Source organism: Strix aluco, chromosome 34 (assembly GCF_031877795.1).
Source record: "Strix aluco isolate bStrAlu1 chromosome 34, bStrAlu1.hap1, whole genome shotgun sequence".
NCBI lineage: Eukaryota > Metazoa > Chordata > Aves > Strigiformes > Strigidae > Strix > Strix aluco.
In genome coordinates this window covers 1,947,360-2,017,305 of record NC_133964.1, presented here as the reverse complement: position 1 = coordinate 2,017,305, position 69,946 = coordinate 1,947,360, and positions in this window count along the sequence as shown.

Genomic DNA, 69,946 nt, shown 5'->3' with positions numbered 1-69,946 from the left:
CTGGGGAAAGGCAGGCAGAGAATTCCTTGCTAGCACCTTCTCTGTGCCTGTTCACATTGCTTCGCAGAATCGCTTTTGTGCAGAAAACATTAACACTTGTTCAGAAGGAAAGAATGCACAGAGCCCCAGATTCTATGTTGTCCTGGAGAGCTTGCAGAGCACTGGGGAAAGGCAGGCAGAGAATTCCCTGCTAGCACCTTCTCTGTGCCTGGGAAGCAGAAGTGTTCACATTGCTTCGCAGAATCGCTTTTGTGCAGAAAACAGTAACACTTGTTCAGAAGGAAAGAAAGCACAGAGCCCCAGATTTTATGTTGTCCTGGAGAGCTTGCAGAGCACTGGGGAAAAGCAGGCAGAGAATTCCCTGATAGCACCTTCTCTGTGCCTGTTCACATTGCTTCGCAGAATCGCTTTTGTGCAGAAAACAGTAACACTTGTTCAGAAGGAAAGAAAGCACAGAGCCCCAGATTTTATGTTGTCCTGGAGAGCTTGCAGAGCACTGGGGAAAGGCAGGCAGAGAATTCCCTGATAGCACCTTCTCTGTGCCTGTTCACATTGCTTCGCAGAATCGCTTTTGTGCAGAAAACAGTAACACTTGTTCAGAACGAAAGAAAGCACAGAGCCCCAGATTTTATGTTGTCCTGGAGAGCTTGCAGAGCACTGGGGAAAGGCAGGCAGAGAATTCCCTGCTAGCACCTTCTCTGTGCCTGGGAAGCAGAAGTGTTCACATTGCTTCGCAGAATCGCTTTTGTGCAGAAAACAGTAACACTTGTTCAGAAGCAAAGAAAGCACAGAGCCCCAGATTTTATGTTGTCCTGGAGAGCTTGCAGAGCACTGGGGAAAGGCAGGCAGAGAATTCCCTGATAGCACCTTCTCTGTGCCTGGGAAGCAGAAGTGTTCACATTGTTTCGCAGAATCGCTTTTGTGCAGAAAACACTAACACTTGTTCAGAACGAAAGAAAGCACAGAGCCCCAGATTCTATGTTGTCCTCGAGAGCTTGCAGAGCACTGGGGAAAGACAGGCAGAGAATTCCCTGATAGCACCTTCTCTGTGCCTGTTCACATTGCTTCGCAGAATCGCTTTTGTGCAGAAAACAGTAACACTTGTTCAGAACGAAAGAAAGCACAGAGCCCCAGATTTTATGTTGTCCTCGAGAACTTGCAGAGCACTGGGGAAAGGCAGGCAGAGAATTCCTTCCTAGCACCTTCTCTGTGCCTGGGAAGCAGAAGTGTTCACATTGCTTCGCAGAATCGCTTTTGTGCAGAAAACAGTAACACTTGTTCAGAACGAAAGAAAGCACAGAGCCCCAGATTCTATGTTGTCCTGGAGAGCTTGCAGAGCACTGGGGAAAGGCAGGCAGAGAATTCCCTGCTAGCACCTTCTCTGTGCCTGGGAAGCAGAAGTGTTCACATTGCTTCGCAGAATCGCTTTTGTGCAGAAAACAGTAACACTTGTTCAGAAGGAAAGAAAGCACAGAGCCCCAGATTTTATGTTGTCCTGGAGAGCTTGCAGAGCACTGGGGAAAAGCAGGCAGAGAATTCCCTGATAGCACCTTCTCTGTGCCTGTTCACATTGCTTCGCAGAATCGCTTTTGTGCAGAAAACAGTAACACTTGTTCAGAACGAAAGAAAGCACAGAGCCCCAGATTTTATGTTGTCCTGGAGAGCTTGCAGAGCACTGGGGAAAGGCAGGCAGAGAATTCCCTGATAGCACCTTCTCTGTGCCTGGGAAGCAGAAGTGTTCACATTGCTTCGCAGAATCGCTTTTGTGCAGAAAACACTAACACTTGTTCAGAACGAAAGAAAGCACAGAGCCCCAGATTTTATGTTGTCCTGGAGAGCTTGCAGAGCACTGGGGAAAGGCAGGCAGAGAATTCCCTGATAGCACCTTCTCTGTGCCTGGGAAGCAGAAGTGTTCACATTGTTTCGCAGAATCGCTTTTGTGCAGAAAACACTAACACTTGTTCAGAACGAAAGAAAGCACAGAGCCCCAGATTCTATGTTGTCCTCGAGAGCTTGCAGAGCACTGGGGAAAGACAGGCAGAGAATTCCTTCCTAGCACCTTCTCTGTGCCTGGGAAGCAGAAGTGTTCACATTGCTTCGCAGAATCGCTTTTGTGCAGAAAACAGTAACACTTGTTCAGAAGGAAAGAAAGCACAGAGCCCCAGATTCTCTGTTGTCCTGGAGAGCTTGCAGAGCACTGGGGAAAGGCAGGCAGAGAATTCCCTGCTAGCACCTTCTCTGTGCCTGGGAAGCAGAAGTGTTCACATTGCTTCGCAGAATCGCTTTTGTGCAGAAAACAGTAACACTTGTTCAGAAGGAAAGAAAGCACAGAGCCCCAGATTTTATGTTGTCCTGGAGAGCTTGCAGAGCACTGGGGAAAGGCAGGCAGAGAATTCCTTGCTAGCACCTTCTCTGTGCCTGGGAAGCAGTAGTGTTCACATTGCTTCGCAAGAATCGCTTTTGTGCAGAAAACACTAACACTTGTTCAGAACGAAAGAAAGCACAGAGCCCCAGATTTTATGTTGTCCTGGAGAGCTTGCAGAGCACTGGGGAAAGGCAGGCAGAGAATTCCCTGCTAGCACCTTCTCTGTGCCTGTTCACATTGCTTCGCAGAATCGCTTTTGTGCAGAAAACATTAACACTTGTTCAGAACGAAAGAAAGCACAGAGCCCCAGATTTGCTGTTGTCCTGGAGAGCTTGCAGAGCACTGGGGAAAGGCAGGCAGAGAATTCCCTGCTAGCACCTTCTCTGTGCCTGGGAAGCAGAAGTGTTCACATTGCTTCGCAGAATCGCTTTTGTGCAGAAAACAGTAACACTTGTTCAGAAGGAAAGAAAGCACAGAGCCCCAGATTTTATGTTGTCCTGGAGAGCTTGCAGAGCACTGGGGAAAAGCAGGCAGAGAATTCCCTGATAGCACCTTCTCTGTGCCAGTTCACATTGCTTCGCAGAATCGCTTTTGTGCAGAAAACAGTAACACTTGTTCAGAAGGAAAGAAAGCACAGAGCCCCAGATTTTATGTTGTCCTGGAGAGCTTGCAGAGCACTGGAGAAAGGCAGGCAGAGAATTCCCTGATAGCACCTTCTCTGTGCCTGTTCACATTGCTTCGCAGAATCGCTTTTGTGCAGAAAACAGTAACACTTGTTCAGAACGAAAGAAAGCACAGAGCCCCAGATTTTATGTTGTCCTGGAGAGCTTGCAGAGCACTGGGGAAAGGCAGGCAGAGAATTCCCTGCTAGCACCTTCTCTGTGCCTGGGAAGCAGAAGTGTTCACATTGCTTCGCAGAATCGCTTTTGTGCAGAAAACAGTAACACTTGTTCAGAAGGAAAGAAAGCACAGAGCCCCAGATTTTATGTTGTCCTGGAGAGCTTGCAGAGCACTGGGGAAAGGCAGGCAGAGAATTCCCTGCTAGCACCTTCTCTGTGCCTGGGAAGCAGAAGTGTTCACATTGCTTCGCAGAATCGCTTTTGTGCAGAAAACAGTAACACTTGTTCAGAAGGAAAGAAAGCACAGAGCCCCAGATTTTATGTTGTCCTGGAGAGCTTGCAGAGCACTGGGGAAAGGCAGGCAGAGAATTCCCTGCTAGCACCTTCTCTGTGCCTGTTCACATTGCTTCGCAGAATCGCTTTTGTGCAGAAAACATTAACACTTGTTCAGAAGGAAAGAAAGCACAGAGCCCCAGATTCTATGTTGTCCTGGAGAGCTTGCAGAGCACTGGGGAAAGGCAGGCAGAGAATTCCCTGCTAGCACCTTCTCTGTGCCTGGGAAGCAGAAGTGTTCACATTGCTTCGCAGAATCGCTTTTGTGCAGAAAACACTAACACTTGTTCAGAAGGAAAGAAAGCACAGAGCCCCAGATTTTATGTTGTCCTGGAGAGCTTGCAGAGCACTGGGGAAAAGCAGGCAGAGAATTCCCTGATAGCACCTTCTCTGTGCCTGTTCACATTGCTTCGCAGAATCGCTTTTGTGCAGAAAACAGTAACACTTGTTCAGAACGAAAGAAAGCACAGAGCCCCAGATTTTATGTTGTCCTGGAGAGCTTGCAGAGCACTGGGGAAAGGCAGGCAGAGAATTCCCTGATAGCACCTTCTCTGTGCCTGTTCACATTGCTTCGCAGAATCGCTTTTGTGCAGAAAACAGTAACACTTGTTCAGAACGAAAGAAAGCACAGAGCCCCAGATTTTATGTTGTCCTGGAGAGCTTGCAGAGCACTGGGGAAAGGCAGGCAGAGAATTCCTTGCTAGCACCTTCTCTGTGCCTGGGAAGCAGAAGTGTTCACATTGCTTCGCAGAATCGCTTTTGTGCAGAAAACAGTAACACTTGTTCAGAAGGAAAGAAAGCACAGAGCCCCAGATTTTATGTTGTCCTGGAGAGCTTGCAGAGCACTGGGGAAAGGCAGGCAGAGAATTCCCTGCTAGCACCTTCTCTGTGCCTGGGAAGCAGAAGTGTTCACATTGCTTCGCAGAATCGCTTTTGTGCAGAAAACACTAACACTTGTTCAGAACGAAAGAAAGCACAGAGCCCCAGATTCTATGTTGTCCTCGAGAGCTTGCAGAGCACTGGGGAAAGGCAGGCAGAGAATTCCTTGCTAGCACCTTCTCTGTGCCTGGGAAGCAGAAGTGTTCACATTGCTTCGCAAAATCGCTTTTGTGCAGAAAACAGTAACACTTGTTCAGAAGGAAAGAAAGCACAGAGCCCCAGATTTTATGTTGTCCTGGAGAGCTTGCAGAGCACTGGGGAAAGGCAGGCAGAGAATTCCCTGATAGCACCTTCTCTGTGCCTGTTCACATTGCTTCGCAGAATCGCTTTTGTGCAGAAAACAGTAACACTTGTTCAGAAGGAAAGAAAGCACAGAGCCCCAGATTTTATGTTGTCCTGGAGAGCTTGCAGAGCAGTGGGGAAAGGCAGGCAGAGAATTCCCTGATAGCACCTTCTCTGTGCCTGTTCACATTGTTTCGCAGAATCGCTTTTGTGCAGAAAACAGTTACACTTGTTCAGAAGGAAAGAAAGCACAGAGCCCCAGATTTTATGTTGTCCTGGAGAGCTTGCAGAGCACTGGGGAAAGGCAGGCAGAGAATTCCTTCCTAGCACCTTCTCTGTGCCTGGGAAGCAGAAGTGTTCACATTGCTTCGCAGAATCGCTTTTGTGCAGAAAACAGTAACACTTGTTCAGAAGGAAAGAAAGCACAGAGCCCCAGATTTTATGTTGTCCTGGAGAGCTTGCAGAGCACTGGGGAAAGGCAGGCAGAGAATTCCTTGCTAGCACCTTCTCTGTGCCTGGGAAGCAGAAGTGTTCACATTGCTTCGCAAGAATCGCTTTTGTGCAGAAAACACTAACAATTGTTCAGAAGGAAAGAAAGCACAGAGCCCCAGATTTTATGTTGTCCTGGAGAGCTTGCAGAGCACTGGGGAAAGGCAGGCAGAGAATTCCCTGCTAGCACCTTCTCTGTGCCTGTTCACATTGCTTCGCAGAATCGCTTTTGTGCAGAAAACAGTAACACTTGTTCAGAAGGAAAGAAAGCACAGAGCCCCAGATTCTATGTTGTCCTGGAGAGCTTGCAGAGCACTGGGGAAAGGCAGGCAGAGAATTCCCTGCTAGCACCTTCTCTGTGCCTGAGAAGCAGAAGTGTTCACATTGCTTCGCAGAATCGCTTTTGTGCAGAAAACAGTAACACTTGTTCAGAAGGAAAGAAAGCACAGAGCCCCAGATTTTATGTTGTCCTGGAGAGCTTGCAGAGCACTGGGGAAAAGCAGGCAGAGAATTCCCTGATAGCACCTTCTCTGTGCCTGTTCACATTGCTTCGCAGAATCGCTTTTGTGCAGAAAACAGTAACACTTGTTCAGAACGAAAGAAAGCACAGAGCCCCAGATTTTATGTTGTCCTGGAGAGCTTGCAGAGCACTGGGGAAAGGCAGGCAGAGAATTCCCTGATAGCACCTTCTCTGTGCCTGGGAAGCAGAAGTGTTCACATTGTTTCGCAGAATCGCTTTTGTGCAGAAAACACTAACACTTGTTCAGAACGAAAGAAAGCACAGAGCCCCAGATTCTATGTTGTCCTCGAGAGCTTGCAGAGCACTGGGGAAAGACAGGCAGAGAATTCCCTGATAGCACCTTCTCTGTGCCTGTTCACATTGCTTCGCAGAATCGCTTTTGTGCAGAAAACAGTAACACTTGTTCAGAACGAAAGAAAGCACAGAGCCCCAGATTTTATGTTGTCCTCGAGAACTTGCAGAGCACTGGGGAAAGGCAGGCAGAGAATTCCTTGCTAGCACCTTCTCTGTGCCTGGGAAGCAGAAGTGTTCACATTGCTTCGCAGAATCGCTTTTGTGCAGAAAACAGTAACACTTGTTCAGAAGGAAAGAAAGCACAGAGCCCCAGATTTTATGTTGTCCTGGAGAGCTTGCAGAGCACTGGGGAAAAGCAGGCAGAGAATTCCCTGATAGCACCTTCTCTGTGCCTGTTCACATTGCTTCGCAGAATCGCTTTTGTGCAGAAAACAGTAACACTTGTTCAGAAGGAAAGAAAGCACAGAGCCCCAGATTTTATGTTGTCCTGGAGAGCTTGCAGAGCACTGGGGAAAGGCAGGCAGAGAATTCCCTGATAGCACCTTCTCTGTGCCTGTTCACATTGTTTCGCAGAATCGCTTTTGTGCAGAAAACAGTTACACTTGTTCAGAAGGAAAGAAAGCACAGAGCCCCAGATTTTATGTTGTCCTGGAGAGCTTGCAGAGCACTGGGGAAAGGCAGGCAGAGAATTCCTTCCTAGCACCTTCTCTGTGCCTGGGAAGCAGAAGTGTTCACATTGCTTCGCAGAATCGCTTTTGTGCAGAAAACAGTAACACTTGTTCAGAAGGAAAGAAAGCACAGAGCCCCAGATTTTATGTTGTCCTGGAGAGCTTGCAGAGCACTGGGGAAAGGCAGGCAGAGAATTCCTTGCTAGCACCTTCTCTGTGCCTGGGAAGCAGAAGTGTTCACATTGCTTCGCAAGAATCGCTTTTGTGCAGAAAACACTAACAATTGTTCAGAACGAAAGAAAGCACAGATCCCCAGATTTTATGTTGTCCTGGAGAGCTTGCAGAGCACTGGGGAAAGGCAGGCAGAGAATTCCCTGATAGCACCTTCTCTGTGCCTGCTCACATTGCTTCGCAGAATCGCTTTTGTGCAGAAAACAGTAACACTTGTTCAGAAGGAAAGAAAGCACAGAGCCCCAGATTTTATGTTGTCCTGGAGAGCTTGCAGAGCACTGGGGAAAGGCAGGCAGAGAATTCCCTGATAGCACCTTCTCTGTGCCTGTTCACATTGCTTCGCAGAATCGCTTTTGTGCAGAAAACAGTAACACTTGTTCAGAAGGAAAGAAAGCACAGAGCCCCAGATTTTATGTTGTCCTGGAGAGCTTGCAGAGCACTGGGGAAAGGCAGGCAGAGAATTCCCTGCTAGCACCTTCTCTGTGCCTGGGAAGCAGAAGTGTTCACATTGCTTCGCAAGAAACGCTTTTGTGCAGAAAACAGTAACACTTGTTCAGAACGAAAGAAAGCACAGAGCCCCAGATTTTATGTTGTACTGGAGAGCTTGCAGAGCACTGGGGAAAGGCAGGCAGAGAATTCCTTGCTAGCACCTTCTCTGTGCCTGGGAAGCAGAAGTGTTCACATTGCTTCGCAGAATCGCTTTTGTGCAGAAAACAGTAACACTTGTTCAGAAGGAAAGAAAGCACAGAGCCCCAGATTTGATGTTGTCCTGGAGAGCTTGCAGAGCACTGGGGAAAGGCAGGCAGAGAATTCCCTGCTAGCACCTTCTCTGTGCCTGTTCACATTGCTTCGCAGAATCGCTTTTGTGCAGAAAACAGTAACACTTGTTCAGAAGGAAAGAAAGCACAGAGCCCCAGATTCTATGTTGTCCTCGAGAGCTTGCAGAGCACTGGGGAAAGGCAGGCAGAGAATTCCTTGCTAGCACCTTCTCTGTGCCTGGGAAGCAGAAGTGTTCACATTGCTTCGCAAGAATCTCTTTTGTGCAGAAAACAGTAACACTTGTTCAGAACGAAAGAAAGCACAGAGCCCCATATTTTATGTTGTCCTGGAGAGCTTGCAGAGCACTGGGGAAAGGCAGGCAGAGAATTCCCTGCTAGCACCTTCTCTGTGCCTGGGAAGCAGAAGTGTTCACATTGTTTCGCAGAATCGCTTTTGTGCAGAAAACACTAACACTTGTTCAGAACGAAAGAAAGCACAGAGCCCCAGATTCTATGTTGTCCTCGAGAGCTTGCAGAGCACTGGGGAAAGGCAGGCAGAGAATTCCCTGCTAGCACCTTCTCTGTGCCTGGGAAGCAGAAGTGTTCACATTGCTTCGCAGAATCGCTTTTGTGCAGAAAACACTAACACTTGTTCAGAAGGAAAGAAAGCACAGAGCCCCAGATTTTATGTTGTCCTGGAGAGCTTGCAGAGCACTGGGGAAAGGCAGGCAGAGAATTCCTTGCTAGCACCTTCTCTGTGCCTGGGAAGCAGAAGTGTTCACATTGCTTCGCAAGAATCGCTTTTGTGCAGAAAACACTAACACTTGTTCAGAAGGAAAGAAAGCACAGAGCCCCAGATTTTATGTTGTCCTGGAGAGCTTGCAGAGCACTGGGGAAAAGCAGGCAGAGAATTCCCTGATAGCACCTTCTCTGTGCCTGTTCACATTGCTTCGCAGAATCGCTTTTGTGCAGAAAACAGTAACACTTGTTCAGAAGGAAAGAAAGCACAGAGCCCCAGATTTTATGTTGTCCTGGAGAGCTTGCAGAGCACTGGGGAAAGGCAGGCAGAGAATTCCCTGATAGCACCTTCTCTGTGCCTGTTCACATTGCTTCGCAGAATCGCTTTTGTGCAGAAAACAGTAACACTTGTTCAGAAGGAAAGAAAGCACAGAGCCCCAGATTTTATGTTGTCCTGGAGAACTTGCAGAGCACTGGGGAAAGGCAGGCAGAGAATTCCTTGCTAGCACCTTCTCTGTGCCTGGGAAGCAGAAGTGTTCACATTGCTTCGCAAGAATCGCTTTTGTGCAGAAAACACTAACACTTGTTCAGAACGAAAGACAGCACAGAGCCCCAGATTTTATGTTGTCCTGGAGAGCTTGCAGAGCACTGGGGAAAGGCAGGCAGAAAATTCCCTGCTAGCACCTTCTCTGTGCCTGTTCACATTGCTTCGCAGAATCGCTTTTGTGCAGAAAACAGTAACACTTGTTCAGAAGGAAAGAAAGCACAGAGCCCCAGATTCTATGTTGTCCTGGAGAGCTTGCAGAGCACTGGGGAAAGGCAGGCAGAGAATTCCCTGCTAGCACCTTCTCTGTGCCTGGGAAGCAGAAGTGTTCACATTGCTTCGCAGAATCGCTTTTGTGCAGAAAACACTAACACTTGTTCAGAAGGAAAGAAAGCACAGAGCCCCAGATTTTATGTTGTCCTGGAGAGCTTGCAGAGCACTGGGGAAAGGCAGGCAGAGAATTCCCTGCTAGCACCTTCTCTGTGCCTGGGAAGCAGAAGTGTTCACATTGTTTCGCAGAATCGCTTTTGTGCAGAAAACACTAACACTTGTTCAGAACGAAAGAAAGCACAGAGCCCCAGATTCTATGTTGTCCTCGAGAGCTTGCAGAGCACTGGGGAAAGGCAGGCAGAGAATTCCCTGCTAGCACCTTCTCTGTGCCTGGGAAGCAGAAGTGTTCACATTGCTTCGCAGAATCGCTTTTGTGCAGAAAACAGTAACACTTGTTCAGAAGGAAAGAAAGCACAGAGCCCCAGATTTTATGTTGTCCTGGAGAGCTTGCAGAGCACTGGGGAAAGGCAGGCAGAGAATTCCTTGCTAGCACCTTCTCTGTGCCTGGGAAGCAGAAGTGTTCACATTGCTTCGCAAGAATCGCTTTTGTGCAGAAAACACTAACACTTGTTCAGAAGGAAAGAAAGCACAGAGCCCCAGATTTTATGTTGTCCTGGAGAGCTTGCAGAGCACTGGGGAAAGGCAGGCAGAGAATTCCCTGCTAGCACCTTCTCTGTGCCTGTTCACATTGCTTCGCAGAATCGCTTTTGTGCAGAAAACAGTAACACTTGTTCAGAACGAAAGAAAGCACAGAGCCCCAGATTTTATGTTGTCCTGGAGAGCTTGCAGAGCACTGGGGAAAGGCAGGCAGAGAATTCCCTGATAGCACCTTCTCTGTGCCTGTTCACATTGCTTCGCAGAATCGCTTTTGTGCAGAAAACACTAACACTTGTTCAGAACGAAAGAAAGCACAGAGCCCCAGATTTTATGTTGTCCTGGAGAGCTTGCAGAGCACTGGGGAAAGGCAGGCAGAGAATTCCTTGCTAGCACCTTCTCTGTGCCTGGGAAGCAGAAGTGTTCACATTGTTTCGCAGAATCGCTTTTGTGCAGAAAACAGTAACACTTGTTCAGAAGGAAAGAAAGCACAGAGCCCCAGATTTTATGTTGTCCTGGAGAGCTTGCAGAGCACTGGGGAAAGGCAGGCAGAGAATTCCCTGCTAGCACCTTCTCTGTGCCTGTTCACATTGCTTCGCAGAATCGCTTTTGTGCAGAAAACAGTAACACTTGTTCAGAAGGAAAGAAATCACAGAGCCCCAGATTTTATGTTGTCCTGGAGAGCTTGCAGAGCACTGGGGAAAGGCAGGCAGAGAATTCCCTGCTAGCACCTTCTCTGTGCCTGGGAAGCAGAAGAGTTCACATTGCTTCGCAGAATCGCTTTTGTGCAGAAAACACTAACACTTGTTCAGAAGGAAAGAAAGCACAGAGCCCCAGATTTTATGTTGTCCTGGAGAGCTTGCAGAGCACTGGGGAAAGGCAGGCAGAGAATTCCCTGATAGCACCTTCTCTGTGCCTGTTTACATTGCTTCGCAGAATCGCTTTTGTGCCGAAAACATTAACACTTGTTCAGAAGGAAAGAAAGCACAGAGCCCCAGATTCTATGTTGTCCTGGAGAGCTTGCAGAGCACTGGGGAAAGGCAGGCAGAGAATTCCCTGCTAGCACCTTCTCTGTGCCTGGGAAGCAGAAGTGTTCACATTGCTTCGCAGAATCGCTTTTGTGCAGAAAACAGTAACACTTGTTCAGAAGGAAAGAAAGCACAGAGCCCCAGATTTTATGTTGTCCTGGAGAGCTTGCAGAGCACTGGGGAAAAGCAGGCAGAGAATTCCCTGATAGCACCTTCTCTGTGCCTGTTCACATTGCTTCGCAGAATCGCTTTTGTGCAGAAAACAGTAACACTTGTTCAGAAGGAAAGAAAGCACAGAGCCCCAGATTTTATGTTGTCCTGGAGAGCTTGCAGAGCACTGGGGAAAGGCAGGCAGAGAATTCCCTGATAGCACCTTCTCTGTGCCTGTTCACATTGCTTCGCAGAATCGCTTTTGTGCAGAAAACAGTAACACTTGTTCAGAACGAAAGAAAGCACAGAGCCCCAGATTTTATGTTGTCCTCGAGAGCTTGCAGAGCACTGGGGAAAGGCAGGCAGAGAATTCCTTGCTAGCACCTTCTCTGTGCCTGGGAAGCAGAAGTGTTCACATTGCTTCGCAAGAATCGCTTTTGTGCAGAAAACAGTAACACTTGTTCAGAACGAAAGAAAGCACAGATCCCCAGATTTTATGTTGTCCTGGAGAGCTTGCAGAGCACTGGGGAAAGGCAGGCAGAGAATTCCCTGATAGCACCTTCTCTGTGCCTGCTCACATTGCTTCGCAGAATCGCTTTTGTGCAGAAAACAGTAACACTTGTTCAGAACGAAAGAAAGCACAGAGCCCCAGATTTTATGTTGTCCTGGAGAGCTTGCAGAGCACTGGGGAAAGGCAGGCAGAGAATTCCCTGCTAGCACCTTCTCTGTGCCTGGGAAGCAGAAGTGTTCACATTGCTTCGCAAGAATCGCTTTTGTGCAGAAAACAGTAACACTTGTTCAGAACGAAAGAAAGCACAGAGCCCCAGATTCTCTGTTGTCCTCGAGAGCTTGCAGAGCACTGGGGAAAGGCAGGCAGAGAATTCCCTGCTAGCACCTTCTCTGTGCCTGGGAAGCAGAAGTGTTCACATTGCTTCGCAGAATCGCTTTTGTGCAGAAAACAGTAACACTTGTTCAGAAGGAAAGAAAGCACAGAGCCCCAGATTTTATGTTGTCCTGGAGAGCTTGCAGACCACTGGTGAAAAGCAGGCAGAGAATTCCCTGATAGCACCTTCTCTGTGCCTGTTCACATTGCTTCGCAGAATCGCTTTTGTGCAGAAAACACTAACACTTGTTCAGAAGGAAAGAAAGCACAGAGCCCCAGATTTTATGTTGTCCTGGAGAGCTTGCAGAGCACTGGGGAAAGGCAGGCAGAGAATTCCCTGATAGCACCTTCTCTGTGCCTGTTCACATTGCTTCGCAGAATCGCTTTTGTGCAGAAAACAGTAACACTTGTTCAGAACGAAAGAAAGCACAGAGCCCCAGATTTTATGTTGTCCTCGAGAGCTTGCAGAGCACTGGGGAAAGGCAGGCAGAGAATTCCTTGCTAGCACCTTCTCTGTGCCTGGGAAGCAGAAGTGTTCACATTGCTTCGCAAGAATCGCTTTTGTGCAGAAAACAGTAACACTTGTTCAGAACGAAAGAAAGCACAGAGCCCCAGATTTTATGTTGTCCTGGAGAGCTTGCAGAGCACTGGGGAAAGGCAGGCAGAGAATTCCCTGCTAGCACCTTCTCTGTGCCTGGGAAGCAGAAGTGTTCACATTGTTTCGCAGAATCGCTTTTGTGCAGAAAACACTAACACTTGTTCAGAACGAAAGAAAGCACAGAGCCCCAGATTCTATGTTGTCCTCGAGAGCTTGCAGAGCACTGGGGAAAGGCAGGCAGAGAATTCCCTGCTAGCACCTTCTCTGTGCCTGGGAAGCAGAAGTGTTCACATTGCTTCGCAGAATCGCTTTTGTGCAGAAAACAGTAACACTTGTTCAGAACGAAAGAAAGCACAGAGCCCCAGATTTGCTGTTGTCCTGGAGAGCTTGCAGAGCACTGGGGAAAAGCAGGCAGAGAATTCCCTGATAGCACCTTCTCTGTGCCTGTTCACATTGCTTCGCAGAATCGCTTTTGTGCAGAAAACAATAACACTTGTTCAGAAGGAAAGAAAGCACAGAACCCCAGATTTTATGTTGTCCTGGAGAGCTTGCAGAGCACTGGGGAAAGGCAGGCAGAGAATTCCCTGCTAGCACCTTCTCTGTGCCTGGGAAGCAGAAGTGTTCACATTGCTTCGCAGAATCGCTTTTGTGCAGAAAACAGTAACACTTGTTCAGAAGGAAAGAAAGCACAGAGCCCCAGATTTTATGTTGTCCTGGAGAGCTTGCAGAGCACTGGGGAAAGGCAGGCAGAGAATTCCCTGCTAGCACCTTCTCTGTGCCTGGGAAGCAGAAGTGTTCACATTGCTTCGCAAGAATCGCTTTTGTGCAGAAAACAGTAACACTTGTTCAGAACGAAAGAAAGCACAGAGCCCCAGATTTTATGTTGTCCTGGAGAGCTTGCAGAGCACTGGGGAAAGGCAGGCAGAGAATTCCTTGCTAGCACCTTCTCTGTGCCTGGGAAGCAGAAGTGTTCACATTGCTTCGCAGAATCGCTTTTGTGCAGAAAACAGTAACACTTGTTCAGAACGAAAGAAAGCACAGAGCCCCAGATTCTCTGTTGTCCTCGAGAGCTTGCAGAGCACTGGGGAAAGGCAGGCAGAGAATTCCCTGCTAGCACCTTCTCTGTGCCTGGGAAGCAGAAGTGTTCACATTGCTTCGCAGAATCGCTTTTGTGCAGAAAACAGTAACACTTGTTCAGAAGGAAAGAAAGCACAGAGCCCCATATTTTATGTTGTCCTGGAGAGCTTGCAGAGCACTGGGGAAAAGCAGGCAGAGAATTCCCTGATAGCACCTTCTCTGTGCCTGTTCACATTGCTTCGCAGAATCGCTTTTGTGCAGAAAACACTAACACTTGTTCAGAAGGAAAGAAAGCACAGAACCCCAGATTTTATGTTGTCCTGGAGAGCTTGCAGAGCACTGGGGAAAGGCAGGCAGAGAATTCCCTGCTAGCACCTTCTCTGTGCCTGGGAAGCAGAAGTGTTCACATTGCTTCGCAGAATCGCTTTTGTGCAGAAAACAGTAACACTTGTTCAGAAGGAAAGAAAGCACAGAGCCCCAGATTTTATGTTGTCCTGGAGAGCTTGCAGAGCACTGGGGAAAGGCAGGCAGAGAATTCCCTGATAGCACCTTCTCTGTGCCTGTTCACATTGTTTCGCAGAATCGCTTTTGTTCAGAAAACAGTAACACTTGTTCAGAACGAAAGAAAGCACAGAGCCCCAGATTTTATGTTGTACTGGAGAGCTTGCAGAGCACTGGGGAAAGGCAGGCAGAGAATTCCCTGATAGCACCTTCTCTGTGCCTGTTCACATTGCTTCGCAGAATCGCTTTTGTGCAGAAAACAGTAACACTTGTTCAGAACGAAAGAAAGCACAGAGCCCCAGATTTTATGTTGTCCTCGAGAGCTTGCAGAGCACTGGGGAAAGGCAGGCAGAGAATTCCTTGCTAGCACCTTCTCTGTGCCTGGGAAGCAGAAGTGTTCACATTGCTTCGCAAGAATCGCTTTTGTGCAGAAAACAGTAACACTTGTTCAGAACGAAAGAAAGCACAGATCCCCAGATTTTATGTTGTCCTGGAGAGCTTGCAGAGCACTGGGGAAAGGCAGGCAGAGAATTCCCTGATAGCACCTTCTCTGTGCCTGCTCACATTGCTTCGCAGAATCGCTTTTGTGCAGAAAACAGTAACACTTGTTCAGAACGAAAGAAAGCACAGAGCCCCAGATTTTATGTTGTCCTGGAGAGCTTGCAGAGCACTGGGGAAAGGCAGGCAGAGAATTCCCTGCTAGCACCTTCTCTGTGCCTGGGAAGCAGAAGTGTTCACATTGCTTCGCAAGAATCGCTTTTGTGCAGAAAACAGTAACACTTGTTCAGAACGAAAGAAAGCACAGAGCCCCAGATTTTATGTTGTCCTGGAGAGCTTGCAGAGCACTGGGGAAAGGCAGGCAGAGAATTCCTTGCTAGCACCTTCTCTGTGCCTGGGAAGCAGAAGTGTTCACATTGTTTCGCAGAATCGCTTTTGTGCAGAAAACAGTAACACTTGTTCAGAAGGAAAGAAAGCACAGAGCCCCAGATTTTATGTTGTCCTGGAGAGCTTGCAGAGCACTGGGGAAAGGCAGGCAGAGAATTCCCTGCTAGCACCTTCTCTGTGCCTGGGAAGCAGAAGAGTTCACATTGCTTCGCAGAATCGCTTTTGTGCAGAAAACACTAACACTTGTTCAGAAGGAAAGAAAGCACAGAGCCCCAGATTTTATGTTGTCCTGGAGAGCTTGCAGAGCACTGGGGAAAGGCAGGCAGAGAATTCCCTGATAGCACCTTCTCTGTGCCTGTTTACATTGCTTCGCAGAATCGCTTTTGTGCCGAAAACATTAACACTTGTTCAGAAGGAAAGAAAGCACAGAGCCCCAGATTCTATGTTGTCCTGGAGAGCTTGCAGAGCACTGGGGAAAGGCAGGCAGAGAATTCCCTGCTAGCACCTTCTCTGTGCCTGGGAAGCAGAAGTGTTCACATTGCTTCGCAGAATCGCTTTTGTGCAGAAAACAGTAACACTTGTTCAGAAGGAAAGAAAGCACAGAGCCCCAGATTTTATGTTGTCCTGGAGAGCTTGCAGAGCACTGGGGAAAAGCAGGCAGAGAATTCCCTGATAGCACCTTCTCTGTGCCTGTTCACATTGCTTCGCAGAATCGCTTTTGTGCAGAAAACAGTAACACTTGTTCAGAAGGAAAGAAAGCACAGAGCCCCAGATTTTATGTTGTCCTGGAGAGCTTGCAGAGCACTGGGGAAAGGCAGGCAGAGAATTCCCTGATAGCACCTTCTCTGTGCCTGTTCACATTGCTTCGCAGAATCGCTTTTGTGCAGAAAACAGTAACACTTGTTCAGAACGAAAGAAAGCACAGAGCCCCAGATTTTATGTTGTCCTCGAGAGCTTGCAGAGCACTGGGGAAAGGCAGGCAGAGAATTCCTTGCTAGCACCTTCTCTGTGCCTGGGAAGCAGAAGTGTTCACATTGCTTCGCAAGAATCGCTTTTGTGCAGAAAACAGTAACACTTGTTCAGAACGAAAGAAAGCACAGAGCCCCAGATTTTATGTTGTCCTGGAGAGCTTGCAGAGCACTGGGGAAAGGCAGGCAGAGAATTCCCTGATAGCACCTTCTCTGTGCCTGCTCACATTGCTTCGCAGAATCGCTTTTGTGCAGAAAACAGTAACACTTGTTCAGAACGAAAGAAAGCACAGAGCCCCAGATTTTATGTTGTCCTGGAGAGCTTGCAGAGCACTGGGGAAAGGCAGGCAGAGAATTCCCTGCTAGCACCTTCTCTGTGCCTGGGAAGCAGAAGTGTTCACATTGCTTCGCAAGAATCGCTTTTGTGCAGAAAACAGTAACACTTGTTCAGAACGAAAGAAAGCACAGAGCCCCAGATTCTCTGTTGTCCTCGAGAGCTTGCAGAGCACTGGGGAAAGGCAGGCAGAGAATTCCCTGCTAGCACCTTCTCTGTGCCTGGGAAGCAGAAGTGTTCACATTGCTTCGCAGAATCGCTTTTGTGCAGAAAACAGTAACACTTGTTCAGAAGGAAAGAAAGCACAGAGCCCCAGATTTTATGTTGTCCTGGAGAGCTTGCAGACCACTGGTGAAAAGCAGGCAGAGAATTCCCTGATAGCACCTTCTCTGTGCCTGTTCACATTGCTTCGCAGAATCGCTTTTGTGCAGAAAACACTAACACTTGTTCAGAAGGAAAGAAAGCACAGAGCCCCAGATTTTATGTTGTCCTGGAGAGCTTGCAGAGCACTGGGGAAAGGCAGGCAGAGAATTCCCTGATAGCACCTTCTCTGTGCCTGTTCACATTGCTTCGCAGAATCGCTTTTGTGCAGAAAACAGTAACACTTGTTCAGAACGAAAGAAAGCACAGAGCCCCAGATTTTATGTTGTCCTCGAGAGCTTGCAGAGCACTGGGGAAAGGCAGGCAGAGAATTCCTTGCTAGCACCTTCTCTGTGCCTGGGAAGCAGAAGTGTTCACATTGCTTCGCAAGAATCGCTTTTGTGCAGAAAACAGTAACACTTGTTCAGAACGAAAGAAAGCACAGAGCCCCAGATTTTATGTTGTCCTGGAGAGCTTGCAGAGCACTGGGGAAAGGCAGGCAGAGAATTCCCTGCTAGCACCTTCTCTGTGCCTGGGAAGCAGAAGTGTTCACATTGTTTCGCAGAATCGCTTTTGTGCAGAAAACACTAACACTTGTCCAGAACGAAAGAAAGCACAGAGCCCCAGATTCTATGTTGTCCTCGAGAGCTTGCAGAGCACTGGGGAAAGGCAGGCAGAGAATTCCCTGCTAGCACCTTCTCTGTGCCTGGGAAGCAGAAGTGTTCACATTGCTTCGCAGAATCGCTTTTGTGCAGAAAACAGTAACACTTGTTCAGAAGGAAAGAAAGCACAGAGCCCCATATTTTATGTTGTCCTGGAGAGCTTGCAGAGCACTGGGGAAAAGCAGGCAGAGAATTCCCTGATAGCACCTTCTCTGTGCCTGTTCACATTGCTTCGCAGAATCGCTTTTGTGCAGAAAACAATAACACTTGTTCAGAAGGAAAGAAAGCACAGAACCCCAGATTTTATGTTGTCCTGGAGAGCTTGCAGAGCACTGGGGAAAGGCAGGCAGAGAATTCCCTGCTAGCACCTTCTCTGTGCCTGGGAAGCAGAAGTGTTCACATTGCTTCGCAGAATCGCTTTTGTGCAGAAAACAGTAACACTTGTTCAGAAGGAAAGAAAGCACAGAGCCCCAGATTTTATGTTGTCCTGGAGAGCTTGCAGAGCACTGGGGAAAGGCAGGCAGAGAATTCCCTGCTAGCACCTTCTCTGTGCCTGGGAAGCAGAAGTGTTCACATTGCTTCGCAAGAATCGCTTTTGTGCAGAAAACAGTAACACTTGTTCAGAACGAAAGAAAGCACAGAGCCCCAGATTTTATGTTGTCCTGGAGAGCTTGCAGAGCACTGGGGAAAGGCAGGCAGAGAATTCCTTGCTAGCACCTTCTCTGTGCCTGGGAAGCAGAAGTGTTCACATTGCTTCGCAGAATCGCTTTTGTGCAGAAAACAGTAACACTTGTTCAGAACGAAAGAAAGCACAGAGCCCCAGATTCTCTGTTGTCCTCGAGAGCTTGCAGAGCACTGGGGAAAGGCAGGCAGAGAATTCCCTGCTAGCACCTTCTCTGTGCCTGGGAAGCAGAAGTGTTCACATTGCTTCGCAGAATCGCTTTTGTGCAGAAAACAGTAACACTTGTTCAGAAGGAAAGAAAGCACAGAGCCCCATATTTTATGTTGTCCTGGAGAGCTTGCAGAGCACTGGGGAAAAGCAGGCAGAGAATTCCCTGATAGCACCTTCTCTGTGCCTGTTCACATTGCTTCGCAGAATCGCTTTTGTGCAGAAAACACTAACACTTGTTCAGAAGGAAAGAAAGCACAGAACCCCAGATTTTATGTTGTCCTGGAGAGCTTGCAGAGCACTGGGGAAAGGCAGGCAGAGAATTCCCTGCTAGCACCTTCTCTGTGCCTGGGAAGCAGAAGTGTTCACATTGCTTCGCAGAATCGCTTTTGTGCAGAAAACAGTAACACTTGTTCAGAAGGAAAGAAAGCACAGAGCCCCAGATTTTATGTTGTCCTGGAGAGCTTGCAGAGCACTGGGGAAAGGCAGGCAGAGAATTCCCTGATAGCACCTTCTCTGTGCCTGTTCACATTGTTTCGCAGAATCGCTTTTGTTCAGAAAACAGTAACACTTGTTCAGAACGAAAGAAAGCACAGAGCCCCAGATTTTATGTTGTACTGGAGAGCTTGCAGAGCACTGGGGAAAGGCAGGCAGAGAATTCCCTGATAGCACCTTCTCTGTGCCTGTTCACATTGCTTCGCAGAATCGCTTTTGTGCAGAAAACAGTAACACTTGTTCAGAACGAAAGAAAGCACAGAGCCCCAGATTTTATGTTGTCCTCGAGAGCTTGCAGAGCACTGGGGAAAGGCAGGCAGAGAATTCCTTGCTAGCACCTTCTCTGTGCCTGGGAAGCAGAAGTGTTCACATTGCTTCGCAAGAATCGCTTTTGTGCAGAAAACAGTAACACTTGTTCAGAACGAAAGAAAGCACAGATCCCCAGATTTTATGTTGTCCTGGAGAGCTTGCAGAGCACTGGGGAAAGGCAGGCAGAGAATTCCCTGATAGCACCTTCTCTGTGCCTGCTCACATTGCTTCGCAGAATCGCTTTTGTGCAGAAAACAGTAACACTTGTTCAGAACGAAAGAAAGCACAGAGCCCCAGATTTTATGTTGTCCTGGAGAGCTTGCAGAGCACTGGGGAAAGGCAGGCAGAGAATTCCCTGCTAGCACCTTCTCTGTGCCTGGGAAGCAGAAGTGTTCACATTGCTTCGCAAGAATCGCTTTTGTGCAGAAAACAGTAACACTTGTTCAGAACGAAAGAAAGCACAGAGCCCCAGATTTTATGTTGTCCTGGAGAGCTTGCAGAGCACTGGGGAAAGGCAGGCAGAGAATTCCTTGCTAGCACCTTCTCTGTGCCTGGGAAGCAGAAGTGTTCACATTGCTTCGCAGAATCGCTTTTGTGCAGAAAACAGTAACACTTGTTCAGAAGGAAAGAAAGCACAGAGCCCCAGATTCTCTGTTGTCCTCGAGAGCTTGCAGAGCACTGGGGAAAGGCAGGCAGAGAATTCCCTGCTAGCACCTTCTCTGTGCCTGGGAAGCAGAAGTGTTCACATTGCTTCGCAGAATCGCTTTTGTGCAGAAAACAGTAACACTTGTTCAGAAGGAAAGAAAGCACAGAGCCCCAGATTTTATGTTGTCCTGGAGAGCTTGCAGACCACTGGTGAAAAGCAGGCAGAGAATTCCCTGATAGCACCTTCTCTGTGCCTGTTCACATTGCTTCGCAGAATCGCTTTTGTGCAGAAAACACTAACACTTGTTCAGAAGGAAAGAAAGCACAGAGCCCCAGATTTTATGTTGTCCTGGAGAGCTTGCAGAGCACTGGGGAAAGGCAGGCAGAGAATTCCCTGATAGCACCTTCTCTGTGCCTGTTCACATTGCTTCGCAGAATCGCTTTTGTGCAGAAAACAGTAACACTTGTTCAGAACGAAAGAAAGCACAGAGCCCCAGATTTTATGTTGTCCTCGAGAGCTTGCAGAGCACTGGGGAAAGGCAGGCAGAGAATTCCTTGCTAGCACCTTCTCTGTGCCTGGGAAGCAGAAGTGTTCACATTGCTTCGCAAGAATCGCTTTTGTGCAGAAAACAGTAACACTTGTTCAGAACGAAAGAAAGCACAGAGCCCCAGATTTTATGTTGTCCTGGAGAGCTTGCAGAGCACTGGGGAAATGCAGGCAGAGAATTCCCTGCTAGCACCTTCTCTGTGCCTGGGAAGCAGAAGTGTTCACATTGTTTCGCAGAATCGCTTTTGTGCAGAAAACACTAACACTTGTTCAGAACGAAAGAAAGCACAGAGCCCCAGATTCTATGTTGTCCTCGAGAGCTTGCAGAGCACTGGGGAAAGGCAGGCAGAGAATTCCCTGCTAGCACCTTCTCTGTGCCTGGGAAGCAGAAGTGTTCACATTGCTTCGCAGAATCGCTTTTGTGCAGAAAACAGTAACACTTGTTCAGAAGGAAAGAAAGCACAGAGCCCCATATTTTATGTTGTCCTGGAGAGCTTGCAGAGCACTGGGGAAAAGCAGGCAGAGAATTCCCTGATAGCACCTTCTCTGTGCCTGTTCACATTGCTTCGCAGAATCGCTTTTGTGCAGAAAACAATAACACTTGTTCAGAAGGAAAGAAAGCACAGAACCCCAGATTTTATGTTGTCCTGGAGAGCTTGCAGAGCACTGGGGAAAGGCAGGCAGAGAATTCCCTGCTAGCACCTTCTCTGTGCCTGGGAAGCAGAAGTGTTCACATTGCTTCGCAGAATCGCTTTTGTGCAGAAAACAGTAACACTTGTTCAGAAGGAAAGAAAGCACAGAGCCCCAGATTCTCTGTTGTCCTCGAGAGCTTGCAGAGCACTGGGGAAAGGCAGGCAGAGAATTCCCTGCTAGCACCTTCTCTGTGCCTGGGAAGCAGAAGTGTTCACATTGCTTCGCAAGAATCGCTTTTGTGCAGAAAACAGTAACACTTGTTCAGAACGAAAGAAAGCACAGAGCCCCAGATTTTATGTTGTCCTGGAGAGCTTGCAGAGCACTGGGGAAAGGCAGGCAGAGAATTCCTTGCTAGCACCTTCTCTGTGCCTGGGAAGCAGAAGTGTTCACATTGCTTCGCAGAATCGCTTTTGTGCAGAAAACAGTAACACTTGTTCAGAACGAAAGAAAGCACAGAGCCCCAGATTCTCTGTTGTCCTCGAGAGCTTGCAGAGCACTGGGGAAAGGCAGGCAGAGAATTCCCTGCTAGCACCTTCTCTGTGCCTGGGAAGCAGAAGTGTTCACATTGCTTCGCAGAATCGCTTTTGTGCAGAAAACAGTAACACTTGTTCAGAAGGAAAGAAAGCACAGAGCCCCATATTTTATGTTGTCCTGGAGAGCTTGCAGAGCACTGGGGAAAAGCAGGCAGAGAATTCCCTGATAGCACCTTCTCTGTGCCTGTTCACATTGCTTCGCAGAATCGCTTTTGTGCAGAAAACACTAACACTTGTTCAGAAGGAAAGAAAGCACAGAACCCCAGATTTTATGTTGTCCTGGAGAGCTTGCAGAGCACTGGGGAAAGGCAGGCAGAGAATTCCCTGCTAGCACCTTCTCTGTGCCTGGGAAGCAGAAGTGTTCACATTGCTTCGCAGAATCGCTTTTGTGCAGAAAACAGTAACACTTGTTCAGAAGGAAAGAAAGCACAGAGCCCCAGATTTTATGTTGTCCTGGAGAGCTTGCAGAGCACTGGGGAAAGGCAGGCAGAGAATTCCCTGATAGCACCTTCTCTGTGCCTGTTCACATTGTTTCGCAGAATCGCTTTTGTTCAGAAAACAGTAACACTTGTTCAGAACGAAAGAAAGCACAGAGCCCCAGATTTTATGTTGTACTGGAGAGCTTGCAGAGCACTGGGGAAAGGCAGGCAGAGAATTCCCTGATAGCACCTTCTCTGTGCCTGTTCACATTGCTTCGCAGAATCGCTTTTGTGCAGAAAACAGTAACACTTGTTCAGAACGAAAGAAAGCACAGAGCCCCAGATTTTATGTTGTCCTCGAGAGCTTGCAGAGCACTGGGGAAAGGCAGGCAGAGAATTCCTTGCTAGCACCTTCTCTGTGCCTGGGAAGCAGAAGTGTTCACATTGCTTCGCAAGAATCGCTTTTGTGCAGAAAACAGTAACACTTGTTCAGAAGGAAAGAAAGCACAGAGCCCCAGATTCTCTGTTGTCCTCGAGAGCTTGCAGAGCACTGGGGAAAGGCAGGCAGAGAATTCCCTGCTAGCACCTTCTCTGTGCCTGGGAAGCAGAAGTGTTCACATTGCTTCGCAGAATCGCTTTTGTGCAGAAAACAGTAACACTTGTTCAGAAGGAAAGAAAGCACAGAGCCCCAGATTTTATGTTGTCCTGGAGAGCTTGCAGACCACTGGTGAAAAGCAGGCAGAGAATTCCCTGATAGCACCTTCTCTGTGCCTGTTCACATTGCTTCGCAGAATCGCTTTTGTGCAGAAAACACTAACACTTGTTCAGAAGGAAAGAAAGCACAGAGCCCCAGATTTTATGTTGTCCTGGAGAGCTTGCAGAGCACTGGGGAAAGGCAGGCAGAGAATTCCCTGATAGCACCTTCTCTGTGCCTGTTCACATTGCTTCGCAGAATCGCTTTTGTGCAGAAAACAGTAACACTTGTTCAGAACGAAAGAAAGCACAGAGCCCCAGATTTTATGTTGTCCTCGAGAGCTTGCAGAGCACTGGGGAAAGGCAGGCAGAGAATTCCTTGCTAGCACCTTCTCTGTGCCTGGGAAGCAGAAGTGTTCACATTGCTTCGCAAGAATCGCTTTTGTGCAGAAAACAGTAACACTTGTTCAGAACGAAAGAAAGCACAGAGCCCCAGATTTTATGTTGTCCTGGAGAGCTTGCAGAGCACTGGGGAAATGCAGGCAGAGAATTCCCTGCTAGCACCTTCTCTGTGCCTGGGAAGCAGAAGTGTTCACATTGTTTCGCAGAATCGCTTTTGTGCAGAAAACACTAACACTTGTTCAGAACGAAAGAAAGCACAGAGCCCCAGATTCTATGTTGTCCTCGAGAGCTTGCAGAGCACTGGGGAAAGGCAGGCAGAGAATTCCCTGCTAGCACCTTCTCTGTGCCTGGGAAGCAGAAGTGTTCACATTGCTTCGCAGAATCGCTTTTGTGCAGAAAACAGTAACACTTGTTCAGAAGGAAAGAAAGCACAGAGCCCCATATTTTATGTTGTCCTGGAGAGCTTGCAGAGCACTGGGGAAAAGCAGGCAGAGAATTCCCTGATAGCACCTTCTCTGTGCCTGTTCACATTGCTTCGCAGAATCGCTTTTGTGCAGAAAACAATAACACTTGTTCAGAAGGAAAGAAAGCACAGAACCCCAGATTTTATGTTGTCCTGGAGAGCTTGCAGAGCACTGGGGAAAGGCAGGCAGAGAATTCCCTGCTAGCACCTTCTCTGTGCCTGGGAAGCAGAAGTGTTCACATTGCTTCGCAGAATCGCTTTTGTGCAGAAAACAGTAACACTTGTTCAGAAGGAAAGAAAGCACAGAGCCCCAGATTCTCTGTTGTCCTCGAGAGCTTGCAGAGCACTGGGGAAAGGCAGGCAGAGAATTCCCTGCTAGCACCTTCTCTGTGCCTGGGAAGCAGAAGTGTTCACATTGCTTCGCAAGAATCGCTTTTGTGCAGAAAACAGTAACACTTGTTCAGAACGAAAGAAAGCACAGAGCCCCAGATTTTATGTTGTCCTGGAGAGCTTGCAGAGCACTGGGGAAAGGCAGGCAGAGAATTCCTTGCTAGCACCTTCTCTGTGCCTGGGAAGCAGAAGTGTTCACATTGCTTCGCAGAATCGCTTTTGTGCAGAAAACAGTAACACTTGTTCAGAACGAAAGAAAGCACAGAGCCCCAGATTCTCTGTTGTCCTCGAGAGCTTGCAGAGCACTGGGGAAAGGCAGGCAGAGAATTCCCTGCTAGCACCTTCTCTGTGCCTGGGAAGCAGAAGTGTTCACATTGCTTCGCAGAATCGCTTTTGTGCAGAAAACAGTAACACTTGTTCAGAAGGAAAGAAAGCACAGAGCCCCATATTTTATGTTGTCCTGGAGAGCTTGCAGAGCACTGGGGAAAAGCAGGCAGAGAATTCCCTGATAGCACCTTCTCTGTGCCTGTTCACATTGCTTCGCAGAATCGCTTTTGTGCAGAAAACACTAACACTTGTTCAGAAGGAAAGAAAGCACAGAACCCCAGATTTTATGTTGTCCTGGAGAGCTTGCAGAGCACTGGGGAAAGGCAGGCAGAGAATTCCCTGCTAGCACCTTCTCTGTGCCTGGGAAGCAGAAGTGTTCACATTGCTTCGCAGAATCGCTTTTGTGCAGAAAACAGTAACACTTGTTCAGAAGGAAAGAAAGCACAGAGCCCCAGATTTTATGTTGTCCTGGAGAGCTTGCAGAGCACTGGGGAAAGGCAGGCAGAGAATTCCCTGATAGCACCTTCTCTGTGCCTGCTCACATTGCTTCGCAGAATCGCTTTTGTGCAGAAAACAGTAACACTTGTTCAGAACGAAAGAAAGCACAGAGCCCCAGATTTTATGTTGTCCTGGAGAGCTTGCAGAGCACTGGGGAAAGGCAGGCAGAGAATTCCCTGCTAGCACCTTCTCTGTGCCTGGGAAGCAGAAGTGTTCACATTGCTTCGCAAGAATCGCTTTTGTGCAGAAAACAGTAACACTTGTTCAGAACGAAAGAAAGCACAGAGCCCCAGATTTTATGTTGTCCTGGAGAGCTTGCAGAGCACTGGGGAAAGGCAGGCAGAGAATTCCTTGCTAGCACCTTCTCTGTGCCTGGGAAGCAGAAGTGTTCACATTGTTTCGCAGAATCGCTTTTGTGCAGAAAACAGTAACACTTGTTCAGAAGGAAAGAAAGCACAGAGCCCCAGATTTTATGTTGTCCTGGAGAGCTTGCAGAGCACTGGGGAAAGGCAGGCAGAGAATTCCCTGCTAGCACCTTCTCTGTGCCTGTTCACATTGCTTCGCAGAATCGCTTTTGTGCAGAAAACAGTAACACTTGTTCAGAAGGAAAGAAATCACAGAGCCCCAGATTTTATGTTGTCCTGGAGAGCTTGCAGAGCACTGGGGAAAGGCAGGCAGAGAATTCCCTGCTAGCACCTTCTCTGTGCCTGGGAAGCAGAAGAGTTCACATTGCTTCGCAGAATCGCTTTTGTGCAGAAAACACTAACACTTGTTCAGAAGGAAAGAAAGCACAGAGCCCCAGATTTTATGTTGTCCTGGAGAGCTTGCAGAGCACTGGGGAAAGGCAGGCAGAGAATTCCCTGATAGCACCTTCTCTGTGCCTGTTCACATTGCTTCGCAGAATCGCTTTTGTGCAGAAAACAGTAACACTTGTTCAGAAGGAAAGAAAGCACAGAGCCCCAGATTTTATGTTGTCCTGGAGAGCTTGCAGAGCACTGGGGAAAGGCAGGCAGAGAATTCCCTGATAGCACCTTCTCTGTGCCTGTTCACATTGCTTCGCAGAATCGCTTTTGTGCAGAAAACAGTAACACTTGTTCAGAACGAAAGAAAGCACAGAGCCCCAGATTTTATGTTGTCCTCGAGAGCTTGCAGAGCACTGGGGAAAGGCAGGCAGAGAATTCCTTGCTAGCACCTTCTCTGTGCCTGGGAAGCAGAAGTGTTCACATTGCTTCGCAAGAATCGCTTTTGTGCAGAAAACAGTAACACTTGTTCAGAACGAAAGAAAGCACAGATCCCCAGATTTTATGTTGTCCTGGAGAGCTTGCAGAGCACTGGGGAAAGGCAGGCAGAGAATTCCCTGATAGCACCTTCTCTGTGCCTGCTCACATTGCTTCGCAGAATCGCTTTTGTGCAGAAAACAGTAACACTTGTTCAGAACGAAAGAAAGCACAGAGCCCCAGATTTTATGTTGTCCTGGAGAGCTTGCAGAGCACTGGGGAAAGGCAGGCAGAGAATTCCCTGCTAGCACCTTCTCTGTGCCTGGGAAGCAGAAGTGTTCACATTGCTTCGCAAGAATCGCTTTTGTGCAGAAAACAGTAACACTTGTTCAGAACGAAAGAAAGCACAGAGCCCCAGATTCTCTGTTGTCCTCGAGAGCTTGCAGAGCACTGGGGAAAGGCAGGCAGAGAATTCCCTGCTAGCACCTTCTCTGTGCCTGGGAAGCAGAAGTGTTCACATTGCTTCGCAGAATCGCTTTTGTGCAGAAAACAGTAACACTTGTTCAGAAGGAAAGAAAGCACAGAGCCCCAGATTTTATGTTGTCCTGGAGAGCTTGCAGACCACTGGTGAAAAGCAGGCAGAGAATTCCCTGATAGCACCTTCTCTGTGCCTGTTCACATTGCTTCGCAGAATCGCTTTTGTGCAGAAAACACTAACACTTGTTCAGAAGGAAAGAAAGCACAGAGCCCCAGATTTTATGTTGTCCTGGAGAGCTTGCAGAGCACTGGGGAAAGGCAGGCAGAGAATTCCCTGATAGCACCTTCTCTGTGCCTGTTCACATTGCTTCGCAGAATCGCTTTTGTGCAGAAAACAGTAACACTTGTTCAGAACGAAAGAAAGCACAGAGCCCCAGATTTTATGTTGTCCTCGAGAGCTTGCAGAGCACTGGGGAAAGGCAGGCAGAGAATTCCTTGCTAGCACCTTCTCTGTGCCTGGGAAGCAGAAGTGTTCACATTGCTTCGCAAGAATCGCTTTTGTGCAGAAAACAGTAACACTTGTTCAGAACGAAAGAAAGCACAGAGCCCCAGATTTTATGTTGTCCTGGAGAGCTTGCAGAGCACTGGGGAAAGGCAGGCAGAGAATTCCCTGCTAGCACCTTCTCTGTGCCTGGGAAGCAGAAGTGTTCACATTGTTTCGCAGAATCGCTTTTGTGCAGAAAACAGTAACACTTGTTCAGAACGAAAGAAAGCACAGAGCCCCAGATTCTCTGTTGTCCTCGAGAGCTTGCAGAGCACTGGGGAAAGGCAGGCAGAGAATTCCCTGCTAGCACCTTCTCTGTGCCTGGGAAGCAGAAGTGTTCACATTGCTTCGCAGAATCGCTTTTGTGCAGAAAACAGTAACACTTGTTCAGAAGGAAAGAAAGCACAGAGCCCCATATTTTATGTTGTCCTGGAGAGCTTGCAGAGCACTGGGGAAAAGCAGGCAGAGAATTCCCTGATAGCACCTTCTCTGTGCCTGTTCACATTGCTTCGCAGAATCGCTTTTGTGCAGAAAACAATAACACTTGTTCAGAAGGAAAGAAAGCACAGAACCCCAGATTTTATGTTGTCCTGGAGAGCTTGCAGAGCACTGGGGAAAGGCAGGCAGAGAATTCCCTGCTAGCACCTTCTCTGTGCCTGGGAAGCAGAAGTGTTCACATTGCTTCGCAGAATCGCTTTTGTGCAGAAAACAGTAACACTTGTTCAGAAGGAAAGAAAGCACAGAGCCCCAGATTTTATGTTGTCCTGGAGAGCTTGCAGAGCACTGGGGAAAGGCAGGCAGAGAATTCCCTGATAGCACCTTCTCTGTGCCTGTTCACATTGTTTCGCAGAATCGCTTTTGTTCAGAAAACAGTAACACTTGTTCAGAACGAAAGAAAGCACAGAGCCCCAGATTTTATGTTGTACTGGAGAGCTTGCAGAGCACTGGGGAAAGGCAGGCAGAGAATTCCCTGATAGCACCTTCTCTGTGCCTGTTCACATTGCTTCGCAGAATCGCTTTTGTGCAGAAAACAGTAACACTTGTTCAGAACGAAAGAAAGCACAGAGCCCCAGATTTTATGTTGTCCTCGAGAGCTTGCAGAGCACTGGGGAAAGGCAGGCAGAGAATTCCTTGCTAGCACCTTCTCTGTGCCTGGGAAGCAGAAGTGTTCACATTGCTTCGCAAGAATCGCTTTTGTGCAGAAAACAGTAACACTTGTTCAGAACGAAAGAAAGCACAGATCCCCAGATTTTATGTTGTCCTGGAGAGCTTGCAGAGCACTGGGGAAAGGCAGGCAGAGAATTCCCTGATAGCACCTTCTCTGTGCCTGCTCACATTGCTTCGCAGAATCGCTTTTGTGCAGAAAACAGTAACACTTGTTCAGAACGAAAGAAAGCACAGAGCCCCAGATTTTATGTTGTCCTGGAGAGCTTGCAGAGCACTGGGGAAAGGCAGGCAGAGAATTCCCTGCTAGCACCTTCTCTGTGCCTGGGAAGCAGAAGTGTTCACATTGCTTCGCAAGAATCGCTTTTGTGCAGAAAACAGTAACACTTGTTCAGAACGAAAGAAAGCACAGAGCCCCAGATTTTATGTTGTCCTGGAGAGCTTGCAGAGCACTGGGGAAAGGCAGGCAGAGAATTCCTTGCTAGCACCTTCTCTGTGCCTGGGAAGCAGAAGTGTTCACATTGCTTCGCAGAATCGCTTTTGTGCAGAAAACAGTAACACTTGTTCAGAAGGAAAGAAAGCACAGAGCCCCAGATTCTCTGTTGTCCTCGAGAGCTTGCAGAGCACTGGGGAAAGGCAGGCAGAGAATTCCCTGCTAGCACCTTCTCTGTGCCTGGGAAGCAGAAGTGTTCACATTGCTTCGCAGAATCGCTTTTGTGCAGAAAACAGTAACACTTGTTCAGAAGGAAAGAAAGCACAGAGCCCCAGATTTTATGTTGTCCTGGAGAGCTTGCAGACCACTGGTGAAAAGCAGGCAGAGAATTCCCTGATAGCACCTTCTCTGTGCCTGTTCACATTGCTTCGCAGAATCGCTTTTGTGCAGAAAACACTAACACTTGTTCAGAAGGAAAGAAAGCACAGAGCCCCAGATTTTATGTTGTCCTGGAGAGCTTGCAGAGCACTGGGGAAAGGCAGGCAGAGAATTCCCTGATAGCACCTTCTCTGTGCCTGTTCACATTGCTTCGCAGAATCGCTTTTGTGCAGAAAACAGTAACACTTGTTCAGAACGAAAGAAAGCACAGAGCCCCAGATTTTATGTTGTCCTCGAGAGCTTGCAGAGCACTGGGGAAAGGCAGGCAGAGAATTCCTTGCTAGCACCTTCTCTGTGCCTGGGAAGCAGAAGTGTTCACATTGCTTCGCAAGAATCGCTTTTGTGCAGAAAACAGTAACACTTGTTCAGAACGAAAGAAAGCACAGAGCCCCAGATTTTATGTTGTCCTGGAGAGCTTGCAGAGCACTGGGGAAATGCAGGCAGAGAATTCCCTGCTAGCACCTTCTCTGTGCCTGGGAAGCAGAAGTGTTCACATTGTTTCGCAGAATCGCTTTTGTGCAGAAAACACTAACACTTGTTCAGAACGAAAGAAAGCACAGAGCCCCAGATTCTATGTTGTCCTCGAGAGCTTGCAGAGCACTGGGGAAAGGCAGGCAGAGAATTCCCTGCTAGCACCTTCTCTGTGCCTGGGAAGCAGAAGTGTTCACATTGCTTCGCAGAATCGCTTTTGTGCAGAAAACAGTAACACTTGTTCAGAAGGAAAGAAAGCACAGAGCCCCATATTTTATGTTGTCCTGGAGAGCTTGCAGAGCACTGGGGAAAAGCAGGCAGAGAATTCCCTGCTAGCACCTTCTCTGTGCCTGTTCACATTGCTTCGCAGAATCGCTTTTGTGCAGAAAACAATAACACTTGTTCAGAAGGAAAGAAAGCACAGAACCCCAGATTTTATGTTGTCCTGGAGAGCTTGCAGAGCACTGGGGAAAGGCAGGCAGAGAATTCCCTGCTAGCACCTTCTCTGTGCCTGGGAAGCAGAAGTGTTCACATTGCTTCGCAGAATCGCTTTTGTGCAGAAAACACTAACACTTGTTCAGAACGAAAGAAAGCACAGAGCCCCAGATTCTATGTTGTCCTCGAGAGCTTGCAGAGCACTGGGGAAAGGCAGGCAGAGAATTCCCTGATAGCACCTTCTCTGTGCCTGTTCACATTGTTTCGCAGAATCGCTTTTGTTCAGAAAACAGTAACACTTGTTCAGAACGAAAGAAAGCACAGAGCCCCAGATTTTATGTTGTACTGGAGAGCTTGCAGAGCACTGGGGAAAGGCAGGCAGAGAATTCCCTGATAGCACCTTCTCTGTGCCTGTTCACATTGCTTCGCAGAATCGCTTTTGTGCAGAAAACAGTAACACTTGTTCAGAACGAAAGAAAGCACAGAGCCCCAGATTTTATGTTGTCCTCGAGAGCTTGCAGAGCACTGGGGAAAGGCAGGCAGAGAATTCCTTGCTAGCACCTTCTCTGTGCCTGGGAAGCAGAAGTGTTCACATTGCTTCGCAAGAATCGCTTTTGTGCAGAAAACAGTAACACTTGTTCAGAACGAAAGAAAGCACAGATCCCCAGATTTTATGTTGTCCTGGAGAGCTTGCAGAGCACTGGGGAAAGGCAGGCAGAGAATTCCCTGATAGCACCTTCTCTGTGCCTGCTCACATTGCTTCGCAGAATCGCTTTTGTGCAGAAAACAGTAACACTTGTTCAGAACGAAAGAAAGCACAGAGCCCCAGATTTTATGTTGTCCTGGAGAGCTTGCAGAGCACTGGGGAAAGGCAGGCAGAGAATTCCCTGCTAGCACCTTCTCTGTGCCTGGGAAGCAGAAGTGTTCACATTGCTTCGCAAGAATCGCTTTTGTGCAGAAAACAGTAACACTTGTTCAGAACGAAAGAAAGCACAGAGCCCCAGATTTTATGTTGTCCTGGAGAGCTTGCAGAGCACTGGGGAAAGGCAGGCAGAGAATTCCTTGCTAGCACCTTCTCTGTGCCTGGGAAGCAGAAGTGTTCACATTGTTTCGCAGAATCGCTTTTGTGCAGAAAACAGTAACACTTGTTCAGAAGGAAAGAAAGCACAGAGCCCCAGATTTTATGTTGTCCTGGAGAGCTTGCAGAGCACTGGGGAAAGGCAGGCAGAGAATTCCCTGCTAGCACCTTCTCTGTGCCTGTTCACATTGCTTCGCAGAATCGCTTTTGTGCAGAAAACAGTAACACTTGTTCAGAAGGAAAGAAATCACAGAGCCCCAGATTTTATGTTGTCCTGGAGAGCTTGCAGAGCACTGGGGAAAGGCAGGCAGAGAATTCCCTGCTAGCACCTTCTCTGTGCCTGGGAAGCAGAAGAGTTCACATTGCTTCGCAGAATCGCTTTTGTGCAGAAAACACTAACACTTGTTCAGAAGGAAAGAAAGCACAGAGCCCCAGATTTTATGTTGTCCTGGAGAGCTTGCAGAGCACTGGGGAAAGGCAGGCAGAGAATTCCCTGATAGCACCTTCTCTGTGCCTGTTTACATTGCTTCGCAGAATCGCTTTTGTGCCGAAAACATTAACACTTGTTCAGAAGGAAAGAAAGCACAGAGCCCCAGATTCTATGTTGTCCTGGAGAGCTTGCAGAGCACTGGGGAAAGGCAGGCAGAGAATTCCCTGCTAGCACCTTCTCTGTGCCTGGGAAGCAGAAGTGTTCACATTGCTTCGCAGAATCGCTTTTGTGCAGAAAACAGTAACACTTGTTCAGAAGGAAAGAAAGCACAGAGCCCCAGATTTTATGTTGTCCTGGAGAGCTTGCAGAGCACTGGGGAAAAGCAGGCAGAGAATTCCCTGATAGCACCTTCTCTGTGCCTGTTCACATTGCTTCGCAGAATCGCTTTTGTGCAGAAAACAGTAACACTTGTTCAGAAGGAAAGAAAGCACAGAGCCCCAGATTTTATGTTGTCCTGGAGAGCTTGCAGAGCACTGGGGAAAGGCAGGCAGAGAATTCCCTGATAGCACCTTCTCTGTGCCTGTTCACATTGCTTCGCAGAATCGCTTTTGTGCAGAAAACAGTAACACTTGTTCAGAACGAAAGAAAGCACAGAGCCCCAGATTTTATGTTGTCCTCGAGAGCTTGCAGAGCACTGGGGAAAGGCAGGCAGAGAATTCCTTGCTAGCACCTTCTCTGTGCCTGGGAAGCAGAAGTGTTCACATTGCTTCGCAAGAATCGCTTTTGTGCAGAAAACAGTAACACTTGTTCAGAACGAAAGAAAGCACAGATCCCCAGATTTTATGTTGTCCTGGAGAGCTTGCAGAGCACTGGGGAAAGGCAGGCAGAGAATTCCCTGATAGCACCTTCTCTGTGCCTGCTCACATTGCTTCGCAGAATCGCTTTTGTGCAGAAAACAGTAACACTTGTTCAGAACGAAAGAAAGCACAGAGCCCCAGATTTTATGTTGTCCTGGAGAGCTTGCAGAGCACTGGGGAAAGGCAGGCAGAGAATTCCCTGCTAGCACCTTCTCTGTGCCTGGGAAGCAGAAGTGTTCACATTGCTTCGCAAGAATCGCTTTTGTGCAGAAAACAGTAACACTTGTTCAGAACGAAAGAAAGCACAGAGCCCCAGATTCTCTGTTGTCCTCGAGAGCTTGCAGAGCACTGGGGAAAGGCAGGCAGAGAATTCCCTGCTAGCACCTTCTCTGTGCCTGGGAAGCAGAAGTGTTCACATTGCTTCGCAGAATCGCTTTTGTGCAGAAAACAGTAACACTTGTTCAGAAGGAAAGAAAGCACAGAGCCCCAGATTTTATGTTGTCCTGGAGAGCTTGCAGACCACTGGTGAAAAGCAGGCAGAGAATTCCCTGATAGCACCTTCTCTGTGCCTGTTCACATTGCTTCGCAGAATCGCTTTTGTGCAGAAAACACTAACACTTGTTCAGAAGGAAAGAAAGCACAGAGCCCCAGATTTTATGTTGTCCTGGAGAGCTTGCAGAGCACTGGGGAAAGGCAGGCAGAGAATTCCCTGATAGCACCTTCTCTGTGCCTGTTCACATTGCTTCGCAGAATCGCTTTTGTGCAGAAAACAGTAACACTTGTTCAGAACGAAAGAAAGCACAGAGCCCCAGATTTTATGTTGTCCTCGAGAGCTTGCAGAGCACTGGGGAAAGGCAGGCAGAGAATTCCTTGCTAGCACCTTCTCTGTGCCTGGGAAGCAGAAGTGTTCACATTGCTTCGCAAGAATCGCTTTTGTGCAGAAAACAGTAACACTTGTTCAGAACGAAAGAAAGCACAGAGCCCCAGATTTTATGTTGTCCTGGAGAGCTTGCAGAGCACTGGGGAAAGGCAGGCAGAGAATTCCCTGCTAGCACCTTCTCTGTGCCTGGGAAGCAGAAGTGTTCACATTGTTTCGCAGAATCGCTTTTGTGCAGAAAACACTAACACTTGTTCAGAACGAAAGAAAGCACAGAGCCCCAGATTCTATGTTGTCCTCGAGAGCTTGCAGAGCACTGGGGAAAGGCAGGCAGAGAATTCCCTGCTAGCACCTTCTCTGTGCCTGGGAAGCAGAAGTGTTCACATTGCTTCGCAGAATCGCTTTTGTGCAGAAAACAGTAACACTTGTTCAGAAGGAAAGAAAGCACAGAGCCCCATATTTTATGTTGTCCTGGAGAGCTTGCAGAGCACTGGGGAAAAGCAGGCAGAGAATTCCCTGATAGCACCTTCTCTGTGCCTGTTCACATTGCTTCGCAGAATCGCTTTTGTGCAGAAAACAATAACACTTGTTCAGAAGGAAAGAAAGCACAGAACCCCAGATTTTATGTTGTCCTGGAGAGCTTGCAGAGCACTGGGGAAAGGCAGGCAGAGAATTCCCTGCTAGCACCTTCTCTGTGCCTGGGAAGCAGAAGTGTTCACATTGCTTCGCAGAATCGCTTTTGTGCAGAAAACAGTAACACTTGTTCAGAAGGAAAGAAAGCACAGAGCCCCAGATTTTATGTTGTCCTGGAGAGCTTGCAGAGCACTGGGGAAAGGCAGGCAGAGAATTCCCTGCTAGCACCTTCTCTGTGCCTGGGAAGCAGAAGTGTTCACATTGCTTCGCAAGAATCGCTTTTGTGCAGAAAACAGTAACACTTGTTCAGAACGAAAGAAAGCACAGAGCCCCAGATTTTATGTTGTCCTGGAGAGCTTGCAGAGCACTGGGGAAAGGCAGGCAGAGAATTCCTTGCTAGCACCTTCTCTGTGCCTGGGAAGCAGAAGTGTTCACATTGCTTCGCAGAATCGCTTTTGTGCAGAAAACAGTAACACTTGTTCAGAACGAAAGAAAGCACAGAGCCCCAGATTCTCTGTTGTCCTCGAGAGCTTGCAGAGCACTGGGGAAAGGCAGGCAGAGAATTCCCTGCTAGCACCTTCTCTGTGCCTGGGAAGCAGAAGTGTTCACATTGCTTCGCAGAATCGCTTTTGTGCAGAAAACAGTAACACTTGTTCAGAAGGAAAGAAAGCACAGAGCCCCATATTTTATGTTGTCCTGGAGAGCTTGCAGAGCACTGGGGAAAAGCAGGCAGAGAATTCCCTGATAGCACCTTCTCTGTGCCTGTTCACATTGCTTCGCAGAATCGCTTTTGTGCAGAAAACACTAACACTTGTTCAGAAGGAAAGAAAGCACAGAACCCCAGATTTTATGTTGTCCTGGAGAGCTTGCAGAGCACTGGGGAAAGGCAGGCAGAGAATTCCCTGCTAGCACCTTCTCTGTGCCTGGGAAGCAGAAGTGTTCACATTGCTTCGCAGAATCGCTTTTGTGCAGAAAACAGTAACACTTGTTCAGAAGGAAAGAAAGCACAGAGCCCCAGATTTTATGTTGTCCTGGAGAGCTTGCAGAGCACTGGGGAAAGGCAGGCAGAGAATTCCCTGATAGCACCTTCTCTGTGCCTGCTCACATTGTTTCGCAGAATCGCTTTTGTTCAGAAAACAGTAACACTTGTTCAGAACGAAAGAAAGCACAGAGCCCCAGATTTTATGTTGTACTGGAGAGCTTGCAGAGCACTGGGGAAAGGCAGGCAGAGAATTCCCTGATAGCACCTTCTCTGTGCCTGTTCACATTGCTTCGCAGAATCGCTTTTGTGCAGAAAACAGTAACACTTGTTCAGAACGAAAGAAAGCACAGAGCCCCAGATTTTATGTTGTCCTCGAGAGCTTGCAGAGCACTGGGGAAAGGCAGGCAGAGAATTCCTTGCTAGCACCTTCTCTGTGCCTGGGAAGCAGAAGTGTTCACATTGCTTCGCAAGAATCGCTTTTGTGCAGAAAACAGTAACACTTGTTCAGAACGAAAGAAAGCACAGATCCCCAGATTTTATGTTGTCCTGGAGAGCTTGCAGAGCACTGGGGAAAGGCAGGCAGAGAATTCCCTGATAGCACCTTCTCTGTGCCTGCTCACATTGCTTCGCAGAATCGCTTTTGTGCAGAAAACAGTAACACTTGTTCAGAACGAAAGAAAGCACAGAGCCCCAGATTTTATGTTGTCCTGGAGAGCTTGCAGAGCACTGGGGAAAGGCAGGCAGAGAATTCCCTGCTAGCACCTTCTCTGTGCCTGGGAAGCAGAAGTGTTCACATTGCTTCGCAAGAATCGCTTTTGTGCAGAAAACAGTAACACTTGTTCAGAACGAAAGAAAGCACAGAGCCCCAGATTTTATGTTGTCCTGGAGAGCTTGCAGAGCACTGGGGAAAGGCAGGCAGAGAATTCCTTGCTAGCACCTTCTCTGTGCCTGGGAAGCAGAAGTGTTCACATTGCTTCGCAGAATCGCTTTTGTGCAGAAAACAGTAACACTTGTTCAGAAGGAAAGAAAGCACAGAGCCCCAGATTCTCTGTTGTCCTCGAGAGCTTGCAGAGCACTGGGGAAAGGCAGGCAGAGAATTCCCTGCTAGCACCTTCTCTGTGCCTGGGAAGCAGAAGTGTTCACATTGCTTCGCAGAATCGCTTTTGTGCAGAAAACAGTAACACTTGTTCAGAAGGAAAGAAAGCACAGAGCCCCAGATTTTATGTTGTCCTGGAGAGCTTGCAGACCACTGGTGAAAAGCAGGCAGAGAATTCCCTGATAGCACCTTCTCTGTGCCTGTTCACATTGCTTCGCAGAATCGCTTTTGTGCAGAAAACACTAACACTTGTTCAGAAGGAAAGAAAGCACAGAGCCCCAGATTTTATGTTGTCCTGGAGAGCTTGCAGAGCACTGGGGAAAGGCAGGCAGAGAATTCCCTGATAGCACCTTCTCTGTGCCTGTTCACATTGCTTCGCAGAATCGCTTTTGTGCAGAAAACAGTAACACTTGTTCAGAACGAAAGAAAGCACAGAGCCCCAGATTTTATGTTGTCCTCGAGAGCTTGCAGAGCACTGGGGAAAGGCAGGCAGAGAATTCCTTGCTAGCACCTTCTCTGTGCCTGGGAAGCAGAAGTGTTCACATTGCTTCGCAAGAATCGCTTTTGTGCAGAAAACAGTAACACTTGTTCAGAACGAAAGAAAGCACAGAGCCCCAGATTTTATGTTGTCCTGGAGAGCTTGCAGAGCACTGGGGAAATGCAGGCAGAGAATTCCCTGCTAGCACCTTCTCTGTGCCTGGGAAGCAGAAGTGTTCACATTGTTTCGCAGAATCGCTTTTGTGCAGAAAACACTAACACTTGTTCAGAACGAAAGAAAGCACAGAGCCCCAGATTCTATGTTGTCCTCGAGAGCTTGCAGAGCACTGGGGAAAGGCAGGCAGAGAATTCCCTGCTAGCACCTTCTCTGTGCCTGGGAAGCAGAAGTGTTCACATTGCTTCGCAGAATCGCTTTTGTGCAGAAAACAGTAACACTTGTTCAGAAGGAAAGAAAGCACAGAGCCCCATATTTTATGTTGTCCTCGAGAGCTTGCAGAGCACTGGGGAAAAGCAGGCAGAGAATTCCCTGATAGCACCTTCTCTGTGCCTGTTCACATTGCTTCGCAGAATCGCTTTTGTGCAGAAAACAGTAACACTTGTTCAGAACGAAAGAAAGCACAGAGCCCCAGATTTGATGTTGTCCTGGAGAGCTTGCAGAGCACTGGGGAAAGGCAGGCAGAGAATTCCCTGCTAGCACCTTCTCTGTGCCTGGGAAGCAGATGTGTTCACATTGCTTCGCAAGAATCGCTTTTGTGCAGAAAACAGTAACACTTGTTCAGAAGGAAAGAAAGCACAGAGCCCCAGATTTTATGTTGTCCTGGAGAGCTTGCAGAGCACTGGGGAAAGGCAGGCAGAGAATTCCCTGATAGCACCTTCTCTGTTCCTGTTCACATTGCTTCGCAGAATCGCTTTTGTGCAGAAAACAGTAACACTTGTTCAGAACGAAAGAAAGCACAGAGCCCCAGATTTTATGTTGTCCTGGAGAGCTTGCAGAGCACTGGGGAAAGGCAGGCAGAGAATTCCCTGCTAGCACCTTCTCTGTGCCTGGGAAGCAGAAGTGTTCACATTGCTTCACAAGAATCGCTTTTGTGCAGAAAACAGTAACACTTGTTCAGAACGAAAGAAAGCACAGAGCCCCAGATTTTATGTTGTCCTGGAGAGCTTGCAGAGCACTGGGGAAAGGCAGGCAGAGAATTCCTTGCTAGCACCTTCTCTGTGCCTGGGAAGCAGAAGTGTTCACATTGCTTCGCAGAATCGCTTTTGTGCAGAAAACAGTAACACTTGTTCAGAAGGAAAGAAAGCACAGAGCCCCAGATTTTATGTTGTCCTGGAGAGCTTGCAGAGCACTGGGGAAAGGCAGGCAGAGAATTCCCTGCTAGCACCTTCTCTGTGCCTGTTCACATTGCTTCGCAGAATCGCTTTTGTGCAGAAAACAGTAACACTTGTTCAGAAGGAAAGAAAGCACAGAGCCCCAGATTCTATGTTGTCCTGGAGAGCTTGCAGAGCACTGGGGAAAGGCAGGCAGAGAATTCCCTGCTAGCACCTTCTCTGTGCCTGGGAAGCAGAAGTGTTCACATTGCTTCGCAGAATCGCTTTTGTGCAGAAAACAGTAACACTTGTTCAGAAGGAAAGAAAGCATAGAGCCCCAGATTTTATGTTGTCCTGGAGAGCTTGCAGACCACTGGGGAAAAGCAGGCAGAGAATTCCCTGATAGCACCTTCTCTGTGCCTGTTCACATTGCTTCGCAGAATCGCTTTTGTGCAGAAAACAGTAACACTTGTTCAGAAGGAAAGAAAGCACAGAGCCCCATATTTTATGTTGTCCTGGAGAGCTTGCAGAGCACTGGGGAAAGGCAGGCAGAGAATTCCCTGCTAGCACCTTCTCTGTGCCTGGGAAGCAGAAGTGTTCACATTGCTTCACAAGAATCGCTTTTGTGCAGAAAACACTAACACTTGTTCAGAATGAAAGAAAGCACAGAGCCCCAGATTCTATGTTGTCCTCGAGAGCTTGCAGAGCACTGGGGAAAGGCAGGCAGAGAATTCCTTGCTAGCACCTTCTCTGTGCCTGGGAAACAGAAGTGTTCACATTGCTTCGCAGGAATCGCTTTTGTGCAGAAAACACTAACACTTGTTCAGAACAAAAGAAAGCACAGAGCCCCAGATTTTATGTTGTCCTGGAGAGCTTGCAGAGCACTGGGGAAAAACAGGCAGAGAATTCCCTGATAGCACCTTCTCTGTGCCTGTTCACATTGCTTCGCAGAATCGCTTTTGTGCAGAAAACAGTAACACTTGTTCAGAACGAAAGAAAGCACAGAGCCCCAGATTTTATGTTGTCCTGGAGAGCTTGCAGAGCACTGGGGAAAGGCAGGCAGAGAATTCCCTGATAGCACCTTCTCTGTGCCTGTTCACATTGCTTCGCAGAATCGCTTTTGTGCAGAAAACACTAACACTTGTTCAGAACGAAAGAAAGCACAGAGCCCCAGATTTTATGTTGTCCTCGAGAACTTGCAGAGCACTGGGGAAAGGCAGGCAGAGAATTCCTTGCTAGCACCTTCTCTGTGCCTAGGAAGCAGAAGTGTTCACATTGTTTCGCAGAATCGCTTTTGTGCAGAAAACAGTAACACTTGTTCAGAAGGAAAGAAAGCACAGAGCCCCAGATTTTATGTTGTCCTGGAGAGCTTGCAGAGCACTGGGGAAAGGCAGGCAGAGAATTCCCTGATAGCACCTTCTCTGTGCCTGTTCACATTGCTTCGCAGAATCGCTTTTGTGCAGAAAACAGTAACACTTGTTCAGAAGGAAAGAAATCACAGAGCCCCAGATTTTATGTTGTCCTGGAGAGCTTGCAGAGCACTGGGGAAAGGCAGGCAGAGAATTCCCTGCTAGCACCTTCTCTGTGCCTGGGAAGCAGAAGTGTTCACATTGCTTCGCAGAATCGCTTTTGTGCAGAAAACAGTAACACTTGTTCAGAAGGAAAGAAAGCACAGAGCCCCAGATTTTATGTTGTCCTGGAGAGCTTGCAGAGCACTGGGGAAAAGCAGGCAGAGAATTCCCTGATAGCACCTTCTCTGTGCCTGTTCACATTGCTTCGCAGAATCGCTTTTGTGCAGAAAACAGTAACACTTGTTCAGAAGGAAAGAAAGCACAGAGCCCCAGATTTTATGTTGTCCTGGAGAGCTTGCAGAGCACTGGGGAAAGGCAGGCAGAGAATTCCCTGATAGCACCTTCTCTGTGCCTGTTCACATTGCTTCGCAGAATCGCTTTTGTGCAGAAAACACTAACACTTGTTCAGAACGAAAGAAAGCACAGAGCCCCAGATTCTCTGTTGTCCTGGAGAGCTTGCAGAGCACTGGGGAAAGGCAGGCAGAGAATTCCCTGCTAGCACCTTCTCTGTGCCTGGGAAGCAGAAGTGTTCACATTGCTTCGCAGAATCGCTTTTGTGCAGAAAACAGTAACACTTGTTCAGAAGGAAAGAAAGCACAGAGCCCCAAATTTTATGTTGTCCTGGAGAGCTTGCAGACCACTGGGGAAAAGCAGGCAGAGAATTCCCTGATAGCACCTTCTCTGTGCCTGTTCACATTGCTTCGCAGAATCGCTTTTGTGCAGAAAACAGTAACACTTGTTCAGAAGGAAAGAAAGCACAGAGCCCCAGATTCTATGTTGTCCTCGAGAGCTTGCAGAGCACTGGGGAAAGGCAGGCAGAGAATTCCTTGCTAGCACCTTCTCTGTGCCTGGGAAGCAGAAGTGTTCACATTGCTTCGCAAGAATCGCTTTTGTGCAGAAAACAGTAACACTTGTTCAGAACGAAAGAAAGCACAGAGCCCCAGATTTTATGTTGTCCTGGAGAGCTTGCAGAGCACTGGGGAAAGGCAGGCAGAGAATTCCCTGCTAGCACCTTCTCTGTGCCTGGGAAGCAGAAGTGTTCACATTGTTTCGCAGAATCGCTTTTGTGCAGAAAACACTAACACTTGTTCAGAACGAAAGAAAGCACAGAGCCCCAGATTCTATGTTGTCCTCGAGAGCTTGCAGAGCACTGGGGAAAGGCAGGCAGAGAATTCCCTGCTAGCACCTTCTCTGTGCCTGGGAAGCAGAAGTGTTCACATTGCTTCGCAGAATCGCTTTTGTGCAGAAAACAGTAACACTTGTTCAGAAGGAAAGAAAGCACAGAGCCCCAGATTTTATGTTGTCCTGGAGAGCTTGCAGAGCACTGGGGAAAAGCAGGCAGAGAATTCCCTGATAGCACCTTCTCTGTGCCTGTTCACATTGCTTCGCAGAATCGCTTTTGTGCAGAAAACAGTAACACTTGTTCAGAAGGAAAGAAAGCACAGAACCCCAGATTCTATGTTGTCCTGGAGAGCTTGCAGAGCACTGGGGAAAGGCAGGCAGAGAATTCCCTGATAGCACCTTCTCTGTGCCTGGGAAGCAGAAGTGTTCACATTGCTTCGCAGAATCGCTTTTGTGCAGAAAACACTAACACTTGTTCAGAAGGAAAGAAAGCACAGAGCCCCAGATTCTATGTTGTCCTGGAGAGCTTGCAGAGCACTGGGGAAAGGCAGGCAGAGAATTCCCTGATAGCACCTTCTCTGTGCCTGTTCACATTGTTTCGCAGAATCGCTTTTGTTCAGAAAACAGTAACACTTGTTCAGAACGAAAGAAAGCACAGAGCCCCAGATTTTATGTTGTCCTGGAGAGCTTGCAGAGCACTGGGGAAAGGCAGGCAGAGAATTCCCTGATAGCACCTTCTCTGTTCCTGTTCACATTGCTTCGCAGAATCGCTTTTGTGCAGAAAACAGTAACACTTGTTCAGAAGGAAAGAAAGCACAGATCCCCAGATTTTATGTTGTCCTGGAGAGCTTGCAGAGCACTGGGGAAAGGCAGGCAGAGAATTCCCTGCTAGCACCTTCTCTGTGCCTGTTCACATTGCTTCGCAGAATCGCTTTTGTGCAGAAAACAGTAACACTTGTTCAGAACGAAAGAAAGCACAGAGCCCCAGATTTTATGTTGTCCTGGAGAGCTTGCAGAGCACTGGGGAAAGGCAGGCAGAGAATTCCCTGCTAGCACCTTCTCTGTGCCTGGGAAGCATAAGTGTTCACATTGCTTCACAAGAATCGCTTTTGTGCAGAAAACAGTAACACTTGTTCAGAACGAAAGAAAGCACAGAGCCCCAGATTTTATGTTGTCCTGGAGAGCTTGCAGAGCACTGGGGAAAGGCAGGCAGAGAATTCCTTGCTAGCACCTTCTCTGTGCCTGGGAAGCAGAAGTGTTCACATTGCTTCGCAGAATCGCTTTTGTGCAGAAAACAGTAACACTTGTTCAGAAGGAAAGAAAGCACAGAGCCCCAGATTTGATGTTGTCCTGGAGAGCTTGCAGAGCACTGGGGAAAGGCAGGCAGAGAATTCCCTGCTAGCACCTTCTCTGTGCCTGTTCACATTGCTTCGCAGAATCGCTTTTGTGCAGAAAACAGTAACACTTGTTCAGAAGGAAAGAAAGCACAGAGCCCGAGATTCTATGTTGTCCTGGAGAGCTTGCAGAGCACTGGGGAAAGGCAGGCAGAGAATTCCCTGCTAGCACCTTCTCTGTGCCTGGGAAGCAGAAGTGTTCACATTGCTTCGCAGAATCGCTTTTGTGCAGAAAACAGTAACACTTGTTCAGAAGGAAAGAAAGCACAGAGCCCCAGATTTTATGTTGTCCTGGAGAGCTTGCAGAGCACTGGGGAAAGGCAGGCAGAGAATTCCCTGATAGCACCTTCTCTGTGCCTGTTCACATTGCTTCGCAGAATCGCTTTTGTGCAGAAAACAGTAACACTTGTTCAGAAGGAAAGAAATCACAGAGCCCCAGATTTTATGTTGTCCTGGAGAGCTTGCAGAGCACTGGGGAAAGGCAGGCAGAGAATTCCCTGCTAGCACCTTCTCTGTGCCTGGGAAGCAGAAGTGTTCACATTGCTTCGCAGAATCGCTTTTGTGCAGAAAACACTAACACTTGTTCAGAACGAAAGAAAGCACAGAGCCCCAGATTCTATGTTGTCCTCGAGAGCTTGCAGAGCACTGGGGAAAGGCAGGCAGAGAATTCCTTGCTAGCACCTTCTCTGTGCCTGGGAAGCAGAAGTGTTCACATTGCTTCGCAGAATCGCTTTTGTGCAGAAAACAGTAACACTTGTTCAGAAGGAAAGAAAGCACAGAGCCCCAGATTTTATGTTGTCCTGGAGAGCTTGCAGAGCACTGGGGAAAAGCAGGCAGAGAATTCCCTGATAGCACCTTCTCTGTGCCTGTTCACATTGCTTCGCAGAATCGCTTTTGTGCAGAAAACAGTAACACTTGTTCAGAAGGAAAGAAAGCACAGAGCCCCAGATTTTATGTTGTCCTGGAGAGCTTGCAGAGCACTGGGGAAAGGCAGGCAGAGAATTCCCTGCTAGCACCTTCTCTGTGCCTGGGAAGCAGAAGTGTTCACATTGCTTCGCAGAATCGCTTTTGTGCAGAAAACAGTAACACTTGTTCAGAAGGAAAGAAAGCACAGAGCCCCAGATTTTATGTTGTCCTGGAGAGCTTGCAGAGCACTGGGGAAAGGCAGGCAGAGAATTCCCTGCTAGCACCTTCTCTGTGCCTGGGAAGCAGAAGTGTTCACATTGTTTCGCAGAATCGCTTTTGTGCAGAAAACACTAACACTTGTTCAGAACGAAAGAAAGCACAGAGCCCCAGATTCTATGTTGTCCTCGAGAGCTTGCAGAGCACTGGGGAAAGGCAGGCAGAGAATTCTTTGCTAGCACCTTCTCTGTGCCTGGGAAGCAGAAGTGTTCACATTGCTTCGCAGAATCGCTTTTGTGCAGAAAACAGTAACACTTGTTCAGAAGGAAAGAAAGCACAGAGCCCCAGATTTTATGTTGTCCTGGAGAGCTTGCCGAGCACTGGGGAAAGGCAGGCAGAGAATTCCCTGCTAGCACCTTCTCTGTGCCTGTTCACATTGCTTCGCAGAATCGCTTTTGTGCAGAAAACAGTAACACTTGTTCAGAACGAAAGAAAGCACAGAGCCCCAGATTTTATGTTGTCCTGGAGAGCTTGCAGAGCACTGGGGAAAGGCAGGCAGAGAATTCCCTGATAGCACCTTCTCTGTGCCTGTTTACATTGCTTCGCAGAATCGCTTTTGTGCCGAAAACATTAACACTTGTTCAGAAGGAAAGAAAGCACAGAGCCCCAGATTCTATGTTGTCTTGGAGAGCTTGCAGAGCACTGGGGAAAGGCAGGCAGAGAATTCCCTGCTAGCACCTTCTCTGTGCCTGGGAAGCAGAAGTGTTCACATTGCTTCGCAGAATCGCTTTTGTGCAGAAAACAGTAACACTTGTTCAGAAGGAAAGAAAGCACAGAGCCCCAGATTTTATGTTGTCCTGGAGAGCTTGCAGAGCACTGGGGAAAAGCAGGCAGAGAATTCCCTGATAGCACCTTCTCTGTGCCTGTTCACATTGCTTCGCAGAATCGCTTTTGTGCAGAAAACAGTAACACTTGTTCAGAAGGAAAGAAAGCACAGAGCCCCAGATTTTATGTTGTCCTGGAGAGCTTGCAGAGCACTGGGGAAAGGCAGGCAGAGAATTCCCTGATAGCACCTTCTCTGTGCCTGTTCACATTGCTTCGCAGAATCGCTTTTGTGCAGAAAAAAGTAACACTTGTTCAGAACGAAAGAAAGCACAGAGCCCCAGATTTTATGTTGTCCTCGAGAGCTTGCAGAGCACTGGGGAAAGGCAGGCAGAGAATTCCTTGCTAGCACCTTCTCTGTGCCTGGGAAGCAGAAGTGTTCACATTGCTTCGCAAGAATCGCTTTTGTGCAGAAAACAGTAACACTTGTTCAGAACGAAAGAAAGCACAGATCCCCAGATTTTATGTTGTCCTGGAGAGCTTGCAGAGCACTGGGGAAAGGCAGGCAGAGAATTCCCTGCTAGCACCTTCTCTGTGCCTGCTCACATTGCTTCGCAGAATCGCTTTTGTGCAGAAAACAGTAACACTTGTTCAGAACGAAAGAAAGCACAGAGCCCCAGATTTTATGTTGTCCTGGAGAGCTTGCAGAGCACTGGGGAAAGGCAGGCAGAGAATTCCCTGCTAGCACCTTCTCTGTGCCTGGGAAGCAGATGTGTTCACATTGCTTCGCAAGAATCGCTTTTGTGCAGAAAACAGTAACACTTGTTCAGAACGAAAGAAAGCACAGAGCCCCAGATTTTATGTTGTCCTGGAGAGCTTGCAGAGCACTGGGGAAAGGCAGGCAGAGAATTCCTTGCTAGCACCTTCTCTGTGCCTGGGAAGCAGAAGTGTTCACATTGCTTCGCAGAATCGCTTTTGTGCAGAAAACAGTAACACTTGTTCAGAAGGAAAGAAAGCACAGAGCCCCAGATTCTCTGTTGTCCTGGAGAGCTTGCAGAGCACTGGGGAAAGGCAGGCAGAGAATTCCCTGCTAGCACCTTCTCTGTGCCTGGGAAGCAGAAGTGTTCACATTGCTTCGCAGAATCGCTTTTGTGCAGAAAACAGTAACACTTTTTCAGAACGAAAGAAAGCACAGAGCCCCAGATTTTATGTTGTCCTGGAGAGCTTGCAGAGCACTGGGGAAAGGCAGGCAGAGAATTCCTTGCTAGCACCTTCTCTGTGCCTGGGAAGCAGAAGTGTTCACATTGCTTCGCAGAATCGCTTTTGTGCAGAAAACAGTAACACTTGTTCAGAAGGAAAGAAAGCACAGAGCCCCAGATTTTATGTTGTCCTGGAGAGCTTGCAGAGCACTGGGGAAAGGCAGGCAGAGAATTCCCTGATAGCACCTTCTCTGTGCCTGTTCACATTGCTTCGCAGAATCGCTTTTGTGCAGAAAACAGTAACACTTGTTCAGAAGGAAAGAAATCACAGAGCCCCAGATTTTATGTTGTCCTGGAGAGCTTGCAGAGCACTGGGGAAAGGCAGGCAGAGAATTCCCTGCTAGCACCTTCTCTGTGCCTGGGAAGCAGAAGTGTTCACATTGCTTCGCAGAATCGCTTTTGTGCAGAAAACACTAACACTTGTTCAGAACGAAAGAAAGCACAGAGCCCCAGATTCTATGTTGTCCTCGAGAGCTTGCAGAGCACTGGGGAAAGGCAGGCAGAGAATTCCTTGCTAGCACCTTCTCTGTGCCTGGGAAGCAGAAGTGTTCACATTGCTTCGCAGAATCGCTTTTGTGCAGAAAACAGTAACACTTGTTCAGAAGGAAAGAAAGCACAGAGCCCCAGATTTTATGTTGTCCTGGAGAGCTTGCAGAGCACTGGGGAAAAGCAGGCAGAGAATTCCCTGATAGCACCTTCTCTGTGCCTGTTCACATTGCTTCGCAGAATCGCTTTTGTGCAGAAAACAGTAACACTTGTTCAGAAGGAAAGAAAGCACAGAGCCCCAGATTTTATGTTGTCCTGGAGAGCTTGCAGAGCACTGGGGAAAGGCAGGCAGAGAATTCCCTGCTAGCACCTTCTCTGTGCCTGGGAAGCAGAAGTGTTCACATTGCTTCGCAGAATCGCTTTTGTGCAGAAAACAGTAACACTTGTTCAGAAGGAAAGAAAGCACAGAGCCCCAGATTTTATGTTGTCCTGGAGAGCTTGCAGAGCACTGGGGAAAGGCAGGCAGAGAATTCCCTGCTAGCACCTTCTCTGTGCCTGGGAAGCAGAAGTGTTCACATTGTTTCGCAGAATCGCTTTTGTGCAGAAAACACTAACACTTGTTCAGAATGAAAGAAAGCACAGAGCCCCAGATTCTATGTTGTCCTCGAGAGCTTGCAGAGCACTGGGGAAAGGCAGGCAGAGAATTCTTTGCTAGCACCTTCTCTGTGCCTGGGAAGCAGAAGTGTTCACATTGCTTCGCAGAATCGCTTTTGTGCAGAAAACAGTAACACTTGTTCAGAAGGAAAGAAAGCACAGAGCCCCAGATTTTATGTTGTCCTGGAGAGCTTGCCGAGCACTGGGGAAAGGCAGGCAGAGAATTCCCTGCTAGCACCTTCTCTGTGCCTGTTCACATTGCTTCGCAGAATCGCTTTTGTGCCGAAAACATTAACACTTGTTCAGAAGGAAAGAAAGCACAGAGCCCCAGATTCTATGTTGTCCTGGAGAGCTTGCAGAGCACTGGGGAAAGGCAGGCAGAGAATTCCCTGCTAGCACCTTCTCTGTGCCTGGGAAGCAGAAGTGTTCACATTGCTTCGCAGAATCGCTTTTGTGCAGAAAACAGTAACACTTGTTCAGAAGGAAAGAAAGCACAGAGCCCCAGATTTTATGTTGTCCTGGAGAGCTTGCAGAGCACTGGGGAAAAGCAGGCAGAGAATTCCCTGATAGCACCTTCTCTGTGCCTGTTCACATTGCTTCGCAGAATCGCTTTTGTGCAGAAAACAGTAACACTTGTTCAGAAGGAAAGAAAGCACAGAGCCCCAGATTTTATGTTGTCCTGGAGAGCTTGCAGAGCACTGGGGAAAGGCAGGCAGAGAATTCCCTGATAGCACCTTCTCTGTGCCTGTTCACATTGCTTCGCAGAATCGCTTTTGTGCAGAAAAAAGTAACACTTGTTCAGAACGAAAGAAAGCACAGAGCCCCAGATTTTATGTTGTCCTCGAGAGCTTGCAGAGCACTGGGGAAAGGCAGGCAGAGAATTCCTTGCTAGCACCTTCTCTGTGCCTGGGAAGCAGAAGTGTTCACATTGCTTCGCAAGAATCGCTTTTGTGCAGAAAACAGTAACACTTGTTCAGAACGAAAGAAAGCACAGATCCCCAGATTTTATGTTGTCCTGGAGAGCTTGCAGAGCACTGGGGAAAGGCAGGCAGAGAATTCCCTGATAGCACCTTCTCTGTGCCTGCTCACATTGCTTCGCAGAATCGCTTTTGTGCAGAAAACAGTAACACTTGTTCAGAACGAAAGAAAGCACAGAGCCCCAGATTTTATGTTGTCCTGGAGAGCTTGCAGAGCACTGGGGAAAGGCAGGCAGAGAATTCCCTGCTAGCACCTTCTCTGTGCCTGGGAAGCAGAAGTGTTCACATTGCTTCGCAAGAATCGCTTTTGTGCAGAAAACAGTAACACTTGTTCAGAACGAAAGAAAGCACAGAGCCCCAGATTTTATGTTGTCCTGGAGAGCTTGCAGAGCACTGGGGAAAGGCAGGCAGAGAATTCCTTGCTAGCACCTTCTCTGTGCCTGGGAAGCAGAAGTGTTCACATTGCTTCGCAGAATCGCTTTTGTGCAGAAAACAGTAACACTTGTTCAGAAGGAAAGAAAGCACAGAGCCCCAGATTCTCTGTTGTCCTGGAGAGCTTGCAGAGCACTGGGGAAAGGCAGGCAGAGAATTCCCTGCTAGCACCTTCTCTGTGCCTGGGAAGCAGAAGTGTTCACATTGCTTCGCAGAATCGCTTTTGTGCAGAAAACAGTAACACTTGTTCAGAAGGAAAGAAAGCACAGAGCCCCAGATTTTATGTTGTCCTGGAGAGCTTGCAGACCACTGGGGAAAAGCAGGCAGAGAATTCCCTGATAGCACCTTCTCTGTGCCTGTTCACATTGCTTCGCAGAATCGCTTTTGTGCAGAAAACAGTAACACTTGTTCAGAAGGAAAGAAAGCACAGAGCCCCAGATTCTATGTTGTCCTCGAGAGCTTGCAGAGCACTGGGGAAAGGCAGGCAGAGAATTCCTTGCTAGCACCTTCTCTGTGCCTGGGAAGCAGAAGTGTTCACATTGCTTCGCAAGAATCGCTTTTGTGCAGAAAACAGTAACACTTGTTCAGAACGAAAGAAAGCACAGAGCCCCAGATTTGCTGTTGTCCTGGAGAGCTTGCAGAGCACTGGGGAAAGGCAGTCAGAGAATTCCCAGCTAGCACCTTCTCTGTGCCTGGGAAGCAGAAGTGTTCACATTGCTTCGCAGAATCACTTTTGTGCAGAAAACACTAACACTTGTTCAGAATGAAAGAAAGCACAGAGCCCCAGATTTGATGTTGTCCTGGAGAGCTTGCAGAGCACTGGGGAAAGGCAGGCAGAGAATTCCCTGCTAGCACCTTCTCTGTGCCTGTTCACATTGCTTCGCAGAATCACTTTTGTGCAGAAAACAGTAACACTTGTTCAGAACGAAAGAAAGCACAGAGCGCCAGATTCTATGTTGTCCTGGAGAGCTTGCAGAGCACTGGGGAAAGGCAGGCAGAGAATTCCCTGCTAGCACCTTCTCTGTGCCTGGGAAGCAGAAATGTTCACATTGCTTCGCAGAATCGCTTTTGTGCAGAAAACAGTAACACTTGTTCAGAACGAAAGAAAGCACAGAGCCCCAGATTTTATGTTGTCCTGGAGAGCTTGCAGAGCACTGGGGAAAGGCAGGCAGAGAATTCCCTGCTAGCACCTTCTCTGTGCCTGGGAAGCAGAAGTGTTCACATTGGTTCGCAGAATCGCTTTTGTGCAGAAAACACTAACACTTGTTCAGAACGAAAGAAAGCACAGAGCCCCAGATTCTATGTTGTCCTGGAGAGCTTGCCGAGCACTGGGGAAAGGCAGGCAGAGAATTCCCTGCTAGCACCTTCTCTGTGCCTGGGAAGCAGAAGTGTTCACATTGCTTCGCAGAATCGCTTTTGTGCAGAAAACAGTAACACTTGTTCAGAACGAAAGAAAGCACAGAGCCCCAGATTTGCTGTTGTCCTGGAGAGCTTGCAGAGCACTGGGGAAAGGCAGGCAGAGAATTCCCTGCTAGCACCCTCTCTGTGCCTGGGAAGCAGAAGTGTTCACATTGCTTCGCAGAATCGCTTTTGTGCAGAAAACACTAACACTTGTTCAGAACAAAAGAAAGCACAGAGCCCCAGATTCTGTGTTGTCCTGGAGAGCTTGCAGAGCACTGGGGAAAGGCAGTCAGAGAATTCCCAGCTAGCACCTTCTCTGTGCCTGGGAAGCAGAAGTGTTCACATTGCTTCGCAGAATCACTTTTGTGCAGAAAACACTAACACTTGTTCAGAATGAAAGAAAGCACAGAGCCCCAGATTTGATGTTGTCCTGGAGAGCTTGCAGAGCACTGGGGAAAGGCAGGCAGAGAATTCCTTGCTAGCACCTTCTCTGTGCCTGGGAAGCAGAAGTGTTCACATTGCTTCGCAGAATCGCTTTTGTGCAGAAAACAGTAACACTTGTTCAGAAGGAAAGAAAGCACAGAGCCCCAGATTTGATGTTGTCCTGGAGAGCTTGCAGAGCACTGGGGAAAGGCAGGCAGAGAATTCCCTGCTAGCACCTTCTCTGTGCCTGTTCACATTGCTTCGCAGAATCACTTTTGTGCAGAAAACAGTAACACTTGTTCAGAACGAAAGAAAGCACAGAGCCCCAGATTCTATGTTGTCCTGGAGAGCTTGCAGAGCACTGGGGAAAGGCAGGCAGAGAATTCCCTGCTAGCACCTTCTCTGTGCCTGGGAAGCAGAAGTGTTCACATTGCTTCGCAGAATCGCTTTTGTGCAGAAAACAGTAACACTTGTTCAGAAGGAAAGAAAGCACAGAGCCCCAGATTTTATGTTGTCCTGGAGAGCTTGCAGAGCACTGGGGAAAGGCAGGCAGAGAATTCCCTGATAGCACCTTCTCTGTGCCTGTTCACATTGCTTCGCAGAATCGCTTTTGTGCAGAAAACAGTAACACTTGTTCAGAAGGAAAGAAATCACAGAGCCCCAGATTTTATGTTGTCCTGGAGAGCTTGCAGAGCACTGGGGAAAGGCAGGCAGAGAATTCCCTGATAGCACCTTCTCTGTGCCTGTTTACATTGCTTCGCAGAATCGCTTTTGTGCCGAAAACATTAACACTTGTTCAGAAGGAAAGAAAGCACAGAGCCCCAGATTCTATGTTGTCTTGGAGAGCTTGCAGAGCACTGGGGAAAGGCAGGCAGAGAATTCCCTGATAGCACCTTCTCTGTGCCTGTTCACATTGCTTCGCAGAATCGCTTTTGTGCAGAAAACAGTAACACTTGTTCAGAAGGAAAGAAAGCACAGAGCCCCAGATTCTATGTTGTCCTCGAGAGCTTGCAGAGCACTGGGGAAAGGCAGGCAGAGAATTCCTTGCTAGCACCTTCTCTGTGCCTGGGAAGCAGAAGTGTTCACATTGCTTCGCAAGAATCGCTTTTGTGCAGAAAACAGTAACACTTGTTCAGAACGAAAGAAAGCACAGAGCCCCAGATTTGCTGTTGTCCTGGAGAGCTTGCAGAGCACTGGGGAAAGGCAGTCAGAGAATTCCCAGCTAGCACCTTCTCTGTGCCTGGGAAGCAGAAGTGTTCACATTGCTTCGCAGAATCACTTTTGTGCAGAAAACACTAACACTTGTTCAGAATGAAAGAAAGCACAGAGCCCCAGATTTGATGTTGTCCTGGAGAGCTTGCAGAGCACTGGGGAAAGGCAGGCAGAGAATTCCCTGCTAGCACCTTCTCTGTGCCTGTTCACATTGCTTCGCAGAATCACTTTTGTGCAGAAAACAGTAACACTTGTTCAGAACGAAAGAAAGCACAGAGCGCCAGATTCTATGTTGTCCTGGAGAGCTTGCAGAGCACTGGGGAAAGGCAGGCAGAGAATTCCCTGCTAGCACCTTCTCTGTGCCTGGGAAGCAGAAATGTTCACATTGCTTCGCAGAATCGCTTTTGTGCAGAAAACAGTAACACTTGTTCAGAACGAAAGAAAGCACAGAGCCCCAGATTTTATGTTGTCCTGGAGAGCTTGCAGAGCACTGGGGAAAGGCAGGCAGAGAATTCCCTGCTAGCACCTTCTCTGTGCCTGGGAAGCAGAAGTGTTCACATTGGTTCGCAGAATCGCTTTTGTGCAGAAAACACTAACACTTGTTCAGAACGAAAGAAAGCACAGAGCCCCAGATTCTATGTTGTCCTGGAGAGCTTGCCGAGCACTGGGGAAAGGCAGGCAGAGAATTCCCTGCTAGCACCTTCTCTGTGCCTGGGAAGCAGAAGTGTTCACATTGCTTCGCAGAATCGCTTTTGTGCAGAAAACAGTAACACTTGTTCAGAACGAAAGAAAGCACAGAGCCCCAGATTTGCTGTTGTCCTGGAGAGCTTGCAGAGCACTGGGGAAAGGCAGGCAGAGAATTCCCTGCTAGCACCCTCTCTGTGCCTGGGAAGCAGAAGTGTTCACATTGCTTCGCAGAATCGCTTTTGTGCAGAAAACACTAACACTTGTTCAGAACAAAAGAAAGCACAGAGCCCCAGATTCTGTGTTGTCCTGGAGAGCTTGCAGAGCACTGGGGAAAGGCAGTCAGAGAATTCCCAGCTAGCACCTTCTCTGTGCCTGGGAAGCAGAAGTGTTCACATTGCTTCGCAGAATCACTTTTGTGCAGAAAACACTAACACTTGTTCAGAATGAAAGAAAGCACAGAGCCCCAGATTTGATGTTGTCCTGGAGAGCTTGCAGAGCACTGGGGAAAGGCAGGCAGAGAATTCCTTGCTAGCACCTTCTCTGTGCCTGGGAAGCAGAAGTGTTCACATTGCTTCGCAGAATCGCTTTTGTGCAGAAAACAGTAACACTTGTTCAGAAGGAAAGAAAGCACAGAGCCCCAGATTTGATGTTGTCCTGGAGAGCTTGCAGAGCACTGGGGAAAGGCAGGCAGAGAATTCCCTGCTAGCACCTTCTCTGTGCCTGTTCACATTGCTTCGCAGAATCACTTTTGTGCAGAAAACAGTAACACTTGTTCAGAACGAAAGAAAGCACAGAGCCCCAGATTCTATGTTGTCCTGGAGAGCTTGCAGAGCACTGGGGAAAGGCAGGCAGAGAATTCCCTGCTAGCACCTTCTCTGTGCCTGGGAAGCAGAAGTGTTCACATTGCTTCGCAGAATCGCTTTTGTGCAGAAAACAGTAACACTTGTTCAGAAGGAAAGAAAGCACAGAGCCCCAGATTTTATGTTGTCCTGGAGAGCTTGCAGAGCACTGGGGAAAGGCAGGCAGAGAATTCCCTGATAGCACCTTCTCTGTGCCTGTTCACATTGCTTCGCAGAATCGCTTTTGTGCAGAAAACAGTAACACTTGTTCAGAAGGAAAGAAATCACAGAGCCCCAGATTTTATGTTGTCCTGGAGAGCTTGCAGAGCACTGGGGAAAGGCAGGCAGAGAATTCCCTGCTAGCACCTTCTCTGTGCCTGGGAAGCAGAAGTGTTCACATTGCTTCGCAGAATCGCTTTTGTGCAGAAAACACTAACACTTGTTCAGAACGAAAGAAAGCACAGAGCCCCAGATTCTATGTTGTCCTCGAGAGCTTGCAGAGCACTGGGGAAAGGCAGGCAGAGAATTCCTTGCTAGCACCTTCTCTGTGCCTGGGAAGCAGAAGTGTTCACATTGCTTCGCAGAATCGCTTTTGTGCAGAAAACAGTAACACTTGTTCAGAAGGAAAGAAAGCACAGAGCCCCAGATTTTATGTTGTCCTGGAGAGCTTGCAGAGCACTGGGGAAAAGCAGGCAGAGAATTCCCTGATAGCACCTTCTCTGTGCCTGTTCACATTGCTTCGCAGAATCGCTTTTGTGCAGAAAACAGTAACACTTGTTCAGAAGGAAAGAAAGCACAGAGCCCCAGATTTTATGTTGTCCTGGAGAGCTTGCAGAGCACTGGGGAAAGGCAGGCAGAGAATTCCCTGCTAGCACCTTCTCTGTGCCTGGGAAGCAGAAGTGTTCACATTGCTTCGCAGAATCGCTTTTGTGCAGAAAACAGTAACACTTGTTCAGAAGGAAAGAAAGCACAGAGCCCCAGATTTTATGTTGTCCTGGAGAGCTTGCAGAGCACTGGGGAAAGGCAGGCAGAGAATTCCCTGCTAGCACCTTCTCTGTGCCTGGGAAGCAGAAGTGTTCACATTGTTTCGCAGAATCGCTTTTGTGCAGAAAACACTAACACTTGTTCAGAACGAAAGGAAGCACAGAGCCCCAGATTCTATGTTGTCCTCGAGAGCTTGCAGAGCACTGGGGAAAGGCAGGCAGAGAATTCCCTGCTAGCACCTTCTCTGTGCCTGGGAAGCAGAAGTGTTCACATTGCTTCGCAGAATCGCTTTTGTGCAGAAAACAGTAACACTTGTTCAGAAGGAAAGAAAGCACAGAGCCCCAGATTTTATGTTGTCCTGGAGAGCTTGCAGAGCACTGGGGAAAAGCAGGCAGAGAATTCCCTGCTAGCACCTTCTCTGTGCCTGTTCACATTGCTTCGCAGAATCGCTTTTGTGCAGAAAACAGTAACACTTGTTCAGAAGGAAAGAAAGCACAGAGCCCCAGATTTTATGTTGTCCTGGAGAGCTTGCAGAGCACTGGGGAAAGGCAGGCAGAGAATTCCCTGATAGCACCTTCTCTGTGCCTGTTCACATTGCTTCGCAGAATCGCTTTTGTGCAGAAAAAAGTAACACTTGTTCAGAACGAAAGAAAGCACAGAGCCCCAGATTTTATGTTGTCCTCGAGAGCTTGCAGAGCACTGGGGAAAGGCAGGCAGAGAATTCCTTGCTAGCACCTTCTCTGTGCCTGGGAAGCAGAAGTGTTCACATTGCTTCGCAAGAATCGCTTTTGTGCAGAAAACAGTAACACTTGTTCAGAACGAAAGAAAGCACAGATCCCCAGATTTTATGTTGTCCTGGAGAGCTTGCAGAGCACTGGGGAAAGGCAGGCAGAGAATTCCCTGATAGCACCTTCTCTGTGCCTGCTCACATTGCTTCGCAGAATCGCTTTTGTGCAGAAAACAGTAACACTTGTTCAGAACGAAAGAAAGCACAGAGCCCCAGATTTTATGTTGTCCTGGAGAGCTTGCAGAGCACTGGGGAAAGGCAGGCAGAGAATTCCCTGCTAGCACCTTCTCTGTGCCTGGGAAGCAGATGTGTTCACATTGCTTCGCAAGAATCGCTTTTGTGCAGAAAACAGTAACACTTGTTCAGAACGAAAGAAAGCACAGAGCCCCAGATTTTATGTTGTCCTGGAGAGCTTGCAGAGCACTGGGGAAAGGCAGGCAGAGAATTCCTTGCTAGCACCTTCTCTGTGCCTGGGAAGCAGAAGTGTTCACATTGCTTCGCAGAATCGCTTTTGTGCAGAAAACAGTAACACTTGTTCAGAAGGAAAGAAAGCACAGAGCCCCAGATTCTCTGTTGTCCTGGAGAGCTTGCAGAGCACTGGGGAAAGGCAGGCAGAGAATTCCCTGCTAGCACCTTCTCTGTGCCTGGGAAGCAGAAGTGTTCACATTGCTTCGCAGAATCGCTTTTGTGCAGAAAACAGTAACACTTTTTCAGAACGAAAGAAAGCACAGAGCCCCAGATTTTATGTTGTCCTGGAGAGCTTGCAGAGCACTGGGGAAAGGCAGGCAGAGAATTCCTTGCTAGCACCTTCTCTGTGCCTGGGAAGCAGAAGTGTTCACATTGCTTCGCAGAATCGCTTTTGTGCAGAAAACAGTAACACTTGTTCAGAAGGAAAGAAAGCACAGAGCCCCAGATTTTATGTTGTCCTGGAGAGCTTGCAGAGCACTGGGGAAAGGCAGGCAGAGAATTCCCTGATAGCACCTTCTCTGTGCCTGTTCACATTGCTTCGCAGAATCGCTTTTGTGCAGAAAACAGTAACACTTGTTCAGAAGGAAAGAAATCACAGAGCCCCAGATTTTATGTTGTCCTGGAGAGCTTGCAGAGCACTGGGGAAAGGCAGGCAGAGAATTCCCTGCTAGCACCTTCTCTGTGCCTGGGAAGCAGAAGTGTTCACATTGCTTCGCAGAATCGCTTTTGTGCAGAAAACACTAACACTTGTTCAGAACGAAAGAAAGCACAGAGCCCCAGATTCTATGTTGTCCTCGAGAGCTTGCAGAGCACTGGGGAAAGGCAGGCAGAGAATTCCTTGCTAGCACCTTCTCTGTGCCTGGGAAGCAGAAGTGTTCACATTGCTTCGCAGAATCGCTTTTGTGCAGAAAACAGTAACACTTGTTCAGAAGGAAAGAAAGCACAGAGCCCCAGATTTTATGTTGTCCTGGAGAGCTTGCAGAGCACTGGGGAAAAGCAGGCAGAGAATTCCCTGATAGCACCTTCTCTGTGCCTGTTCACATTGCTTCGCAGAATCGCTTTTGTGCAGAAAACAGTAACACTTGTTCAGAAGGAAAGAAAGCACAGAGCCCCAGATTTTATGTTGTCCTGGAGAGCTTGCAGAGCACTGGGGAAAGGCAGGCAGAGAATTCCCTGCTAGCACCTTCTCTGTGCCTGGGAAGCAGAAGTGTTCACATTGCTTCGCAGAATCGCTTTTGTGCAGAAAACAGTAACACTTGTTCAGAAGGAAAGAAAGCACAGAGCCCCAGATTTTATGTTGTCCTGGAGAGCTTGCAGAGCACTGGGGAAAGGCAGGCAGAGAATTCCCTGCTAGCACCTTCTCTGTGCCTGGGAAGCAGAAGTGTTCACATTGTTTCGCAGAATCGCTTTTGTGCAGAAAACACTAACACTTGTTCAGAAGGAAAGAAAGCACAGAGCCCCAGATTCTATGTTGTCCTCGAGAGCTTGCAGAGCACTGGGGAAAGGCAGGCAGAGAATTCTTTGCTAGCACCTTCTCTGTGCCTGGGAAGCAGAAGTGTTCACATTGCTTCGCAGAATCGCTTTTGTGCAGAAAACAGTAACACTTGTTCAGAAGGAAAGAAAGCACAGAGCCCCAGATTTTATGTTGTCCTGGAGAGCTTGCCGAGCACTGGGGAAAGGCAGGCAGAGAATTCCCTGCTAGCACCTTCTCTGTGCCTGTTCACATTGCTTCGCAGAATCGCTTTTGTGCCGAAAACATTAACACTTGTTCAGAAGGAAAGAAAGCACAGAGCCCCAGATTCTATGTTGTCCTGGAGAGCTTGCAGAGCACTGGGGAAAGGCAGGCAGAGAATTCCCTGCTAGCACCTTCTCTGTGCCTGGGAAGCAGAAGTGTTCACATTGCTTCGCAGAATCGCTTTTGTGCAGAAAACAGTAACACTTGTTCAGAAGGAAAGAAAGCACAGAGCCCCAGATTTTATGTTGTCCTGGAGAGCTTGCAGAGCACTGGGGAAAAGCAGGCAGAGAATTCCCTGATAGCACCTTCTCTGTGCCTGTTCACATTGCTTCGCAGAATCGCTTTTGTGCAGAAAACAGTAACACTTGTTCAGAAGGAAAGAAAGCACAGAGCCCCAGATTTTATGTTGTCCTGGAGAGCTTGCAGAGCACTGGGGAAAGGCAGGCAGAGAATTCCCTGATAGCACCTTCTCTGTGCCTGTTCACATTGCTTCGCAGAATCGCTTTTGTGCAGAAAAAAGTAACACTTGTTCAGAACGAAAGAAAGCACAGAGCCCCAGATTTTATGTTGTCCTCGAGAGCTTGCAGAGCACTGGGGAAAGGCAGGCAGAGAATTCCTTGCTAGCACCTTCTCTGTGCCTGGGAAGCAGAAGTGTTCACATTGCTTCGCAAGAATCGCTTTTGTGCAGAAAACAGTAACACTTGTTCAGAACGAAAGAAAGCACAGATCCCCAGATTTTATGTTGTCCTGGAGAGCTTGCAGAGCACTGGGGAAAGGCAGGCAGAGAATTCCCTGATAGCACCTTCTCTGTGCCTGCTCACATTGCTTCGCAGAATCGCTTTTGTGCAGAAAACAGTAACACTTGTTCAGAACGAAAGAAAGCACAGAGCCCCAGATTTTATGTTGTCCTGGAGAGCTTGCAGAGCACTGGGGAAAGGCAGGCAGAGAATTCCCTGCTAGCACCTTCTCTGTGCCTGGGAAGCAGAAGTGTTCACATTGCTTCGCAAGAATCGCTTTTGTGCAGAAAACAGTAACACTTGTTCAGAACGAAAGAAAGCACAGAGCCCCAGATTTGATGTTGTCCTGGAGAGCTTGCAGAGCACTGGGGAAAGGCAGGCAGAGAATTCCTTGCTAGCACCTTCTCTGTGCCTGGGAAGCAGAAGTGTTCACATTGCTTCGCAGAATCGCTTTTGTGCAGAAAACAGTAACACTTGTTCAGAAGGAAAGAAAGCACAGAGCCCCAGATTCTCTGTTGTCCTGGAGAGCTTGCAGAGCACTGGGGAAAGGCAGGCAGAGAATTCCCTGCTAGCACCTTCTCTGTGCCTGGGAAGCAGAAGTGTTCACATTGCTTCGCAGAATCGCTTTTGTGCAGAAAACAGTAACACTTGTTCAGAAGGAAAGAAAGCACAGAGCCCCAGATTTTATGTTGTCCTGGAGAGCTTGCAGACCACTGGGGAAAAGCAGGCAGAGAATTCCCTGATAGCACCTTCTCTGTGCCTGGGAAGCAGAAGTGTTCACATTGCTTCGCAGAATCACTTTTGTGCAGAAAACACTAACACTTGTTCAGAATGAAAGAAAGCACAGAGCCCCAGATTTGATGTTGTCCTGGAGAGCTTGCAGAGCACTGGGGAAAGGCAGGCAGAGAATTCCCTGCTAGCACCTTCTCTGTGCCTGTTCACATTGCTTCGCAGAATCACTTTTGTGCAGAAAACAGTAACACTTGTTCAGAACGAAAGAAAGCACAGAGCCCCAGATTCTATGTTGTCCTGGAGAGCTTGCAGAGCACTGGGGAAAGGCAGGCAGAGAATTCCCTGCTAGCACCCTCTCTGTGCCTGGGAAGCAGAAATGTTCACATTGCTTCGCAGAATCGCTTTTGTGCAGAAAACAGTAACACTTGTTCAGAACGAAAGAAAGCACAGAGCCCCAGATTTTATGTTGTCCTGGAGAGCTTGCAGAGCACTGGGGAAAGGCAGGCAGAGAATTCCCTGCTAGCACCTTCTCTGTGCCTGGGAAGCAGAAGTGTTCACATTGGTTCGCAGAATCGCTTTTGTGCAGAAAACACTAACACTTGTTCAGAACGAAAGAAAGCACAGAGCCCCAGATTCTATGTTGTCCTGGAGAGCTTGCCGAGCACTGGGGAAAGGCAGGCAGAGAATTCCCTGCTAGCACCTTCTCTGTGCCTGGGAAGCAGAAGAGTTCACATTGCTTCGCAGAATCGCTTTTGTGCAGAAAACAGTAACACTTGTTCAGAACGAAAGAAAGCACAGAGCCCCAGATTTGCTGTTGTCCTGGAGAGCTTGCAGAGCACTGGGGAAAGGCAGGCAGAGAATTCCCTGCTAGCACCCTCTCTGTGCCTGGGAAGCAGAAGTGTTCACATTGCTTCGCAGAATCGCTTTTGTGCAGAAAACACTAACACTTGTTCAGAACAAAAGAAAGCACAGAGCCCCAGATTCTGTGTTGTCCTGGAGAGCTTGCAGAGCACTGGGGAAAGGCAGTCAGAGAATTCCCAGCTAGCACCTTCTCTGTGCCTGGGAAGCAGAAGTGTTCACATTGCTTCGCAGAATCACTTTTGTGCAGAAAACACTAACACTTGTTCAGAATGAAAGAAAGCACAGAGCCCCAGATTTGATGTTGTCCTGGAGAGCTTGCAGAGCACTGGGGAAAGGCAGGCAGAGAATTCCTTGCTAGCACCTTCTCTGTGCCTGGGAAGCAGAAGTGTTCACATTGCTTCGCAGAATCGCTTTTGTGCAGAAAACAGTAACACTTGTTCAGAACGAAAGAAAGCACAGAGCCCCAGATTTTATGTTGTCCTGGAGAGCTTGCAGAGCACTGGGGAAAGGCAGGCAGAGAATTCCCTGCTAGCACCTTCTCTGTGCCTGTTCACATTGCTTCGCAGAATCACTTTTGTGCAGAAAACAGTAACACTTGTTCAGAACGAAAGAAAGCACAGAGCCCCAGATTCTATGTTGTCCTGGAGAGCTTGCAGAGCACTGGGGAAAGGCAGGCAGAGAATTCCCTGCTAGCACCTTCTCTGTGCCTGGGAAGCAGAAGTGTTCACATTGCTTCGCAGAATCGCTTTTGTGCAGAAAACAGTAACACTTGTTCAGAACGAAAGAAAGCACAGAGCCCCAGATTTTATGTTGTCCTGGAGAGCTTGCAGAGCACTGGGGAAAGGCAGGCAGAGAATTCCCTGCTAGCACCTTCTCTGTGCCTGGGAAGCAGAAGTGTTCACATTGGTTCGCAGAATCGCTTTTGTGCAGAAAACACTAACACTTGTTCAGAACGAAAGAAAGCACAGAGCCCCAGATTCTATGTTGTCCTGGAGAGCTTGCCGAGCACTGGGGAAAGTCAGGCAGAGAATTCCCTCCTAGCACCTTCTCTGTGCCTGGGAAGCAGAAGTGTTCACATTGCTTCGCAGAATCGCTTTTGTGCAGAAAACAGTAACACTTGTTCAGAACGAAAGAAAGCACAGAGCCCCAGATTTTATGTTGTCCTGGAGAGCGTGCAGAGCACTGGGGAAAGGCAGGCAGAGAATTCCCTGCTAGCACCTTCTCTGTGCCTGGGAAGCAGAAGTGTTCACATTGGTTCACAGAATCGCTTTTGTGCAGAAAACACTAACACTTGTTCAGAACAAAAGAAAGCACAGAGCCCCAGATTTTATGTTGTCCTGGAGAGCTTGCAGAGCACTGGGGAAAGGCAGGCAGAGAATTCCCTGCTAGCACCTTCTCTGTGCCTGGGAAGCAGAAGTGTTCACATTGGTTCACAGAATCGCTTTTGTGCAGAAAACAGTAACACTTGTTCAGAACGAAAGGAAGCACAGAGCCCCAGATTTGATGTTGTCCTGGAGAGCTTGCAGAGCACTGGGGAAAGGCAGGCAGAGAATTCCCTGCTAGCACCCTCTCTGTGCCTGGGAAGCAGAAGTGTTCACATTGCTTCGCAGAATCGCTTTTGTGCAGAAAACACTAACACTTGTTCAGAACGAAAGAAAGCACAGAGCCCCAGATTCTATGTTGTCCTGGAGAGCTTGCAGAGCACTGGGGAAAGGCAGGCAGAGAATTCCCTCCTAGCACCTTCTCTGTGCCTGGGAAGCAGAAGAGTTCACATTGCTTCGCAGAATCGCTTTTGTGCAGAAAACACTAACACTTGTTCAGAACGAAAGAAAGCACAGAGCCCCAGATTCTATGTTGTCCTGGAGAGCTTGCAGAGCACTGGGGAAAGGCAGGCAGAGAATTCCCTGCTAGCACCTTCTCTGTGCCTGTTCACATTGCTTCGCAGAATCGCTTTTGTGCAGAAAACAGTAACACTTGTTCAGAACGAAAGAAAGCACAGAGCCCCAGATTTGCTGTTGTCCTGGAGAGCTTGCAGAGCACTGGGGAAAGGCAGGCAGAGAATTCCCTGCTAGCACCTTCTCTGTGCCTGGGAAGCAGAAGTGTTCACATTGCTTCGCAGAATCGCTTTTGTGCAGAAAACACTAACACTTGTTCAGAACAAAAGAAAGCACAGAGCCCCAGATTCTGTGTTGTCCTGGAGAGCTTGCAGAGCACTGGGGAAAGGCAGGCAGAGAATTCCCAGCTAGCACCTTCTCTGTGCCTGGGAAGCAGAAGTGTTCACATTGCTTCGCAGAATCGCTTTTGTGCAGAAAACACTAACACTTGTTCAGAACAAAAGAAAGCACAGAGCCCCAGATTTGCTGTTGTCCTGGAGAGCTTGCAGAGCACTGGGGAAAGGCAGTCAGAGAATTCCCAGCTAGCACCTTCTCTGTGCCTGGGAAGCAGAAGTGTTCACATTGCTTCGCAGAATCGCTTTTGTGCAGAAAACAGTAACACTTGTTCAGAACGAAAGAAAGCACAGAGCCCCAGATTTTATGTTGTCCTGGAGAGCTTGCGGAGCACTGGGGAAAGGCAGGCAGAGAATTCCCTGCTAGCACCTTCTCTGTGCCTGTTCACATTGCTTCGCAGAATCACTTTTGTGCAGAAAACAGTAACACTTGTTCAGAACGAAAGAAAGCACAGAGCCCCAGATTCTATGTTGTCCTGGAGAGCTTGCAGAGCACTGGGGAAAGGCAGGCAGAGAATTCCCTGCTAGCACCTTCTCTGTGCCTGGGAAGCAGAAGTGTTCACATTGCTTCGCAGAATCGCTTTTGTGCAGAAAACACTAACACTTGTTCAGAACGAAAGAAAGCACAGAGCCCCAGATTTTATGTTGTCCTGGAGAGCTTACAGAGCACTGGGGAAAGGCAGGCAGAGAATTCCCTGCTAGCACCTTCTCTGTGCCTGGGAAGCAGAAGTGTTCACATTGGTTCGCAGAATCGCTTTTGTGCAGAAAACACTAACACTTGTTCAGAACGAAAGAAAGCACATAGCCCCAGATTCTATGTTGTCCTGGAGAGCTTGCCGAGCACTGGGGAAAGGCAGGCAGAGAATTCCCTGCTAGCACCCTCTCTGTGCCTGGGAAGCAGAAGTGTTCACATTGCTTCGCAGAATCGCTTTTGTGCAGAAAACAGTAACACTTGTTCAGAACGAAAGAAAGCACAGAGCCCCAGATTTTATGTTGTCCTGGAGAGCTTGCAGAGCACTGGGGAAAGGCAGGCAGAGAATTCCCTGCTAGCACCTTCTCTGTGCCTGGGAAGCAGAAGTGTTCACATTTCTTCGCAGAATCGCTTTTGTGCAGAAAACACTAACACTTGTTCAGAACAAAAGGAAGCACAGAGCCCCAGATTTGCTGTTGTCCTGGAGAGCTTGCAGAGCACTGGGGAAAGGCAGGCAGAGAATTCCCTGCTAGCACCCTCTCTGTGCCTGGGAAGCAGAAGTGTTCACATTGGTTCACAGAATCGCTTTTGTGCAGAAAACACTAACACTTGTTCAGAACAAAAGAAAGCACAGAGCCCCAGATTTTATGTTGTCCTGGAGAGCTTGCAGAGCACTGGGGAAAGGCAGGCAGAGAATTCCCTGCTAGCACCTTCTCTGTGTCTGGGAAGCAGAAGTGTTCACATTGCTTCGCAGAATCGCTTTTGTGCAGAAAACAGTAACACTTGTTCAGAATGAAAGAAAGCACAGAGCCCCAGATTTTATGTTGTCCTGGAGAGCTTGCAGAGCACTGGGGAAAGGCAGGCAGAGAATTCCCTGCTAGCACCTTCTCTGTGCCTGTGAAGCAGAAGTGTTCACATTGCTTCGCAGAATTGCTTTTCTGCTGAAAACAGTAACACTTGTTCAGAACGAAAGAAAGCACAGAGCCCCAGATTCTATGTTGTCCTGGAGAGCTTGCAGAGCACTGGGGAAAGGCAGGCAGAGAATTCCCTCCTAGCACCTTCTCTGTGCCTGGGAAGCAGAAGAGTTCACATTGCTTCGCAGAATCACTTTTGTGCAGAAAACAGTAACACTTGTTCAGAACGAAAGAAAGCACAGAGCCCCAGATTCTATGTTGTCCTGGAGAGCTTGCAGAGCACTGGGGAAAGGCAGGCAGAGAATTCCCTGCTAGCACCTTCTCTGTGCCTGGGAAGCAGAAATGTTCACATTGCTTCGCAGAATCGCTTTTGTGCAGAAAACAGTAACACTTGTTCAGAACGAAAGAAAGCACAGAGCCCCAGATTTTATGTTGTCCTGGAGAGCTTGCAGAGCACTGGGGAAAGGCAGGCAGAGAATTCCCTGCTAGCACCTTCTCTGTGCCTGGGAAGCAGAAGTGTTCACATTGGTTCGCAGAATCGCTTTTGTGCAGAAAACACTAACACTTGTTCAGAACGAAAGAAAGCACAGAGCCCCAGATTTTATGTTGTCCTGGAGAGCTTGCCGAGCACTGGGGAAAGGCAGGCAGAGAATTCCCTGCTAGCACCTTCTCTGTGCCTGGGAAGCAGAAGTGTTCACATTGCTTCGCAGAATCGCTTTTGTGCAGAAAACAGTAACACTTGTTCAGAACGAAAGAAAGCACAGAGCCCCAGATTTGCTGTTGTCCTGGAGAGCTTGCAGAGCACTGGGGAAAGGCAGGCAGAGAATTCCCTGCTAGCACCCTCTCTGTGCCTGGGAAGCAGAAGTGTTCACATTGCTTCGCAGAATCGCTTTTGTGCAGAAAACACTAACACTTGTTCAGAACAAAAGAAAGCACAGAGCCCCAGATTCTGTGTTGTCCTGGAGAGCTTGCAGAGCACTGGGGAAAGGCAGTCAGAGAATTCCCAGCTAGCACCTTCTCTGTGCCTGGGAAGCAGAAGTGTTCACATTGCTTCGCAGAATCACTTTTGTGCAGAAAACACTAACACTTGTTCAGAATGAAAGAAAGCACAGAGCCCCAGATTTGATGTTGTCCTGGAGAGCTTGCAGAGCACTGGGGAAAGGCAGGCAGAGAATTCCTTGCTAGCACCTTCTCTGTGCCTGGGAAGCAGAAGTGTTCACATTGCTTCGCAGAATCGCTTTTGTGCAGAAAACAGTAACACTTGTTCAGAACGAAAGAAAGCACAGAGCCCCAGATTTTATGTTGTCCTGGAGAGCTTGCAGAGCACTGGGGAAAGGCAGGCAGAGAATTCCCTGCTAGCACCTTCTCTGTGCCTGTTCACATTGCTTCGCAGAATCACTTTTGTGCAGAAAACAGTAACACTTGTTCAGAACGAAAGAAAGCACAGAGCCCCAGATTCTATGTTGTCCTGGAGAGCTTGCAGAGCACTGGGGAAAGGCAGGCAGAGAATTCCCTGCTAGCACCTTCTCTGTGCCTGGGAAGCAGAAGTGTTCACATTGCTTCGCAGAATCGCTTTTGTGCAGAAAACAGTAACACTTGTTCAGAACGAAAGAAAGCACAGAGCCCCAGATTTTATGTTGTCCTGGAGAGCTTGCAGAGCACTGGGGAAAGGCAGGCAGAGAATTCCCTGCTAGCACCTTCTCTGTGCCTGGGAAGCAGAAGTGTTCACATTGGTTCGCAGAATCGCTTTTGTGCAGAAAACACTAACACTTGTTCAGAACGAAAGAAAGCACAGAGCCCCAGATTCTATGTTGTCCTGGAGAGCTTGCAGAGCACTGGGGAAAGTCAGGCAGAGAATTCCCTCCTAGCACCTTCTCTGTGCCTGGGAAGCAGAAGTGTTCACATTGCTTCGCAGAATCGCTTTTGTGCAGAAAACAGTAACACTTGTTCAGAACGAAAGAAAGCACAGAGCCCCAGATTTTATGTTGTCCTGGAGAGCGTGCAGAGCACTGGGGAAAGGCAGGCAGAGAATTCCCTGCTAGCACCTTCTCTGTGCCTGTGAAGCAGAAGTGTTCACATTGGTTCACAGAATCGCTTTTGTGCAGAAAACACTAACACTTGTTCAGAACAAAAGAAAGCACAGAGCCCCAGATTTTATGTTGTCCTGGAGAGCTTGCAGAGCACTGGGGAAAGGCAGGCAGAGAATTCCCTGCTAGCACCTTCTCTGTGCCTGGGAAGCAGAAGTGTTCACATTGGTTCACAGAATCGCTTTTGTGCAGAAAACAGTAACACTTGTTCAGAACGAAAGGAAGCACAGAGCCCCAGATTTGATGTTGTCCTGGAGAGCTTGCAGAGCACTGGGGAAAGGCAGGCAGAGAATTCCCTGCTAGCACCTTCTCTGTGCCTGGGAAGCAGAAGTGTTCACATTACTTCGCAGAATCGCTTTTGTGCAGAAAACACTAACACTTGTTCAGAACGAAAGAAAGCACAGAGCCCCAGATTCTATGTTGTCCTGGAGAGCTTGCAGAGCACTGGGGAAAGGCAGGCAGAGAATTCCCTCCTAGCACCTTCTCTGTGCCTGGGAAGCAGAAGAGTTCACATTGCTTCGCAGAATCGCTTTTGTGCAGAAAACACTAACACTTGTTCAGAACGAAAGAAAGCACAGAGCCCCAGATTCTATGTTGTCCTGGAGAGCTTGCAGAGCACTGGGGAAAGGCAGGCAGAGAATTCCCTGCTAGCACCTTCTCTGTGCCTGTTCACATTGCTTCGCAGAATCGCTTTTGTGCAGAAAACAGTAACACTTGTTCAGAACGAAAGAAAGCACAGAGCCCCAGATTTGCTGTTGTCCTGGAGAGCTTGCAGAGCACTGGGGAAAGGCAGGCAGAGAATTCCCTGCTAGCACCTTCTCTGTGCCTGGGAAGCAGAAGTGTTCACATTGCTTCGCAGAATCGCTTTTGTGCAGAAAACACTAACACTTGTTCAGAACAAAAGAAAGCACAGAGCCCCAGATTCTGTGTTGTCCTGGAGAGCTTGCAGAGCACTGGGGAAAGGCAGGCAGAGAATTCCCAGCTAGCACCTTCTCTGTGCCTGGGAAGCAGAAGTGTTCACATTGCTTCGCAGAATCGCTTTTGTGCAGAAAACACTAACACTTGTTCAGAACAAAAGAAAGCACAGAGCCCCAGATTTGCTGTTGTCCTGGAGAGCTTGCAGAGCACTGGGGAAAGGCAGTCAGAGAATTCCCAGCTAGCACCTTCTCTGTGCCTGGGAAGCAGAATTGTTCACATTGCTTCGCAGAATCACTTTTGTGCAGAAAACAGTAACACTTGTTCAGAACGAAAGAAAGCACAGAGCCCCAGATTTGATGTTGTCCTGGAGAGCTTGCAGACCACTGGGGAAAGGCAGGCAGAGAATTCCTTGCTAGCACCTTCTCTGTGCCTGGGAAGCAGAAGTGTTCACATTGCTTCGCAGAATCGCTTTTGTGCAGAAAACAGTAACACTTGTTCAGAACGAAAGAAAGCACAGAGCCCCAGATTTTATGTTGTCCTGGAGAGCTTGCGGAGCACTGGGGAAAGGCAGGCAGAGAATTCCCTGCTAGCACCTTCTCTGTGCCTGTTCACATTGCTTCGCAGAATCACTTTTGTGCAGAAAACAGTAACACTTGTTCAGAACGAAAGAAAGCACAGAGCCCCAGATTCTATGTTGTCCTGGAGAGCTTGCAGAGCACTGGGGAAAGGCAGGCAGAGAATTCCCTGCTAGCACCTTCTCTGTGCCTGGGAAGCAGAAGTGTTCACATTGCTTCGCAGAATCGCTTTTGTGCAGAAAACACTAACACTTGTTCAGAACGAAAGAAAGCACAGAGCCCCAGATTTTATGTTGTCCTGGAGAGCTTACAGAGCACTGGGGAAAGGCAGGCAGAGAATTCCCTGCTAGCACCTTCTCTGTGCCTGGGAAGCAGAAGTGTTCACATTGGTTCGCAGAATCGCTTTTGTGCAGAAAACACTAACACTTGTTCAGAACGAAAGAAAGCACATAGCCCCAGATTCTATGTTGTCCTGGAGAGCTTGCCGAGCACTGGGGAAAGGCAGGCAGAGAATTCCCTGCTAGCACCCTCTCTGTGCCTGGGAAGCAGAAGTGTTCACATTGCTTCGCAGAATCGCTTTTGTGCAGAAAACAGTAACACTTGTTCAGAACGAAAGAAAGCACAGAGCCCCAGATTTTATGTTGTCCTGGAGAGCTTGCAGAGCACTGGGGAAAGGCAGGCAGAGAATTCCCTGCTAGCACCTTCTCTGTGCCTGGGAAGCAGAAGTGTTCACATTTCTTCGCAGAATCGCTTTTGTGCAGAAAACACTAACACTTGTTCAGAACAAAAGGAAGCACAGAGCCCCAGATTCTATGTTGTCCTGGAGAGCTTGCAGAGCACTGGGGAAAGGCAGGCAGAGAATTCCCTGCTAGCACCTTCTCTGTGCCTGGGAAGCAGAAGTGTTCACATTGCTTCGCAGAATCGCTTTTGTGCAGAAAACAGTAACACTTGTTCAGAACGAAAGAAAGCACAGAGCCCCAGATTTTATGTTGTCCTGGAGAGCTTGCAGAGCACTGGGGAAAGGCAGGCAGAGAATTCCCTGCTAGCACCTTCTCTGTGCCTGTTCACATTGCTTCGCAGAATCACTTTTGTGCAGAAAACAGTAACACTTGTTCAGAACGAAAGAAAGCACAGAGCCCCAGATTTGCTGTTGTCCTGGAGAGCTTGCAGAGCACTGGGGAAAGGCAGGCAGAGAATTCCCTGCTAGCACCTTCTCTGTGCCTGGGAAGCAGAAGTGTTCACATTGCTTCGCAGAATCACTTTTGTGCAGAAAACACTAACACTTGTTCAGAACAAAAGAAAGCACAGAGCCCCAGATTCTGTGTTGTCCTGGAGAGCTTGCAGAGCACTGGTGAAAGGCAGGCAGAGAATTCCCTGCTAGCACCTTCTCTGTGCCTGGGAAGCAGAAGTGTTCACATTGCTTCGCAGAATCGCTTTTGTGCAGAAAACACTAACACTTGTTCAGAACAAAAGAAAGCACAGAGCCCCAGATTCTGTGTTGTCCTGGAGAGCTTGCAGAGCACTGGGGAAAGGCAGGCAGAGAATTCCCAGCTAGCACCTTCTCTGTGCCTGGGAAGCAGAAGTGTTCACATTGCTTCGCAGAATCGCTTTTGTGCAGAAAACACTAACACTTGTTCAGAACAAAAGAAAGCACAGAGCCCCAGATTTGCTGTTGTCCTGGAGAGCTTGCAGAGCACTGGGGAAAGGCAGTCAGAGAATTCCCAGCTAGCACCTTCTCTGTGCCTGGGAAGCAGAAGTGTTCACATTGCTTCGCAGAATCACTTTTGTGCAGAAAACAGTAACACTTGTTCAGAACGAAAGAAAGCACAGAGCCCCAGATTTGATGTTGTCCTGGAGAGCTTGCAGACCACTGGGGAAAGGCAGGCAGAGAATTCCTTGCTAGCACCTTCTCTGTGCCTGGGAAGCAGAAGTGTTCACATTGCTTCGCAGAATCGCTTTTGTGCAGAAAACAGTAACACTTGTTCAGAACGAAAGAAAGCACAGAGCCCCAGATTTTATGTTGTCCTGGAGAGCTTGCGGAGCACTGGGGAAAGGCAGGCAGAGAATTCCCTGCTAGCACCCTCTCTGTGCCTGTTCACATTGCTTCGCAGAATCGCTTTTGTGCAGAAAACAGTAACACTTGTTCAGAACGAAAGAAAGCACAGAGCCCCAGATTTGCTGTTGTCCTGGAGAGCTTGCAGAGCACTGGGGAAAGGCAGGCAGAGAATTCCCTGCTAGCACCTTCTCTGTGCCTGGGAAGCAGAAGTGTTCACATTGCTTCGCAGAATCGCTTTTGTGCAGAAAACACTAACACTTGTTCAGAACAAAAGAAAGCACAGAGCCCCAGATTCTGTGTTGTCCTGGAGAGCTTGCAGAGCACTGGGGAAAGGCAGGCAGAGAATTCCCAGCTAGCACCTTCTCTGTGCCTGGGAAGCAGAAGTGTTCACATTGCTTCGCAGAATCGCTTTTGTGCAGAAAACACTAACACTTGTTCAGAACAAAAGAAAGCACAGAGCCCCAGATTTGCTGTTGTCCTGGAGAGCTTGCAGAGCACTGGGGAAAGGCAGTCAGAGAATTCCCAGCTAGCACCTTCTCTGTGCCTGGGAAGCAGAAGTGTTCACATTGCTTCGCAGAATCACTTTTGTGCAGAAAACAGTAACACTTGTTCAGAACGAAAGAAAGCACAGAGCCCCAGATTTGATGTTGTCCTGGAGAGCTTGCAGACCACTGGGGAAAGGCAGGCAGAGAATTCCTTGCTAGCACCTTCTCTGTGCCTGGGAAGCAGAAGTGTTCACATTGCTTCGCAGAATCGCTTTTGTGCAGAAAACAGTAACACTTGTTCAGAACGAAAGAAAGCACAGAGCCCCAGATTTTATGTTGTCCTGGAGAGCTTGCGGAGCACTGGGGAAAGGCAGGCAGAGAATTCCCTGCTAGCACCTTCTCTGTGCCTGTTCACATTGCTTCGCAGAATCACTTTTGTGCAGAAAACAGTAACACTTGTTCAGAACGAAAGAAAGCACAGAGCCCCAGATTCTATGTTGTCCTGGAGAGCTTGCAGAGCACTGGGGAAAGGCAGGCAGAGAATTCCCTGCTAGCACCTTCTCTGTGCCTGGGAAGCAGAAGTGTTCACATTGCTTCGCAGAATCGCTTTTGTGCAGAAAACACTAACACTTGTTCAGAACGAAAGAAAGCACAGAGCCCCAGATTTTATGTTGTCCTGGAGAGCTTACAGAGCACTGGGGAAAGGCAGGCAGAGAATTCCCTGCTAGCACCTTCTCTGTGCCTGGGAAGCAGAAGTGTTCACATTGGTTCGCAGAATCGCTTTTGTGCAGAAAACACTAACACTTGTTCAGAACGAAAGAAAGCACATAGCCCCAGATTCTATGTTGTCCTGGAGAGCTTGCCGAGCACTGGGGAAAGGCAGGCAGAGAATTCCCTGCTAGCACCCTCTCTGTGCCTGGGAAGCAGAAGTGTTCACATTGCTTCGCAGAATCGCTTTTGTGCAGAAAACAGTAACACTTGTTCAGAACGAAAGAAAGCACAGAGCCCCAGATTTTATGTTGTCCTGGAGAGCTTGCAGAGCACTGGGGAAAGGCAGGCAGAGAATTCCCTGCTAGCACCTTCTCTGTGCCTGGGAAGCAGAAGTGTTCACATTTCTTCGCAGAATCGCTTTTGTGCAGAAAACACTAACACTTGTTCAGAACAAAAGGAAGCACAGAGCCCCAGATTTGCTGTTGTCCTGGAGAGCTTGCAGAGCACTGGGGAAAGGCAGGCAGAGAATTCCCTGCTAGCACCCTCTCTGTGCCTGGGAAGCAGAAGTGTTCACATTGGTTCACAGAATCGCTTTTGTGCAGAAAACACTAACACTTGTTCAGAACAAAAGAAAGCACAGAGCCCCAGATTTTATGTTGTCCTGGAGAGCTTGCAGAGCACTGGGGAAAGGCAGGCAGAGAATTCCCTGCTAGCACCTTCTCTGTGTCTGGGAAGCAGAAGTGTTCACATTGCTTCGCAGAATCGCTTTTGTGCAGAAAACAGTAACACTTGTTCAGAATGAAAGAAAGCACAGAGCCCCAGATTTTATGTTGTCCTGGAGAGCTTGCAGAGCACTGGGGAAAGGCAGGCAGAGAATTCCCTGCTAGCACCTTCTCTGTGCCTGTGAAGCAGAAGTGTTCACATTGCTTCGCAGAATTGCTTTTCTGCAGAAAACAGTAACACTTG